Source organism: Hevea brasiliensis, chromosome 2, assembly GCF_030052815.1.
Source record: "Hevea brasiliensis isolate MT/VB/25A 57/8 chromosome 2, ASM3005281v1, whole genome shotgun sequence".
Lineage (NCBI taxonomy): Eukaryota > Viridiplantae > Streptophyta > Magnoliopsida > Malpighiales > Euphorbiaceae > Hevea > Hevea brasiliensis.
The window spans coordinates 13824879-13896967 of record NC_079494.1 but is presented as its reverse complement, the minus strand read 5'-3'; the positions used below and the strand labels follow the sequence as shown (position 1 = coordinate 13896967).

Below are 72089 nucleotides of genomic sequence, written 5' to 3'. Positions count from 1 at the left end.
CCTCAAAACCCTAGGTCTCAAACCCTAACCACACTAATTCATTGCATTTAATCACATTTAAGCATTTCAATCTTACTACCACTTTCATACAAGCTCCCTAACAAATTTAATTCATTCAAAACACATCATTTTCTCATACATCCATGGCTGGCTGAAATTCCCTTTGGTCCTCTGCAAATATTTTCTTTTGATTTTAATTAAATTTCTAGGTTACTCAAACCACAAACATAACCAATAAACTAAAATTTTCAATTTAGATTGCTTACCTCAACTTTGATATCCAATCTTCAATTTTTCTCCTCTTTTCTTCTTTCTTTCTTGTTAAATTTCTTTCTCAAGAGAAGGGAATAAGGTTTTATGGAGTGATTATGGAAGAATTTGGGATTTGGTAAGAGTTTCAAAGCTTGAAGACAAGCTTTAATGGAGGAATTTTCATGGAGAAATAAGGGAGAAAGTGAGGCGGTAATGGGAGAAAGAAAGACAATATTTTTTTTTTGTTTTTCTTTTATTTTCTTTTATTTACTTATGGAAGACCCAAAAAAATCTAATTAATTAAATATCTTAATTATTACTTTTATGGCATCATGCATGATGTCAAGCATGATGTCATCTCCTTACACTTTTTAATTTTCTTTTTTTTTTCTATTAGTTCTTTAATTTAATTCTAGATTCCAAAATTTTCTTTTCTCTGATTTTATTTGACAGTTAGGTCAGGAGTCAGCTCTCAGGATCAATTGACCAAATTGCCCCTCGCTGGTTCATCCCGGTTTGCAAATAATTCAATATTTCTTTTGGCTCCCTGACCTAATTATTTGACTGACTTAACAGTTCTTTTTCGTGATTTTCTCTTTTCCACTGTGTTCATAAGGGTCCTAAGGACTGCAGCGTCACATTTTACAGTTCGAAATTTGAGTTTAAAATGACTTCGCAGTACTTCCCGAGAAGGTCACCCATCGCTGTGACTCTCAGCTCGTTTAACTTCTTATATTCTATTTTTCTTATTTATACTTAACTAATTGGCAATTACTAATTATTTGTATTTATGGCTTCTCTATTTGTCTTAAGTGTGGTTATAATCCCCTTAATTGTCCGGACCGACACCAGTCACCGGAACAGTGAAATATACCAGGCTATACAAATAGGGGTGTTACAATTCTCCCACCCTTAAATAAATTTCGTCTCGAAATTTTACCTGGTCTCAATCTCTGAACAGTTATGGGTGTTGTCTTCTCATGTCCTCCTCTCGTTCCCAAGTAGCCTCCTGGCCCGAATGATAGTTCCACAGCACTTTTACCAATGGTATCTGCTTGTTCCGTAGCTGCTTCACCTCATAAGCCAGAATCTTTATGGGTTCTTCTTCATATGTGAGGTCTGGATTCACTTCAATTTCTTCTAATGGTAGTACATGAGATGGGTCTAATCGATACCTCCTCAACATAGACACATGGAAGACATTATGTATCTTCTCCAACTCTAGAGGTAGTGCCAAACGATATGCCAAAGGACCCACTCTTTCCAGAACCTCATATGGCCCAATAAAATGAGGACTTAGTTTCCCCTTTCTGCCGAATCTCATAATCCTCTTCCAAGGAGAAACCTTGAGGAAAACTTTCTCGCCCACTGCATACTCAATATCCCTTCTTTTCAAATTAATATAGGACTTCTGATGGTCTGATGCAGTTTTAAGTCGATCTCTGATCACCTTGATTTTCTCTTCAGTCTGTTGAACAATTTCGGGTCCAATCATTTTTCTTTCACCCACGTCGTCCCAACACAACGGGGTTCTACATTTTCTGCCATACAAAGCTTCATATGGAGGCATCCCAATGCTTGATTGGTAGCTGTTGTTATAAGCAAACTCAATCAAAGGCAAGTGTGTATCCCAACTACCCTCAAACTCAATCACACAAGCGCGTAGCATGTCCTCCAAGATCTGAATTACCCTCTTAGACTGGCCATCTGTCTGTGGGTGGAATGCAGTACTGAAGTTCAATCTAGTTCCTAGGGCTCTCTGAAGACTACCCCAGAATCTAGAAGTGAACTTAGGATCTCTGTCTGATACAATGGATACTGGCACTCCATGAAGCCTCACAATCTCATCAATGTACAACCTGGCCAATCTATCTAAATTTTAGTCCATTCAGACTGGCAGAAAATGAGCAGACTTAGTCAGTCTGTCGACAATGACCCATACTACATCATGACTCTTCTGTGTCTTTGGAAGTCCCATCACAAAATCCATCGTTATTCTTTCCCATTTCCATTCTGGCACTGGTAGTGGATGTAACAACCCAGTGGGTACTTGATGCTCTGCCTTTACTTGCTGACAAGTTAGGCATTTGGATACAAACTCTGCCACATCTCTTTTCATACCCATCCACCAGTAATGCTCCTTTAGCCCTCTATACATTTTTGTACCACCAGGATGCATGGCAAAAGGAGACTCATGTGCTTCTTTCAAAATGATTTGCCTCAAATCAACATCATTAGGAACACACATTCTGCCCTGGTGTAGCACTAAACCATCATCTCTGATTGAGAATTCTGATTTCTTGCCCTGCCGGACTTCTTCCAACAGCTTCTGATACCTTTCATCATTACGGCGACCATTACGATCGATTAATCAACACTGGCTGTACATGCCATGCAACTACTGTCTGCCCCTCATCATTAATCTCTAAACTGGTATGTAATGATCTCAACTCATATACCAAAGACAAAGGAGTAACCTGTAGACTTGCCATAGTCTTGCGACTTAGGGCGTCAGCTACAACATTAGCTTTCCCTGGCTGATAGTCTATCAGACAATCATAATCTTTTATCAACTCTAACCATCTCCTTTGTCTCAAATTCAACTCTTTCTGGGTGCCCAAATACTTCAAACTCTTATGATCTGTGTAGATGCAGTACTTCTCCCCATACAAATAATGTCTCCAGATCTTAAGAGCAAACACAATAGCTGCAAGCTCCAAATCATGTGTTGGATAATTCCTCTCATGCGGTTTTAGCTGGCGTGATGCATAGGCAATAACATTTCGATCTTGCATCAACACACAACCTAACCCATTATGAGAAGCATCGCTGTAAATTGTATATTCTTTACCCTGTGTAGGTAAAGTCAGGACTGGAGCCTCAGTCAAACATCTTTTCAATTCATCAAAACTTTGCTAGCATTTATCCGTCCACTGAAATTTCACATCCTTTCTAAGTAGCTTGGTCAATGGAGATGCCAACATGGAGAATCCCTTCACAAATCGACGGTAGTATCCAACTAACTCCAGAAAACTGCGAATCTCTGTGACATTTCTGGGTGGCTTCCAATTAAGGACAGCTTCTATCTTGCTAGGATCTACCTTAATACCCTCTGCTGATACTATGTGCCTCAAAAAGGATATCTCCTTCAGCCAAAATTCACATTTCGATAATTTGGCGCATAGCTGTTTCTCCCTCAAAGTCTGCAATACCATCCGCAGATGTCTATCATGCTCTTCTGTATTCCTCGAATAGACCAATATATCATCAATAAATACCACAACAAACTGGTCTAGGTATGGTCTGAAAATAGTGTTCATCAGATCCATAAAAGCAGCCGGAGCATTAGTTAACCCGAATGGCATGACCAAGAACTCATAATGGCCACAGCGAGTTCTGAATACTCTGCTCTTGTACTTTCAGCTGATAATAACCAGATCTCAGATCAATTTTGGAGAACACAGTTGCACCTCTCAACTGATCAAATAAGTCATCAATGCAGGGCAATGGGTATCTGTTCTTTATTGTCACCTTATTCAACTGCCGATAGTCAATGTATAATCGGAGAGTGCCATCCTTCCTCTTTACAAACAATACTGGCGCTCCCCAAGGTGACACACTATGGTGGATAAAGCCCTTATCAAGCAGCTCTTGCAACTATACTTTTAATTCTTTTAGTTCTGCTGGTGCCATTCTGTATGGCGTTATGGAGATTGGGTCCACACCAGGCATAACATCAATTTCAAACTGCACTTCTCTTTCTAGAGGTAATCCTGGCAATTCATCAGGAAACATATCAGGAAAGTCACATACAGTAGGAATGTCCCTCAGTGCTGAACTCTCCACTTGGGTGTCTATCACATGTGCCAAGTAAGCCTTACACCCTTTTCTAATCATTTTTCTAGCCAGTGCAGCTGAAATGATATTTGAAGGCAATAGCTGCCTCTCCCCATGAATTACTACATCAGCATACTGAGGAAGACCAAAAGTGATTATCTTCAGTCTACAATCAATCATGGCGTGATGCCTGGCTAACCAATCCATGCCCAAGATAATGTCATAATCTTTGAAGGGCATTTCAATCAAATCAGATAGAAAAGTATGTCCTTGGATCACCAAAGGACAGTCCCTATATAGCCTATTTACCCTAACCTCCTGACCTAATGGACTAGTTACTAGCACATCATAGTCCATTGGTACACACTGAATAGCAGTAGAACACATCACACTAGCACTAACATACGAATGTGTGGAGCCAGGATCAAATAACACATGTACATCTTGGTCAAGGATGGAAAAATTACTAGCTACAACGTCTGATGTTTCAGCCTCCTCCCTCTGACGCATGGTATACACTCTGACTGGTGCGCCACTGGGTACTGGCTGGTTAACAGTGCTTTGACTTCCAGGAGTGTTACCAGGACCCCTACCTCTGCCTCTACCTCTAGCAATGGTCGTGACCCTCTAGGTACAGAGACTTGGGCCGATCCTTGGATGTAGCAAAGGTCGGACAGTAGCGGACTAGTACAATCCTTAGCGAAATGTCCGCTCCCTCCACAATTAAAACATGCACCGGTGGCCTTGAAACAAACCCCACTGTGAGTTTTACTATAAGTTTCACACTGTCGTACTAATAGAGCTCCTCGGGGTGCCTGCTGGGTCTGCTGACCAGACCGGGGTGGTCTTTGGCCAGAAAATCTGCCTCTGCCAGATCTACGGGAGTTGGATCCCCCAAACTATTTCCTCTTTCCAGAACCACTCTCAGATGCTTGTCCCGTAGTCTTTTCAGTCTTCTCTTTCTCTTGTGTACCCTTCTTCACTGCCCCTTCTGATTCTATCCTTTCCAGTTCCAGGGCCTGTGAGATCAACTCAGTGAAATTCTGATGTCGGAAACCCACAACTTGCATCCTCAGATTCAGCCTTAACCCGGACTCAAACCTCTTACATCTATATCTGGGGGTGGAGACTAAGCTTCCAGCATAGTGGCTTAGCCTTGAGAAGTCTCTCTCATACTCTGCTATGGTTCTGTCCCCTTGTTTCAAACTCAAAAATTCTTATAATTTCATATCTACATATGCATCAGGAACCCATTTCTGCCTGAATTCCCTCAGGAAGTCTGTCCATGTCAGCACAGGTGGCTCTATCAGGCTATGGGGGATGGTCTTCCACCATTCATATGCATCCCCTTGGAGAAGAGATACTGAATACTCAAATTTTAATTCTTCAGTACACTGCAGCTTTCTGAAAACCCGTTCCATTCTTTCCAACCACTGTTCTGCCTCCAGTGGATCCACAGTGCCTTTAAACTCGGTGGCCCCAAATTTCATCAATTTTTCATATTGCCGAGCTGAGGGCTGTGGTTGTGCTACAGGTGCTTGCATTTGAGCTTGGGGTGGCACATTACCCTCCATTAGCTAGAAAAACGCATCCATCTGCTGTACAAACTGAGTAGGGAACTGCGGTGCTGGAGTAGGAGCTGGAGTGGCTGACCCACTCACGTTCTGGAGTGCTGGGACTTCCCCTTGAACCTCAGCCTCAATAGATTATTCTTCGGAATGGTCTCCTCCTTCCATTCTGTTTTCCCAAAATTTCTACTTCCTGAGATCAAACATAAGGAGGTTGACCTCCGTTAGTGCATATTCATGATATAAATACGTCATATGTATCAATTAAAGACACTTGAACAGTTGTACTTATCAATAAAATATTCATACACATAGTCAAAATTTATTGAAAAGCCATGCTCTGATACCACTAAAACATGTCACACCTTACCCCTCTGTAAGGCATAACATGATCCTGTAGAATACTTAATGAACTACCGAACTTCACCCACCGATAACTCAATAAGTACCCTACAAGGGATTTTAAAACAATTTTCTTACATTTTGGAAGTGGTGAGCATTTTGGTAGGAATTAAAAACCATTTATTCAAAGTTTAAATACTAGTAACAATTTTTGTCCATTTTAATTTTGCCGCAAAATTTATAAAAATTTTGACAGAGTTCCGTTTGTATTTGGAGAAAACAGTTCTTCAAATACCTGAAAAAAAAATACTTCCAATAATTTTCTCAACTCCCAACCTTCAATTAATCTCAAATCAACTCAATTCAATTCACTTCAAAATAATTCTACAATCCAAATCAAAATTTATCATCTCAAAATTTTTAATAACTTCATTCATAAGGCATAAAGTATGAAATTCACAAGTACAAATATAAATTTACAGAAGGAAATCCAAAAATAATATTATTACAATTTATTTTACAACTGCTCAACTTTACATTGATACATAAAGCGTTATAATATTTACATCAAAATTAACTACAAGGGTATAAAATAATACCCGTACAAAAGATCAGTGTGGTCCTCAATTCAATAGCAGTTCACTCTGCTGCTTTTTCCTTGCTCTTATCTGCGACAGCAAAATAAGCTATCGCTGAGTATAAAAATACTCAGTGGTGCACAATAAAAATTTAAAATACAATACATAAATCATTCATTGATGAAACACAATTTAAATATTTCTCAATCACATTTCACAAATTATCAAAGCTCATAATAACATAATTTAGTCAAATAATTTCATAAACACAGTGTTGCCAAAATCATACACAACTTAAGCCATGACACAAAATTTCCGATCAATGTCGTGTTGTACACCATGACAAAGCAATCTACAACCCTACTAATCGAAATCAATGAGGGAGGTGGCTAGCTAGCTAATGAGTACTCATCCGATCTCAACCTCAACTGGCAAGCCAGAGAGGGAGGAAAATAAATGATCTCAACCCCATAAATGGAGGAGGAATAATGTGATACTGTCATGTTAAGTGTGAACACAAAATCAATTCAAAATAATTATTTAAATAATTTATGAGAAATCTGATCAATTTCCAAAGTCATATTTGCGATTATAAAATGGCAACACAGTACATAATTAATCACAGAAGTCAAATTTTTGAGAATAAAATATTTAAACAAGAATTATTGTGCACATACCTGACGTGAGTCGCCTCTAGGCCTTGACTCAGTCACTCAGAGCTTCTAAGCCTTTTTCAGCTGAAACACACAGTTTTACAGTGTTTCAGTACCATAACTTAGCACAAATCCAAAAATAAATTTAACTTCACTTTTACCTAGCTTTAATGTGCTAAATTCGACGTTCTCGAAATTTTTGTGTTTTGGGTTACTATTCACTACACTATTCAAGTTAAATTGTTGACTTTTTAAGGCTTAATAGGTATGGGAACTCCAACTTCACCCACATACCACATTTTGGTCATTAAATTTGTTGGTTTTGGTCATTTTCTCAAAGCTTAAGTCCTTTAGGCAAAATTGTCAAATTGTCAGTTTTGGTGTCCCTAGTTGCACTGTTCCATTGGTCATTCTACTATTAGAATTTGGCAAACCTTTCTTCATAGAAAATGTTCCCTATTGTCTTAAGTTTATTCTCCTTTTTGAATCACTCCAATTGGAGTTTTTTAGCTCAAGTTATGGCCATTTGAACCATGGCTGCCGGATTGGACACAACCCAGATTTCTGGGCAATTTTGGTGGTGGCAGTTTTGGGTCACCAACTTGGGGTGGCCAAATGACTTGGTTACTGGCAGAATTTGGGTTTATGTTCTTCATAAAAGTTTTAGGTCTATATCTCATCTAACTACTAGTAAAATTTAAGGTCGTTTCGACCTGCCTAGCTCGAGTTATGAGCAAATGAACAAATACTGTTCATTTGGTCAGTTTGTACAGGGCAACCTGCAATTTTTCAACTTTGGTCAATTTGTTCACTAGGTTTTGGTCACTTTTTGGGCATGCTTCCTAAATGAAAATTGTGTCATTTAGTGTCTATTTTCATCTCCAATTGGTCCCATACCAATTGGACTTATAAAATTTCACTTTTGGTCCCTCAAAGGAAGTTTGGTCATGCTGCCAGCAGCATGACCACACTCTCTCCGAATTTAGCTTTAACTCCAACCATTCCAACACAACTCATTTGGTCACAAATGACCATTTTTCACTTCACAATATGTCAAACATATCATTTACCCATTTGTCCAAATTTTTGCCTCAAAACCCTAGGTCTCAAACCCTAACCACACTAATTCATTACATTTAATCACATTTAAGCATTTCAATCTTACTACCACTTTCATAAAAGCTTACTAACAAATTTAATTCATTCAAAACACATCATTTTCTCATACATCCATGGCTGGCTGAAATTCCCTTTGGTCCTCTACAAATGTTTTCTTTTGATTTTAATTAAATTCCTAGGTTACTCAAACCACAAACATAACCAATAAACTAAAATTTTCAATTTAGATTGCTTACCTCAACTTTGATATCCAATCTTCAATTTTTCTCCTCTTTTCTTCTTTCTTTCTTGTTAAATTTCTTTCTCAAGAGAAGGGAATAAGGTTTTATGGAGTGATTATGGAAGAAGTTGGGATTTGTAAGAGTTTCAAAGCTTGAAGACAAGCTTTAATGGAGGAATTTTCATGGAGAAATAAGGGAGAAAGTGAGGCGGTAATGGGAGAAAGGAAGACAATAATTTTTTTTTTCTTTTATTTTCTTTTATTTACTTATGGAAGACCCAAAAAAATCTAATTAATTAAATATATTAATTATTACTTTTATGGCATCATGCATGATGTCAAGCATGATGTCATCTCCCTACACTTTTTAATTTTCTTTTTTTTTCTATTAGTTCTTTAATTTAATTCTGGATTCTGAAATTTTCTTTTCTCTGATTTTATTTGACAGTTAGGTCAGGAGTCAGCTCTCAGGGTCAATTGACCAAATTGCCCCTCGCTGGTTCATCCCGGTTTGCAAATAATTCAATATTTCTTTTGGCTCTCTGACCTAATTATTTGACTGACTTAACAGTCCTTTTTCGTGATTTTCTCTTTTCCACTGTGTTCATAAGGGTCCTAAGGACCGCAGCGTCACATTTTACAGTTCGAAATTTGAGTTTAAAATGACTTCGCAGTACTTCCCGAGAAGGTCACCCATCGCTGTGACTCTCAGCTCGTTTAACTTCTTATATTCTGTTTTTCTTATTTATACTTAACTAATTGGCAATTACTAATTATTTGTATTTATGGCTTCTCTAGTTGTCTTAAGTGTGGTTATAATCCCCTTAATTGTCCGGACCGACACCGGTCACCGGAACAGTGAAATGTACAAGGCTATACAAATAGGGGTGTTACAAAATAACCTAGATTTGGTTTCAAGCCATGCTAGGGACTTTGCAATCTTATTGTAAACCAAACCTATTTAATTAATCAATTAAACTCTTTAATTAATCAATTAAATCACATTTAACTCGGTGATTATCTTATGTATGTGTGTGACTTACTAGGCTTATCACTAATTGTGTCACACATTTTCCCTCTGTAAGGCATAACATGATCCCGTAGAATACCTAATGAACTACCGTACTTCAACTACCGATAACTCATTAAGTACCCTACAAGAGATTTTAAAACCATTTTCTTACATTTTGGAAGTGGTGAGCATTTTAGTAGGAATTAAAAATATCTAATAGAAGTTTCAAAACTAGTAAAAATTTTTGTCCATTTTTATTTTTTCGTAAATTTTAGAAAAATTTCGGCAGAGTGCCATCTGTATTTTGAGAAAACAGTTCTTCAAAAACCTGTAAAAACACTTCTAATAATTATTTTCACAACTCCCAACCCAAATCAACTCAAGTCACACAATTCAAATTAATTTCACAATGCAACCAAAAATTTGTCATCTCAAAATACTTCACAATTTCATTCACATTGCATAAAGTACTTAGTTTACAAATACATATCTCAATTTACAAAAAGAAAATCCAAAATAACATTATTATAATTTACTGTAGAACTGCTCAACTTTACATTAATACATATGACATTAAACTATTTACATCAAAATAAACTACAAGGGTATAACTAAATACCCGTACAAAAGCCTCCGTGTAGTCTCAAAAATCAGTAGCTCACTCTACTGCTTTTTCCTTGTCTCCATCTACGACAGCAAAGAAAGCTATCGCTGAGTATAAAAATACTCAGTGGTGCACAATAAAATACAAAATGCATAATATAAAACATTTATGAACAATTCATAATTCAAAAATCTCACAATCACATTTCACAATTTTTCAAACCACAATTATGGCAAATCATAATTTTCAAAGCTTAATATAACACAAATTTGATCAAACAATTTAATAATCATAATGTTGCCAATCAATAACACAACTTAGGCCATGACACAAAATTTTCAAACATACCGTGTTATACACCACGACAAGGCAAACTCACCCCACTAATCGAAATCAATGAGGGAGGTGGCTAGCTAGCTAATGAGTACTCATCCAAACTCACCTCCCGACTAGAAAGTCAAAGAGGGAGGAATATAGTCAAACTCACCCCATAAATGGAGGAGGAACATAGTGATATTGCCATACCAATTATAAATAAAAAAACAATTTAAATCAAGTTATTCAAACATTTCATACAATTCACAAATCATATTTCATTCCAAACTTTTCATTTATAAAGTAGACAACACACTATTTTTCAAATAATATTTTCAAAGCCATAATAATCAAAATTATTCACAACATTTATTTCAAGAATTGTCAAGTAGAAACAAAGAATTTTAAGTTTGTTGTGCACAAACCTGATGTGAGTCACCTCTAAGCCTTGACTCAGTTTGCCCTATCCTTTTCCAGGTCTTTTTCAGCTGCAACATGAAATTTATAGTGTTTCAATATCTTGTCTCACAATAAATCTAATAATTAATTCATAAATACTTAATTCTAGCCCAAATATGCTTAAACTAATGTTCTTGAAAATTTTCATTTCGGAGTTACTATTTACGATACTATTCAAGTCAAAATATTGATTTTCTTATGCTTAATAGGTATGGGAAATCCAATTATACCCACATACCATATTTTGGTTACCTAACTTGTTGGTTGTGGTCATTTTCTCAAAACTTAAGTCTTTTAAGCAAACTTTCAAATTTTCAGTTTTGGTAACCTATTTTGCACTGTTCCATTGGTCATGTTGTTGTTAGAATTTGGCTAAATTTTCTTCATAGAAGTTGTTCCTTATTGTCTTAACTTTATTTCCCTTTTTGAATCACTCCATTTGGAGTTTTTTTACCTCAAGTTATAGCCATTTGAACATGGCTGGCCGGATTGGCCTAACACAGATTTTTGGGCACCAAAATTGGTTCTGGCAGTTTTAGGTCACCAATTTTGGGTGGCTAAATAACTTAGTTAAGAACATAATTTGGGTTTGTTTTCTCCATGAAAGTTGTAGGTCTATATCTCAGCTTTCTACTGGTAAAATTTTAGGTCATTTAGACCTGCCTAACCCAAGTTATGGCCAAATGAACAAATATTCATTTGGTCATTTTTGTACAGGGCAAAACACTCAATTCCGAATTTGGTCAATTTGTTTACTATGCTATGGTCACTTTTTGGGCATAATTCCTAGATGAAAAATGTGTCATTTTGTGTCTAGTTTCATCCCCAATTGGCCTCACACCAATTGGGTTGGTAAATTTTCAGTTTTGATCCCTGAAAGGGACCTTGGTCCTGCTGCCTGCAGAATGTCCCTAAGCAATCAGAATTTAAATCTAATTCTAACACTTCTAACATACCACAATTGGTCACATATGACATTTTTCAGCTCAAACAAGGTCAAGCACACCATTTGACCAATTCTCCAATTTTTGTCTTCCAAAGCCCTAGGTTCAAACCCTAATTCACTTGATTTGTTGCATTTAATTGATTTCAAGCATACCAACACCATTTCTCAACTCATTTAAGCTTACATACACTTTTAATTCATTCAAAACACATCAGATTCTCATACATCCATGGCTGGCAGAAATTCATATATAGTCCTCCAAATTTGTTTTCATTTCATTTTAAGTTGAGTTCTAAGTTAATTAGACTAAACATAAACACTAGACTACAAATTCCAAGTTTAGATGACTAACCCCTTTCTTTGGATTTTAAATTTCTCAAATCTTCAATTTCTTCCTTTTCTTTGTCCTCCAATCTTCTTTTCTACTTGAGTTAGCAAGGTTTAATGGAGATTTTGGGGACAAAGTGAGGTTTTGAAAGCTTTGATCAAGCTTCCATGGGAGTTGTTTCAATGGTGAGAATGGGAGAGAGTGGGGCGGCTTGGAGTGAAGAAGAAGATGTAAATTATATTTTTTTTTCTTTTATTTTATTTATTTTTAAAGCTTTTTGTAAGACAAAATTATCCTAAAATTTAAATTTTCAATTATTAGGTTTATTGTATCATGCATTATGTAATAAACCTTTTCACTTTTTCTTTTTTTTCCTTTTTTTTCATTTATTTTTCTTTAGTTCTTTAATTTAATTCTCGATTCCGAAATTTTCTTTTCTCCAATTTTATTTTACAGTCAGGTCAGGAGTCAGCTCTAGGGGTCAATTGACCAAATTGCCCCTCGCCGGTTCGACCCAGTTTGCAAATAATTCAATATTTCTTTCGGATCCTTAACCTAATTATTTGACCGGCTTAACAATTCTTTTTTGTGATTTTCCCTTTTCCACTGTGTTCGCAATAGTCCTAAGGACCGCAGCGTCACATTTTACAGTTCGAAATTTGAGTTTAAATCGACCTCGCAGTCGTTCCCGAGAAGGTCACCCATTGCTGTGACTCTCGGCTCATTTAACTTCTGGTGTTTTGTTTTTCTTATTTATACTTAACTAATTGACAATTATTAATTATTTGTGTTTAGGGCTTATCTAGTTGTCTTAGACATAGTTCTAATCCTCTTAATTATCCAGACCGACACCGATCTCCGGAACAGTGTAATTTACCAGGCTATGCAAATAGGGGTGTTATAAATTGGCAATGAGATATGATATTAACTCTTAATATCATTAGAACTCTTTCTTACCATAAATGATTTCTCTAAATCATTTTAGGCATCTCATAGACCATGGTTGACACCTAGCATAGCATGCCATGGCCACTCAATCAGTAACAAGGAATACCTTTAAATGAACCTATAATCATATGTTACCATGCACTATAATCTCTCTGTTACAAAATCCCAATTCAAACTGGAGTCATGGTTTTTGTCAAACCCCATTTGCTATGAATATTATATTCTCTTTTAATTCTAGTTCTTGATTAATTAGATTTTCTTATTAGAAACTCTTTTCTGACTAAATCTATCTGTCCTGGCCAAGAACTTGAAACATCAAGAACAATTAAATGAATATAGGATTTTATCCCTATTTACTTAGGGTAACAAATTCCATCTTGATCAACACCTATCTCCATATATAACTAGTAGGAGCCAACACATGCCCATATACCCATACACAGTAAAAGTATAAAAGCAGTATCAAACTCAAACCACCTATATATAAGATAACTATGTTATCTCATATCTAAAGATTATATGCACGGATATGATATATGACAATGCATTGACAAGAGTAAACTCCATGTACTTGTCATATGCATCACTGGTTCAGCCTACTTATCATGTATAAGTGCCTATCATATTTGTTATATGGCATGAGATTCACCATTCCATCTTATTTATATCTCATATAAATACCTTGAGAACAAACATGATTACAATCTTTCTGGATAAATCATGTCCTTATTGTGAAGTATCCTCAATTGTGAACCAATTTATGATACTTTGTGCTAGAAATACTGTCCCTCATATTCTTAATAACTTAAGAATAGAATTTCTAACAAAATATCAATGGACATTTTCTATTACACATAAATACATTATGTAAATGCAAAAGTGAAATTGCCTTTTTATTAATAAAATATGTACAAGATACATACTCAATAATATGCTCTAGGGCATACTACTAACATCCTGATCTTGTCCATAAGATCTCCAATCACTACTTTTCTTTTCATTCCTCCTCTCCAAACTCTGTACCATCCTTTAAGGCTATTCTTTTGTCATCCGACCTAATGTATTTATGTGCTCTTTCATCAATTGTTCGTAATCCCACGTGGGGTTTTTTATGAGAGTATCCATGAATTTGATATTTTTGGATCCCTTTTTCATTACCTCTCAAGCAGTCTCATGGTTAAGGTTTTCCATTTGTATGGCCTTTACATTGAACCTAGACACATAATCCCTAAGAGATTCTCCTTCCAACTATTGGATCTTGCCTAGATCGGAAGATAATTTTTTAGTTGGGATGTAGCTAACAAATTTCTGTTTGAATGAACTCGCTAATTGTTTTAAGTTTTCTATTGATCTGACCAATAATCTCTGGTTCCACTTCTGTGCTAGCCCAGTTAGAGTCGTTGGAAAAACCCTGCACAAAATGAAATTATTAACATTTTATAAAAGCATAGTTGTGTGAAAGTTTGCTAGATGTCTTCTGGGATCAGAGGTTCTGTCATATTTGTCCAAAGATGGTATTTTAAGTTTTGGTAGAAAAATTTTTGACAGGATCTCATCACTCAAAGGTGAACCATCACCCATCCCATAATTATCATCCTAAGGATTTCTCTAGAACTTTTTTATTGCCCGAGTAATTTTTTAGATTAATACGCTTTGCTCAAAATCTAAGACCTCATCCTTTAAGTGTTCTCTTTTTGCTTTGCCTTTGCTACTTTCTCATTTTGCTTCTTTAACTAGATCTCCAGACAATATTACTACCATGGGAGGTAGAGGTAGAGGCAGAGGTGGTAGCATTGCCAAGGTGACTGGCGTGCTGCTCTTCGTGTTTTGTTCATATTATTTTTCAATGATTCCAACATGGCCTCCATCTCTTTAATTTTTAAGATCATTGAGTTAGAGTCAGAAACACCTATCGGTTGAATTCCTTGAACCGGAGTGCCTACATGCAAGTCTCCTATACTTGGTAGAGTAGCCGTGTTATCGTCTGAGATGTCTGAAGGTGTTTTTCCAAAATTTGGACCTGTATCGACCATTGGAGGTGATATTAATAAGAACAAAAAATTTCAAAAAAGATCACAGAAATAGGATAAAAAGAAATATTAAAGAAAATAGCCGATGGCATTTTCCACAAATGGCACCAACTGATGTTATTGTCAATCTTCTAGATATTTTGTTTGCTCCTAATGATTGGACCTCAAGTCACCTAAAAATAAGAAAACAAGTGAAGGTCGATGGCCAGCACTCAGCCACTTCGATGCTCAAGTCAGTAAAGAAAGTTGACTAAGAAAATCGGGGAATATAATTAATTTTGCAGAGAATTTGTGGATGTACCTTGTCCTGAGCCTCAAATCTGTTTATATAAAGATTGGACTAATAATTACTTGTAATCTTGGCTAGATCTTGGCCATTTCTTTATTTAGGTTATAATAGAATGTACCTTAATTTTTATGCTTAATCTTAGCCGTGATATGTGGCATGATCTTTGGTTGTTTCAATCTCAAAAGGCGTCAATCTCCTTATTAATAGAGATCTATATGATCTCATAAAATAGATCAATTCCATGACAGATTGTTTGAGAGATCATCCTTGAGCTCGGGTCCGACAAGTGTTCGAACCTGAGCTTGGTTGATATGAACTTATCAGAATCAGTTTTTTGTCTCATCTATATCAATTATATATAATAATAAACTATTTATTAACAGAAATAAATATATAAAAATATCATATATTTTTATTATATAATAATAATAATAATGAGTAGTAAAGGAAAATAATTTTAAAATAATAAATTTTTGCTATAATTTTAAATTTATAATTTACTCAATGGGTTTTCATTTTTTTGGAATCGTTACATGATTGTTTCGCTATCAATGCTATATAATAATAAACTATTTATTAACAGAATCAAATATATAAAAATATCATATATTTTTAATATATAATAATAATAATAATGAGTAGTAAAGGAAAATAATTTTAAAACAATAAATTTTTGCTATAATTTTAAATTTATAATTTACTCAATGGGTTTTCATTTTTTTGGAATCGTTACATGATTGTTTCGCTATCAATGCTATATAATAATAAACTATTTATTAACAGAAACAAATATATAAAAATATCATATATTTTTAATATATAATAATAATAATAATGAGTAGTAAAGGAAAATAATTTTAAAACAATAAATTTTTGCTATAATTTTAAATTTATAATTTACTCAATGGGTTTTCATTTTTTTGGAATCGTTACATGATTGTTTCGCTATCAATGCTATATAATAATAAACTATTTATTAACAGAAACAAATATATAAAAATATCATATATTTTTAATATATAATAATAATAATAATGAGTAGTAAAGGAAAATAATTTTAAAGTAATAAATTTTTGCTATAATTATAAATTTATAATTTACTCTATGGGTTTTCATTTTTTTGAATCGTTACATGATTGTTTCGCTATCAATGCTATCAAAGACTTCTTTCCCAATATATATAATCAAAGAATCATGTCTCCCATTTAATTACACAATTGAGTTCTTATACTATTCATTTATAGAAAATGCACTTAACACTTGCAATTACAACAGGTAATATCAACGCCAATTTTACAAACATATAAACCAGTGGATATATTAAATTTTTCATATATTATATATCAATTCTCAAAACAATAAATATAATAATTATCAATCTACTAAATGTAAAATAAAATATTAAACAGTACAAAAATTAGGTTTTTAATTTTTTTAAATATTAAAATAATAAGTGTTTAAGGTAATGTGCTTAATAAATTTAAATTTATTAAAATAATAATAATTTAAAATTTTAATGAAATAAAAAGAATTATTTTGATGGGTTGATATATATATATATATATTGCGGGACGGTTTTTGAAATATAATTCTTAAAAGTTTTAGACTTTAAATGTAAGAAATATTATCAAAAATAAATTTTAAATTTTATAAATAATTTTTATTGAATAATTGTTTAAATATATATATATATGACTATAATTTTTAAAAAATAATTAAGCATTTTTTAAAAAATATTTGATATTTGAAAATATTAAATAAAAAGTTGATATTTAATATGATAATTTATTTTTTGAATAAAAATAAAAATAAAAATAAAAAATTGGCTATGCCGCCAGACATTTTTTTTAAGCAGTCTTTTAAGTTGCATGGCAAGCTCTTATAAAACTTTTTTTAATGCTCAACTTTAATAAATATACATAGATTTGAAATATAATTCTCAAAATTTTTAGACTTTGAGCATAAGAGATATTTTTAAAATAAATTTTAAAAAATTATAAATAATTTTTATTGAATAATTATTTAAATATATAATATCTGAAATTATAGACTTAAGAATTTTAAAATTTTTAAAAGATATAGTAAAAAGAATTTTAAATAATTTTTTTTATATGAGATACGATTTTAATAATTAAAATTTAAAAATATTTAAATAAAAAGTTGATATATAATATGATAACTTATTTTTCATAAAAAATATAAAAATAAAAATAAAAAAGATTATGACACATGGCATTTTTTGAAGCAGTTTTTTTAAGTTACATGACACTCTTATAAAGCATTTTTAAGGCTAACTTTAATATAGATATATAAATGGTCATTTAAGCCTTTAAGAAATAACTCCACAGTCATTTAAGTCCCATTGAATAAATAAATTTAATTATAAAATTTTAGTAATTAAGTTTATAAATAAATTATGTTAATTTATAGTGTTAATAGATAAAGTAATTTTAAAATATGTATAAATAAATAAAAAATTATTAAAAAAAGTTTTACATATTTAAATTTAAATTTATTTAAAAATGTATAAAAGTTTACTTTAACCAAACACCAAAAAGAATTCAGATTTTCCTTCCTTTTCTCATTAAGCAAACACAATATTTTAACTTCAAAATCTCCTTGAAAATTTTTTAAAATATCATTAAAAATATATGAATTTTATTAAAATTACATATAATATTTTATATGTAAGATAAATAACAAAAGCCATAAAAATGTATTGAAAATTTAAATTATAAATAATAAAGTAAATATATCACATAAAAATAAATCTATATTTAAGTTGATCAATCCAAACTTTATATGAGAGTTGATATTATTAATTTTAAGCATTTGTACACATGTAAATAAAATAATTTTATTTTGAATTGAATACAGGAGAGAAAGAAAAATGAGAGAAAAGATAATAAAAAATTTATATTTTCCCATATAAAGAGTTATATAGCAAAAATAAAATAAAAAATAATTTTAATTTGTAAATAAAAAAGTTTGAATAATTAATTTTAATTGAACTTTTATACTTATTTAATGACAACTAAACAATTTTAGTATTTAAATTTAAATCACAATATATAAATTATACATTATTATAGACCAATAGAAAATTTGAGAAGCCAATTAACAAAAAAAAATAAAAATTTATTACATTTATTTAATATTATTTTATAGATATTTAGAGAAATTAATAAAAATTTTAAGGAATTAATTAATAAATAAAAACTAAACATAAATACATCTATTAATATATTTTTAAAAATGTTTGTTGTTAGCGGGGGAGGGGGTGAGGGTGAAGACCACCCCTAGCCCCTCGCTTTACCCTGTTTGTCACTGTGCAATAAATTAGAGGGCACGCCACCCACTTCTTGAGATAGTAATTTATGCGATAAAAATCAAAGTTAGCCTCTCAATTTTACTATTTTAAAATTAATTAATTCTTCTACCATTCTATATACTATATAAAAGTGGGATAGGAAAACATTGAGAATGCCAACAATACATTTCATTATTTATATTATTTACAATTATATAATTTTTGTTATTTAAATTAATTTTAAAATTAATATAAATTTAAAATTCTTAGCTTATTTGTATTTAATTTTTACTTAATTCAAAATAAAATTTTGATAAAGAAATTCATATTTCCTAAAAAATTGTGTATGGAAATTTTTTTAACGAAAAAATTGATCAATTTTATGAAAAAAAATTAACTAAAAAATGTAAATTCACATTATTTGAAAAAAGAAATCATAAATTTCACTAAGAAATCTCAAATTCACATTTTTTCAAATAATAAGTTTTATGTTTATATATATATATATATATATATATATATATATATATATATATATATATATATATTCAATTTGCATTGAAATTGACAATGTTATATAAAGACTGATTTTAATTAATTATTAAAATTTATTATTTTATTATAATATATAAAATATAAAAATTTAAATTTTAATCTTATAGAATTTTATTATAAAAGGAATTTCATATGTGTCAGAAATTCTATTAGCACTATATAGTTATTTGCAAGTCATGATTATGGTATATTATAATTATGTTTCTTTATTTTTTATAATTCTTTTTATTTGTATTTTTGTAATATAGTAAATAATTTTAAAAGTAAGAATTTTGACAGTTCATAAGATTATTTGGGAGATATGAGAGTGGCATGGTTAACTAAACTATTTAATAAGATTCTAAACTCAAAGAAAATGTTTGATGAATGGAGGATGAGTATTTTAGTACCTATTTTTAAAAATAATGAAGACATACAAAGTTGCTCAAACTATAGGGGAATTAAACTCATGAGCCAAACTATGAAGTTGTGGGAGAGAGTTGTGAAGCATTGACTACATCATGATACTTCTATCTCTATGCCCGATTGTTCAACTATGGAAGCGATCTTTCGCATTAGAAGCTTGATGGAGAAATATAGAGATGTGAAGAAATATTTACACATGGTTTTTATTGATTTGGATAAGACTTATAATAGTGTTCTAAGAGATATCTTATAGAAAGTGTTAGAATAAAAGAGGGTATCTATTAGATACATACAAGTATTGAAAGATATGTATGAAGGAGCAACTACTATTGTACGCACAGTGGGAGGGGACATAAGAGATTTTTCTATCTCAGTTGGATTATACCAAGGATCAGCTATAAGCCCTTACATTTTCACATTAGTTTTAGATAAATTAACGAAATATATACAAGAGAGTATTCCTTGGTGCATGATATTTGCGGATGATATTATTCTGATAGATGAAAAGAGAGAAGAAGTCAATAGAAAGCTAGAGCTTTGGAGAAGTACTCTAGAGTCAAAGGACTTTAAGTTAAGTAGAACGAAGACAGAATATATACATTGCAAGTTCAGTGAAAGCCAAACTGGTGATAGGGAAGGTGTTAGTTTGGATGGAGTGGTACTGTCCCAAAGTAATCACTTTAAATATCTCGGCTCAGTCCTTCAAGTAGATGGGGGATGTGAGGAGGATGTTAGTCATAGGATTAAAGCCAGATAGTTGAAGTGGAGACGTGCCACAAGAGTTTTATGTAATCGCAAGTTTCCCAATAAGTTGAAAGAAAAATTTTACCGTACAGTTATACGACCGGCCATGTTATACGGTAGCGAGTGTTGGACACTGAAAAAGTCGTATGCGTCTAAGATAAGAGTTGCAAAAATTAGAATGTTAAGGTGGATAAGTGGCCATACTAGACTAGATAAAGTCCGTAATGAGAGTATTAAAGAAAAGGTAGGAGTGGTGCCAATTAAGGATAAGTTGGAAAAAGAGAGATTGAGGTGGTTTGATCATGTGAAGTGTAGACATACGGAGGCTCCAGTTAGACAAGTAGAGCACATTAGGTTAGAGGATAGAAAGAAAAAAATGGTAGACATAAATTGACTTGGAGGAGAATAGTACAATATAACCTAGAAGCATTACACATTTCTGAGGATTTAACCCAAAATCATTTAAAGTGGAGAAAGCGAATCCATATAGCCGACTCTAAATTTTTGGGATAAAGGTTTAGTTGAGTTGAGTTGAGTTGTATATATATAAAATACACAAATAGATATTATAGATAAAAATGGGAAGAAAAAAGAATGTTAAGATTGTCAAAAATACCCATAATAATTAATTATAATGACAATAAAAAAAACTAATTTATTTTATTTAAAATTCTTACATTAATTTTGACATATGACTTAATTTCTGTTTCACTTAATATTAATTTATTAATTTTTTATAGTTCTCTATGAACGTAAATTCTATTTTACACAATATTCATATGTATATGAACTAGATTTAGTGAAATAATAATTTAAATCGTTTGAAATTAATTTTATTTATTTAAATTATTATCTCAAATATTTAAGAATTCTATTTTATGTAAAATAGAGTTGATATGGGTATCATATATATATTATTTAGCCGACGCTATAGGCATATCTAGGTGTCGTGAAACTAACATAAAGAATATAGGTGAAATGGTGTATCTCTCTCTCTTTTTCTTTTATGTTGCCGTTAAACTTAACTACTAAGTTAAAGATTCAATATAACAAAGAAGTCGCCCTTTTATGTCGGCTTCACAATCTGAATGTTACAAAGGTGAAGTTAGTGTAGATAATTAAAACTCCATATATGTGAAGTTAGTGTATGCAACATTCTTATATTGAACGTTCCCTGAGAAAATAGGAGATTCATATGTGAGTCAGATTATACTTGCTAAGGGTTATTATTATTATTATTTTATGACTGGAGTACTCTATGTATGGACTATAACATGAATGGAAATAACAGAAGATGTTATTTCTCATCTTCTTGTTTACCAGTGCCTCTGGCATGGTAGGATGAAAGTATATGAAAATTTTTTAATAAGTTAGCTAACAAATTATATGCTAGCCATCGCAGGTGTTGGAAACATTAGATGATTTGAGGAAGAAACCCGATGCACAAGCAGAGGAGATCCTTCAATGAAAAGCTAATTGAGGACAGATGCACATACATCTATTTTTGTTTTGTCCTCCTTATTTCTATATATGCTGCTTCTAACCTGTTTTATCTGGTTGTCTTTTTGTTTATTTGAAATGGAGGCCATTAAGTTTAAATGACCTATGAGTCAATTGTTTGGCAATATCAGGTGCTAAGGGCCACATACCTTTGATGTTTTTGCAGAGACGTAGAAGGGTGGGAAAAAATAATAAAAATGATTTGCCAAGAATCCACTGTTGGTGATGATCCTGAAGCAAGTTAATGGTGCTTTAATCACACCTTGTTTTGGCTATGTTTTTTTTCGTTCTTATTGGTGGCAGCACTTGGTGTAGGGTAATTCTTTGATTGGTTTTGGCTATTCAATTCAAAAAGTTTTGAAGTTGAATTAATTAAATTATTTTTAATAACGGAATCTATATTAATTGAATTATTAAAAAAATAGAATTAACAAGACGAAAATAACATAATTTTGATTTGGTCAGTTTTTTTTATCTTTTTTTTTTTTACTTTTTGGTCAATAAATAAATGGACTTTAATTTATAATAAAAATATATAAAATATAATGAAAATATAATTTAGTTTTTTAAGGTCAATATTGAACTGAATTAAAAATTTTAATTTTTATATTATTTTAAAATTAATGTATGTATTTCTTAATTTTTATAGATTGTTTGTCACGCTATTAAATTAAAAGAAATCCTATGGCAGAAGGCTTTATATATAATAGATTTGGGCTCATTTTATGAAAAATGATGGCTAGAATAATTTCTTATGAGAATATAAATCCCATGCAAGTTGCTTTTGTAGTAGAAAATGTTTTTGTAAGGATTTTATAATTGTAGTGGGCACATTTCAATTAATATTATATCTTTGTTTTCTCATTTATAAGTGATTTTCCCAACTAAATTGAAAATGAAGATTTTATTGAGTTATGTACTAAGGTTATGTTTGACAGAGTATAATGTAATAAATTATGTAATGCAATTAAAATTATAATTTAATGTGATTGTCATTATATTTCTCTGTATGGTTGCAAAATAAAAATTTTAAGTAATATAATGTAATGATAATTTTTATTTTAATATTTAATTTATTTATAATGTTAATAATAAATGGTAAAAGTTACAATAATTGGTAGTCGAATGGTAGTAATGGTTAAGTGGTGGCAATAATAATAGTTAGATGGTTGTGGTGGTGCTAGCAATGTGAGGTAGTGGTGGTGGTAGTGGCCAAGTGGTGATAGAGGTGACAAGAGTTAAAAGGTAATAACGGTAGTCAAGTGATGATGATAGCAATGGTGATAATAGAATAGTGATGGTGATAGTGATGGTGGTAGCAAGGTGGTGATGGTGATGGTAATGGTAGTGGTGTTGGTGGTTATGGTGGTGGTTGTGGTGATAAAGTAGTAGTGGTGGTAGTGGCAGTGGCTGAGTACTGGTAATAGTGATAATATTAACAATAAATAAACAAATCAAAATAAATAATTATGATTATATCAATTTTTATATATAATGATAATTATGTTACTTTAAATATAATTAATTACATTACGTAATTGTCTTTCCATTACATCAAATTTTATTGTGTTATCAAAAAACGTAGTCAAATATGCAATGTATACAATTTTGATTATGTCATACCAAATATGGCCTAAAAACTTTAGGCATTTGCTTAATTGTATTTATTGCTTTATTAAAATATATAAAAAATATAAATAATAGTAGCATATATTAACAAATAAAATGATATATGATTCTATTCATCATTCATAAAATTATATTATTTATTTAATTAATTTGAAGTATTATATTATAAATTAGAGGTCTTTCTTACAAGTAATTCTATTAATAGTATGTAGTATTCTTAACTCTTTAAAATATTTTATAATTTAAATTTTTAAAAAATATAATATATGTAACGCCCTCACATTGGACACTCTTGTACAGTCTACTATTCCGACGCCTGATTTCTGTCCGGACAATCAAGATGTCTGGAGCTATATTTGTGACATTCAGAAAAGTTATAGATAAAAATAAATAACAATTATAAGAAGGAAAAATATAAATAAAAAAAATAAACATAAAAAGTTAAATGAGCCGGGGGTCACAGCGATGAGTGATCGCACCGGGAAGTGACTGCGAGGTCCGTTATAACCCTATTTTCGTACGGGGTATTGTGGCACCGCAGGCCTAAGAAAAATTGCGAAGCTAGGGAAAATGTGAAAATCACGGAAAAGAGCTGATAAGTAGGTCAAATAATTAGGTTAGGGCTCTGGAAGAAATATCAAATTATTTGCAAACCGAGTTAAACCGGCCCAGGACAAATTGGTCAATTCACCCCTAGAGATGACTCTTGACATAATTGTCCAATAAAAATTGAGAAATGAAAATTTCAAAATGTAAATTTAAATTAAAGAAGTATGGAAAAACAAAGGAAGAAGAAAAAGAAAAGAAAAGAAAATTTAAAACAATTTATGATATCACCCTAATGACCTAAGCATGAGATCATAATTATTTTCAATTTAATTAATTATTTAACTAAGTCAAAGTAAGGGATAAATATACATAAAATAGAAAAAAATTAAAATTTCCCATTCTCTACTTCACCTAGCCGAATGGTCTCTCACTCTTCTCTCTCTTTTTATTTGTCCTCCATTAAAGCTCATTTTGAGCTTGATAAAACCCTAAAATTTCCATAAATTCCCCTAAATTTTTTACTTAAATTTCATCCTTGCTACTTGACAAAAAGAATTGAAGGAAGAAAAGTGAAGAAATTGAAAGATATAGTGAGGATCCAAAAGCTCCATTCAAGGTTAGTGGTTTAGCTTTTAATTTTATGTTTAAGTTCATGGTTAGTATAGAAATACATTAGAATTGAAGGAATTGAAACAAAATCATGCACATCCATACCATTAGGAATTTAGGCCACTATTAGCTCAACTAGGGTTTGCATGATTTTGATGCATTAAAAGTGTAATTAAGTTGAATTAAGTGTGTAGAGAATGTTTAGACACTTAAATTGCATAAGTTGAATAAGTTGCAAAATTAGGGTTCTTAACCCTTAGGGTTTTGGGGAGAAAATTTAAGAATTTGATAAATTAATGTACTTTGACCTAAATAAGGTTTAAAATGGTCAATTGGAACCAATTGAAATGTGTTGGAGTGATTAGAATTGCAATGAAATTCTAATTGGTGAGGGGTCATTACTAGACAGCCTGACCTAGATCCCTTTCAAGGACCAAAACTAAAATTCTGCTAACCCAATTGATATGAGGCTAATTGAAAATGAAATTAGACACATAAAGACACAATTTTTATTCAAAGACCATGCCCAGAAAATGACATTTAGGTAGTGAACAATTAGGTCAAATCCGGATATTGTGCACTGCTACTATACAAAAATAACTAAATGAACAGTATTTATTCATTTGGCTATAACTTGGTCTAGGCAGGTCCAAATGACCTTATTTTTGTGGCATTGGAAAGCTATGATATAGCACTACAACTTTCATGAAGAACACCAACCCAAATTCTGCTCATAACCAAGTCATTTTGCCACCCAAAATTGGGTCATCGAAACTGCCAGAACCAATAAAATGCTCAGAAATTCTGGGTTGAACCTATCCTGCCAGCTTTAGTAAAATGCCCATATCTTGGGCTACAAAACTCTAAATGAAGTGATTCAAAAGAGGAATTAAAGATAAGATAATAAGGGACAACTTTGATGAATGACGCTTAGCCAAATTTCTATAGTAACTAGACCAATGGAACAATACAAACAAGTAACCCAAAATTGAAATTTTGATATTTAACCCTAATAGACTTTGAATTGAATTTAGCAATCAATGTCAATAAAAACATGACTCAAAATGTGGTATGTGAGTATAATTAGAATTAATAAACCTATTTAATAGGAAAAAGTCAACATTTTAATTTGAATAGTGTAATAAATAGTGACCCGAAATACAAAATTTAAAGGATATCAATTTAAGCATATTTAAGGCTACAACTAAGTAGGCATGAAATAAATTAATGGATTTATTATGACATATGGTATTGAAATACTGTAAACTGTGTATTTCAGTTGAAAAAGAGACTGAAAATGGATCTTTAAGAAAAAATCAAAACTTAGAGTAAACTAGTCAACAAAGAGGTTTGTGCACAATTAGTGTTTTTGTTGGTTATGTTTCTTCATATGTCTTTTGACTAAATGATTTTATTTCTTATTGTATTATGTTTATCAAATATTGAATTTATCTCAATAATTATTGAAATGTGTTATGATATGAATGAGTTTAGTTTTGGAAAATGAAATTAGTTATGATTTTATTTTGTCATGAATTGAATAAAATTAGCTTTGGAAAAATTTTGATTGAAACATACTTGATGTGGGAAATGGATAAAATTTGTTTTGAATTATGATGAGCATAAAAATTATTGGATATTGAAATTTACATTGAATTGAATTGTGTTGTGATTTATGCTCACAAAAAGGACAAAGAGATTTATGATATTATTTTATATCTCACTATAGATGCTTGACTAGGTTATTAGTCGTCTCCCTCATTTGTTGAGGAGACAATAGAGTTAGCTTTGTTTTGTTTTGAATACCATAGTATGTGCACAGGCTTAGATTCTCCTCTTATTAGAGGTTAGATCTAAGTTTTTCATTGGCCCTTTCGGAAGTTTCATTATTGTGGTGTGTACTGTGCACGATGATTCGACCTCCCCAACCATGGGAGTTAGAATCCCGATTCGACCTCCCCGACCATAGGGAGTTAGAATCGCCCCAAAGATGGCCCTTACGGATTAGTCTTGCATAGTTAGTGAGATAAAGAATGAGTTTTGAATAGTAAGAATTGTGATTTCAAATGGGATTTATGCATAATTGATTTTATTGAAATTAATATTTGTTTCCATAAATTACTGAAATTTTTAAATGTTCAGTTATAATTTGATAAATTGAAATTCTTGAGCAGAGTCATTTTAACAAATGATTTATTTTGTTGGTAACGAATATTTTGATTTTTGAAATTTTGATTGAATTTCAAGATTTTTAAATTATTTGCTAAAATTTTAGACAGGTATTGTATATTATGTTTTAAATTATGGTTGTGCACTACTGAGTTCACCGCTAAGTGATAGCTTTGTATGCTGTCGCAGGTGAAAGTAAAGATACAGCAGCTGAGTGAGATTTCCGGTAGCTGCGTCTTGAAAACTCATTAGGATTAACTTTGGGTATGTTAGAGATATACTCTTGTACATTAGATTTTGATGTAAGCATGTAATTATATGTATGTAAATTATTTGAACAGTTGTACAAGAACTTTTGTAATATTATTTTGGGTATGTAATTAAAATACAAATTATTGTAATATTTCAATTTATTTCTGAGTTTTGTAATCAATGTAAATAATTAAATTTTTGTATTTTGTGAATGATAAATTATTCTTTTTTTAAAATGAGATGCTTCGAATTGCGATTGATTTTGAGTTGAGCTTCTTGTATGAGATTGTGAGATGAAATGGATTTGTATTGTAAATTGTTCTTTTTTTAAAATGAAATGCTTCGAATTGCGATTGATTTTGAGTTGAGCTTCTTGTATAAGATTGTGAGATGAAATGGATTTGTATTGGAGTTATGGTTGAGTAAAAATATTGGAAGTGCATTTCTTTTCAAATTTTGAAGAATTGTTTTCTCAAAATACAGCCGATACTCTGCTAGAATTTTTGTAAAAATTGCGATAGTTTTAAATATCCAAAAATTTGATTTGTAACTTAATGTCAATTAAAAATTTTAATATTTGTAAAAAAAAAAAATTACCCACCAACTTAAAAATGTATAAAAATTATTTTAAAATCTCTTGTAGTATATTTAATGGGTTACCAGTAGGCGAAGTACGGTAATTCGTTAGGTGTACTACGAGTTCATATTATGCCTTACGAAGGAGTAGAGTGTGACATGTTTATTGGTATCAGAGCAATGGTTTTAAAATAAATTTTGAACTTTGAATTTGAAATATTTTATCAGTAAATACAACTGCTCAAATATTTGATACATATAGTACATTTGCATCATAAATATGAATTGACGAAGAGAAATCTCTTTGTGTAGGTTATCCCGAGAAAAGAAGACTTTGTGATTAGAATGGAAGAGGGAGATAAATTAGTAAAACAACCAGTTACAGTAGAGACACAAGGGGGAGCCTCAGCTCCTCAGAGTGTCGAAGGCCCGATTGTACTAGTTCCACTGGTATAAATTACCGCACAAATGGCCCGATTGTATATATTATTTTTTAAAAAGGGACTCAATTATTTAATTTTAAAATTTATAAAATTTATATTTAATTAAATTCAAATATGAGATCTCAATTAATGTTAAAAGTATAATTAGAGGCTAATTTAAGCTTTAAATCTAATTTGTTTATCAATTATGAAGAATCGAATAATGAAATCCTAGCCACATTGTCTTCCTCCTTTTTTCCATTTTTTTTTTCGAGAAAAATTCTTTTGAGGCCATAATTAGCCATTTTCTTCGGTGGGTTTTCAACAAAGTGGAATATTTTCACTCCATTATTTTTTTATTTTTTTGGATTTTTAAAAAATTTTTATTTTAAAATAAGTAGTTAGAGAGACTCGAACTCAGACCTTTTCACTCGCTACACTCAAACTCGTTACTTTCCTACTTATTATACTTAAAAATGAAGAAAAATCAATCAAGCTATTTTGATTGGCCGACTTTTATTTTATTTATATTTAAGATTTTTTTTAGAGTTTTTAATTTTAAAAGATGAATCAATTGTGATATAGTACAACTTCTTAAGGCTAATCTGTGTATCATATGAATTTAAATTTTCAAAATAATATAGCATCGACTGTGGTAAAAAAATCTTCAATTAACAATAATTTCATCAAACAATTTTCATGGTGAAAATATTCTTACTATTTCGTAACTGAGTTAAATAACATTTATTAGTAATATGAGAAAATAATTATATTAAAATAAATTATATTATAAATATTATATGACTATGTAATAATGAAAATTATGTCTTAATTGTTTATAAAAAAAAATTTCAACGTAATTTATATAATATTCCACATTATGTACATCAAAATATAGACAAGAAGCTGTGTATATTGTTACATTATCCTTAATTTTTGGCTTTTTTCTTCCAAATACCGTCTTGGGATTCAAGTGACATTGACTCTTGATTATGGTACAACTTATGTGAATTCACTACAATTAACACGATTATACATACATTAGTTTCATGCTATAACTTTTCCTCTCCGATTTACAGGAGAAAAAGATGTAGAATCAACCAAACAGGAGTTTTGACTTGTACCAACTACCTTACAATCATCAAATAATTTTGATTGCAAGTGTTAGAACTTAGGAGATAATTAACTGGACTAAATTACATTAATCATCTCTCAATGTAGGTAGTTATTTTATTTTAATCACTTAATTTTAATTTATTAAAATAAAATTATTCAATTTTAATTATGTTTCAGAAAAAAAAAACCCCTTAGACTGCAATAAAAAATTTTTAGCTTCATTTTCTTTTTTCTTTTTATTCAACTAACACTAAATTAATATTTAATTAAAATAAATCTATAAATTATTATTTATTATTTTTATAAAAAAAACTAAAATATTGATAAAATATCATACATGGATAAAAGGTGATTACAAATTAAATTTTAATTAATAATAAATAACATATATATATATATAATTAATAATTTTATAAATATATTTAGTTAAAATAAAATAATTTTATTGAGAATAATTATTAATTAATTTAATCATAAAAACAATAAAAAAAAAAAAGATAAAAGAGTAACTTTAATTTTTTTACCTTAAAAACCTATTATTGCAAGTCAAAATGAGTTTTTATAAAATAAAATTAAAATTAAAATATTTTATTTTAAAACATTAAATTACATAAGTGAAATAAAATAACTACTTACAGTTAGGGCAATTCACAGGAGGAAGCATACTATATGGCTTAAGTGCCACATTTATTGCCAATACAAATATTGCTGCTTTTCTGTTCTTTACACGATAAATGAAAGAGAAGTCTATTACTCTGCTTAATATTAGAATTTTTCTTATCTGATAAATTCAAAAATAAAATATTATAATAAAATTTAACTATTAAATATATAAATTTTACATATTTATATATTAAACTTGTAAGAATTTCCCTTTATTATTTATGCCACTACCACCCAGTCCAGCTCTAGCCTCCAGTGTCCACACTATCTCAACTATAAAGCTCGTGCATTGTCACGCAGTCCCCTAATGTTCAAAACGAAGGAATTTTTAGTGTTTGTTCATTTTACACTTGGGAAGTTCGTTGTTTACTTCCCATTTCCCTTTCTTGCTTTCTTGTAAGTTCTCTGTGATGGGACTATATATTAACAACAATTTTTCCAAGAAAGAGCATGCAGGGGGGTTACCGGCAAATTCTCAAAATCTCATTAATAATTGACTAGCCCCTAACTCTCCAACTCTCTCTCTAAGCAAAAAAGCTTCTCATTCTCTCTACACAATTTTCAGCAAGTTTTTTTTTAGAGGGAGGTCTAGCCTTCTATGGCCATCGACCATCCCCTTCCTCATTTTCCTTCAGTAGTGTAGCTTTTTGTTTGTTTTCTTCTACTCTTTTCTTAATCTTTATTATGGGGTTTTCAGTGCCTCTCTTTAGGATGAGGCTTTTGTTGGGTATAAAAGGAGATTCTGCATGTTGAAGCTGGTCTCTTTATGGGTTATTGTGTAGCCCTTCAAAGCAAGTATTGGCTGACAGTTGATTGTTGATACCATTCCCAGTCACTTTTACCAAGATCTTCCCAGTTTTATCCGACATGGCCCTAGTCCTGTTTGCTCTCTAGTTTGCTGCTTTTCCCTAATTTCCCTTGAACTTGCAAGTGTTGAGTAGGATGATTTTACTCCCTTGCACAGTTGAAACTACCATTGCCTTGCCGATCTCCATGAAAGCTGAGGAAAAATTTGCTGGAGAAGATGTTAAGATTGATGGTTAATGAATGTTAGATAATCAAATTTGATCTGTTTAGCTTAGGGTTTTTAGAAATTAAATCTTTTTGTCTTTAAACTTGAATTTAATGCAACAATTCCTTTACATAGGCTTAAACCTTGTGACTCATTTTATTTAATGAAATGAAATATATTTTCTGAAAAAAAATCTCATTAATAATTAATGATAGGTTTGCAGGAGCACGAAAGGGTAGCATGAGGTGATGATGATGTGTGTGTGGGGTTTAGGGTCTCTGGATTTGTTATTTATCCCTTCGAGGTGGGCAGCGTTTCTGGTGCATATATCTTGTAAGATACGAAGCCAGAAGTTTCCTGTACTGACGTACTGGATTCACCCTCACTTCTTTACTCACATTTACGCACTCTCTGTTTGCTCACGTTTACATACTCTCATGTCGTCACTCATCATCCTTGTCACATTCCACAGAAAATCAAAGAAAATAAAGAACAAAAGAAAACCCACTAAATTATATGACCTCTCTTTTCTGATTTGGCTATGGAATTGGACAAATCAAGAAAGCAAAAAAGGTCGTGAATAAAGAACAGTAGAACACTGCAAGGACAGAATTTACATAAGAAAATGGATTTATGAGAAGAAAAAAATTATTACAGGCACAGCAAAAGAAAACAAGACAAGAAAGAGATTTGGAAAAAAGGGGAAACTCTCTGCAAAGCATATCCAAGTTTCAAAAACGTCATTGTTTGACCAGAATGCAAATGTTATTTCCTTTCTATCAAGGATTGAAAATTAGGTCGCCACATTTGCACTTCCAGCTCATAGGCTTGTAATTGGAGACATCATCACCCCTAGAGGACGCAATATTAGAAATCGGGGCAGCAGATAAATGAGTTCTGCTGTGCTCATGGACTTCTGTTGTTACTGGGACTTGAACTGCCTCGCAGTGCCCGCAAGTGCTGCACATTCCCTCGCACCTTGGTGGTGTTGATCCGATTACCTGAGTTCTCATCACCACCACCTTCTCATCGTCCACTTCTCTCTGTTTATATAGTGTGAATTATTTCAAATTCAACCAAATGTACCGTAATTAAGCTGAAAGAGTACAAGAACCAGAAATTATATGATCTCTTACCTGCGCAGCCTCTAATAGCTTGCTAATTGCTCTTCCTGAAACAAAAGAAAGTGGCCATTGTTCAATTCAAGAATGTCTTCTTTAGCTGTCTTCTGTTCTAGTTTATTGAAATTCAAATGGATGAACTTACCGTCAGCTACAAATCTCAGTAGGGTCGAGCTTGAAAGCAAGAGAAACAGCAAGGAAATGATTGATCGTCCATTTCTGTTAGAATAGTGGCAAATTTTAGCACTACCCATTTCCTCCGAGGAAGAGGACGTTGTTTTGAGTGCAGAGCCTTCAGAATTAGGAGATAGAGAGATTAAGATAGAGAAATTAATAGAAAAGGTGGAAATTGAAAGAGTTCTGGCAGTACAGAAATGTAACTGAATCTGAATCCTGAAAAGTGTACCAGAAAGGTTCGGCCCTTGTAATCCACCTCCACAATGCAAAAAGATGACTCTGTTCTCTCCCTCTCTCTCTCTCTCTCTCTCTCTCTGTGTGTGCGCGCGCGTGTCTCTGTGGAAGATTGAACGCGTAAGGCAAAAAGAGTATTGCAGCCAGTCTAGAAGGATAGAAAGGTAGAGGACTTCAACTGGAAAGGAAAGGAAGGACCTCCACCTCATTTCATGAGCCAGCAGAAAACCAAGATCTCCATCTGTGCTAAAAAGCATTACACTAGTACAACTCTTCTAAAGCAGCAGAAGCATAGAACAGAGCAAGAAAAGAGAAACGAAGTGAGAAACAATACAAACAACAAATACCCAAAACCCAAAACAAATACCAAACGATATAGGGGAGCTTTTCTTTCCTCTACCATAAAACTAGACATGCAAGAAAATCACAGGCGGTGATTGCATGGGTTATTTTAGCAATTGTTCGTTTTTCTTTCATTTCATACTTTCATTTTGTCTCCCTTGCGTTTATGTTTATGCGTACTTAGTAGGGTTGGGATTTGAACAGTTCCCATTTCACACGCCAAGTCCCTTTCTCTTGAATATTGGAACGAGCACGAATATGCAGTTCCCAGGGAGGATTCTATTTGAGTATAGCCATGTACAGTGTAGAGTATATTATATAGAATACGGAGTTTGCTGGAGAAACCATGTTTAGGGACTGCAATTTCTGAGAATGGTGGTGGGTGTGGGTTTTATCTTTTACCTGCAACTTCAGGCACACCCTTTGGGGAAGAGAGCCGCAAATCCTTTGATTCGTACTCTGTGCCCTCCACCGCTTTACCTTGTAACTTGCAAGTTTAAAGATGACAAGAAATCAGCGTCACACTGGATGTCGATACACTCTGCTATTAGCCTTGACACTTGTAACTGCTATGCAGACACGTGGGTTCACTACCATTTCCTCCAATTAATTCATAAACATTATAAATTATACCCACTTCTTCTGGCAATTTACACTATGGATCGTGCTTAAGCCAAGGAGTAAATTATGTAGGTTTTTTACTGCATGCCAAGTGTCCCTTCTGGTTCCCATTATCCAAAATGGGACCGTAGTTTGGATTTTATGACAGCGCATCCTGGACCCTGTTTGCAGTGACTAGGAAATGCTACAAACAGGGACCAAACAATAGCGCGAGGATCAGTGCACTGGACGGGGGTCCAACTCGGGCCGGTTCCCACTGAACCCATAATTTAGTCTCATTTGGTTCAAATGATCTATTTTCGAGAAATTTCATTATTTACTTCACTTTTTAAGAAATACCCTTGTAGAAAAGTTATTTACAAGTACGATTTGAATATATTTAATTGATATATTAAATTTTTAGGAAGTCAGAGTATATTATTAGAAAATATCAAGTATAAGTGTGAATGATATAAATATCGTACTTCAGATAAAATTATAATATTTAAGTAAGGTTATAGTAGAAAGTAGTATAATTTATGAAAATGAACTTAAGTTACTTGATTGGGTTAAGGAACTTAAAGTTTCTTAAGTTAGAAGTAAGAAACTTACTCGACATAAAAGAAATGAATTAGTTAGATGATGAGGTAACTAAACAAACTTGATTTTTATATTTCTTAGGAATATAGAGTAGGCAGAGCTTTTCTTAGTATTGCTAACCATACAGTATTTCTCTTGATTTTACTACATGTCAATTGGAGAGATAACTATGCTTTATAATTATATTTTAATTCTCTTTTAAATATTTAATTCTCTTTTTATTTTTCTTTTAAATATAATTATTATTATCATTATTACTTTAATTTTTATAATTAAATAATTAAAAATATTATATATATATATATATTTAATTAATATTTATTTAATTATAAAATCTATACAATCTATATATCTTAAAATTAATAAAATAATCTAATTTTTTACTATAAAAAGTATTATTTATTGTGATAATTATTAATAAATTGATACTAATAATTAATTAATTAATATTTAATTACAATTGTTATCAATCAAAACAATTAAAATTTTAAAATACACATGTAACTCTGAAAATAGCTACCATTAAAAAAATAACTCTTTAAAAAAAAATCTATATATACATATGTATAAAACAAGTAGATTTTCTTTTGTTCTGTCACATAGAATTTTAAATTGATTATAATTATGATAAATGATCAAATTTTAATTGAATTTATTAATAGTAATTATTTCAATATTTCTTAAATGATTACAATTAAAATTGAATTTATTAATGATAATTATTTTAATATTTTCTAAACAATTATAATATATAATTTTCATTTAATTTAATTTTTTAAATACAATCAAAATTTTACTTCTAATTAATTTAATCTCTCAAATTCTGCTAATGCACCATTAAAGTAACTTCGAGGATTTTACTAAATAAACAAAACATTATAAGTAAATTATGGGTTTGCTAGGCCCACTCTTAGCGCAGAGCTATTTTTTACGCAGGGGCGAGACTCGAACCCAAAACCCTCGAAACTATAATGTTTCGTTACTAAAATAATTGTCAAAATTTCAAAGCGTACACTTTTTTTAATCCAAACTTTCTAAATAATAATAATAATAATTATTATTATTATTATTATTATTATTTATGTTAATTATTTAATTAAAATTCAAATATCACTCCTAAATTAATTTTGACTTTTCAACTCCAAATAATAATAAATTATTTATGTATTACCTAAACTATTGCAATCATTTATGTTAATTACCCAATTAAAATTCAAATATTACTCATAAATTAATTTTGACTTTTCAACTCCAAATAATAATAAATTACTTCTATATTTCTTAAATTATTGTAATATATAATTGTTATTTAATTTAATTTTCTAAATACAATTCAAATTTTACTCTTTAATTAATTTCACATTTCAAATTCAAATAATAAAAAAGTATTAATTATGTTAAAAATCAAAATTTTGACAGTTTAAAAGGGTTAATTGTCTTTAATTTAGATAGTTAACTATTTACTAATTTTAATATTAAATTGTGTTAATTAATTTTAAATTTTTTTAAAAAGAAAATAGATAAAAATAAATAATAATTTTTTTTGTATTTAATAAACGGTTGTATTATATAACTTTTTAATTAATTTGACATTTCAAATTCAAATAATCTTACCATTTATTTATAAAAATTAAATGTTTAAATCTTTTTGAGAAATTAATGATTGAATTTTTTTTAAGTTGTGTAATTATTAAAAGTAATGCAATATCAAGGTAATTTTGAGTATTTTACTAAATAAATAAAATATTATAAGTAAAAAGTACTTTCTAAATATAATGTTTTCTTATCAAAATAATTGTCTAAATTTTAAAATGTATAATTTTTTAATCAAACTTTCTTAAAAATAACAATAATTTTATTAATTAAAGGTTAATTATTAAAAAATATATATATTTTGATCAAAATTTGGTCAATTTCTTAAAGAAGTATGTTATAAAAATCTATATTATAATGACTAAAAATTTAAATGTGTCACGACCCAACCTATCCTAAAGAGTAAGCCTAACTGCTCATTAAATTCTAAGGCCCATTTAGGCCCAATTTCAAATGGACTTTCCAACGTCACAAACATAATAAATACTCAATTTGGGAGCTCACCACCCTCCATACTCATATCCTCATAAAATAAATGGGAGCTCCTCATCCAATCCATCAAACATACATATCATTATGTCCAACATGATAATAAATAATCAAATAAATACTTCTAACAAAATTCTAGGAGTAAAATGTTTACATTTATTTTCAATTTTAGTTAATTGATTTGTTAATTTTATTGATTTTATATTAATTTAAAATATTAATAACAATTATAACTAGTCAATTAAAATTATAAATATATAATCATCTTCTTGAACCATATGGCTATAGTAATTGTTGCTAATTGAAAATTGTAACTATTTTTTTTTAATTTGAAATTAATTATTCACCCACTCAAAATATTGAAATCAAAACCTTAACAATTTTAAAAGAGTTAAATTTTCACTAATTTTTAAATAAAAAAAAGAAATATCAAATTTAATTTTTTTTTATTCTGTAAATGATTATAATAAATAATTATTATTTAATTTAATTTTAAAAATATTTTATATATTAAAATTAATATTAAAACAAAAATGAATTAAGCAGCTTCTGTATCCTATTAGGATTAAAGCAATCAAATTTACCTAAAAAATTGTAAATCTCAATTATTTTTATTTTTTCTTAATCTTATAAGTGTCATGATTTGTAAAGTCTTCATTGGTTCTATCATTTTTTTTTTTACAATTTTTTTTTTATCCAATCATCTAAATAAGTTTATATTTCTAGTAATTTAAGATTCATATTAGCCTGATGTTCATCTAAAAACTTATTCAACTACAACTATTAAAGCTGAAACTGCTTTAACATTTTTATAGGTGAAAATTCACTTTATGAGGACATCTTTTACAAATTTTCTAAGACATATTATTTTCTGCAAAAAAAATATCTTTATTGTGGAAACGTATTTTACAAATTTTCTGAGATACTTTATTTTCTATACAAAAATGTTCTTACTCTTTCATTACACTTGAATGTAATTAAAAAAAAATTAAAGTATTTTTTATTAAAATAATATTTAATTTTACCCCCTATACTTAATTATAATCTACAATTTATTTCATTTTTAATTTTTTTTATCCAAATTAATTAAGAAGTTTAAAAGTTAACTCAATTCGGTCCAGATTTCTATTATTGAAACTCATGTGCTAGTTTTTTAATATTTAATTTTTTTTAATATTAAAATATTATTTTTATATTTTAAAATTAATTAAATTGAAATGTAAACAATATTTATTTTTATAATATTATTTATTATTTTCATATAATTAATTAAAAATATAAAATTATAGTTACAATTAATTAAAATAAAAATATAAAAATAATATTTTCATATATTTGATTAAAAATAAAATTATAATTATAATAATTAAAAATATAAAAAACATTATTTACATATTTTCATATAAGTAGATAAAAATAAATATTATAATTTACGAATATAAAAAAAATATAATAGATAAAAATATAAAAAATAATATTTAATTATTTAATATAATTAATTAAAAATAATTATAATAATTAAAAATTTTGAAAAAAAAATATTTAATATTTTCATGTAATTAATAAAATTACAAATTAAAATATAAAATATAAAAATTTATTAATTATGATTAATTAATTAACATAAAAAAATATTTAAAAAATAATTAAGTAAATAATTAAAATTAAAAATCTTATATATATATATATATATATATAAGCTCGCACAAATTGCAGTGTGAGTTTTAAATTCTGAGGTTTGGGCTAAATTGAACGTCCATGATAAGAATTATTCCTTTTTCATTGGATGAAAATATGTGTAAATTTTTATTAATGCATAAATTAAAAACATGGCATGTGTATATTAAACGAATAAAGAGATACAGGGCCGAAAATTATGAGCCTATTTTATTATGTCATCTAGGGACTCAACATGCCATCCCTTAATTTTAGTAGGGCCTATTTTAGAAAAATATCAAGCCATTCAAGGGCCAAACAACATTATTATTATTATAGCCTCTAACATTTAACTCATATTTCTTTTAAAAGGGCAAATTATAATTTAATCTTTAAGATATAATAAAATTTATAATTTCATTTCTATATTTTTAAAATTAAATACTTTAGTTCTTGAGATTTGATAAATCCTACAGTTTAATTTCTATTGTTAGGATTCCGTTAAGTTACTATTAATTTTAGTAAAAATAATCAAAATACCTTTATATTTATTTTTAATATGAAAATAATTTATTCCCTAAAATTTTATTTTTTTAATAATTTAGTCATTGAGATTTTATTTTATTACCAATTTAGTACTTATATTTTTAAAAAGTGAGCCCCATTAAATTAAAAAAATTTAAATTTAAATTATTAAAATGTAAATTAATTAGTTTAAGGTCCTTAAAAATTTTAGTTAATTGCAAAAATTTTTGTTAATTAAGAAATCATCCATATATTTTATAAATTGATCCTAAAATATTACAACTATTTATAAATAAGCCCTCATAATTTTATAAAATTCTATTTATATCTTTATTATTTTAATATATATATATATATATATATATGTGTGTGTGTGTGTCAGTTTATAATATTTTTATATATTATATTATATTATTTTATATAAAAAAGGAAAAAAATATGAATGTGGATGCAAATTGTTATTAAAATAAAACTTCAAGGACTAAATTATTTTCAGATTAAAAATAAAGTTAAAAATATTTTGGTATTTTAGCTAAATTTAATAGGGAATCAACTGTAATTATAACAGTAGGAACTAACTTGTAGATTTATTAAAATATAAGAACTAAATTGCTTGGTTTTAAAATTACAAGGACTAATTTATAAGTTTAACTAAATTTCAGAGACTAAATCGTTAATGAAATAAAATCTAAGGTACCAAATTATTTTTAGATTAAAAATAGAGTTAATGACATTTTGACCATTTTTGCAAAAATTAACGGTAACTTAATTGAAATTCTAACTGCATGAATTAAGTTATAAGTTTTATCAAATCTCAGTAACCAAATTGTTTGGTTTTAAAAATGCAGGAACTAAGTTATAGGTTTTATCAAACTTTAGGAACTAAATTGTAATTTACCATTTATAGAATTTTTTTTTTTTTTTTTTTTGGGGTTGGGGGAGGGATGCTCCTTGAATGGCTCTGCCCTTGATGTTGTATGTAATGTGAAAATACATACCATGCAAAATATATCGACATATTGTTTTTAATTAAGAAATAGAGACAATATTAGATATAGTATTATCAAAACCAACTGAAAATATCTGAAAACAAATGGAATATTCATCTAAAATAATTTTTATAATCCTAGAAATATTATGTTCAGAGTTTCTTTCATTAAAAATATTAAAATATAATAATCATTTTTGAAGAAAAAAATTCATTATCTGCCCAATAACAAGTAAATGCTATGTAAGAATTTCACTTGCTAATGGTCGCTTCAAAGATTGGAGCAAATTGAAACCATATGTTTGAACGTAGTTAACAATTTATCTAATTCATTTTTTCCCTTACAAACGTTGAAATTAGGGATCTTTTTCCTCCAACAGAAAAAAGATAAGTGTTTGACACTTACTACGAGTTTTAACTTTGCCTTCTCATTTTAATATTTGAAGAGCATCGAGGTTGATTGCTTCCATATTGTGATATTTACGTCTTCCTTATCTGTTAGCTAGATGTTTTACGTTATAAATGTCTCCTAAGTATGCCGTATCCACCTTCTGCTTCAAATTCGAAGAGGTGACCACAATAATTGTATTTCACTTTATTATTTTTATTGAAATTTAGTGAAATGACTGGTAAATATGTTTGGTTTATGTGACCAAGTCTATAATGCCTGAAAAAGTTTTAGAAATAAGTAAGTCGTTATTTGATTATTTTAATGTTATTTGATTATTTAAATATATTTTTATATGAGATTATTTTAAAGTCCTACATTTATTTTAATTGATTATTTCTAAAGTTCAATATTATGTTAATATTAAAATGTTATTATAATTTTAGTTAAACTATTTAAAAATAGCATTTTTAAATTTTTGAAGCTATATTGTTAAATTTTGTTTATGCTATGAGTTATTACTGATTTAAAAGGATTAATTTAATTTATAGTGTATTAAATAGAATCTATAAATTACTTTGAATTTATCTTAAGCGGTTGGTGGAGGTATTCAACAACAATGACGACGATGACGACGACAACAGCAACAACAACAACAATAATAATAATAATAATAATAATAATAAATTTGAAAATGCAGATGAATTTGCGTTTTGAAGACGTAAGGTACCCCCTCTTTCCTGTATATCTTTCTCTTGCTTTCTTTCTCCCATTTGTTCAAGCTCCAACCATTGTAACCACCACCTATTGGCATGACCCTCCAACAGATCAGGCGAGCTTCTGTGGCCTCTCTTAGATATCGAACGGCTGTTAATGGCAAGGGAACCACTAGGCATGCAAAGAGAGAGAAAGTATTAAGCCGATACTTTCTCTTATTGATTTCCAGTAATGCAAGCCCCTTCTGGCCATGCCACTACCACCAATCAACCCATTGTCACCCAAGGAGTATTTCTCGACCATCCCTAGCTCCAACCATCCCCTATAGCCACCAAAATCTAGAGAGAGAAAAATGGGTTTTTCAAAGGTTTTGAGGCATTCTCTGGCTAGTTGATGATCGGAATGGATGATCTAGCCTTGTAATCTTCATCTGTAGTGTGAGAGCTTCGATTTGATTTGGCACCAACCATGCCTTGAGTGAAGATTAAACAAAGAAGATGCTCATCGAATGACTTAAAATAAAATCGGCTAATATATGATGATTGGGAAGGAGTTTATTTTGAACCATCTATGGATTTTTCAAGCATCTCAATGGTAGCTTCGGATCGATTATAGCTTACTATCACTCTAGACCTAGTTTTCGACCTAATTAGTGCACCTAATGGACTGACCCAAAGGTGGTCAAGCTTACAGTCGCCTAGCATTTTAAAATGTTTCGGATGCATTCCAGTGTCAAAATCAATATCAGTAAGCCTAAACTCCAACTTAGTGTTTTTATCTATGTGTTAGGCTAGCTAATTTATCATTAAAATATTTTTAGGTTGCTATAAATAATTATAATGAACTATAAGGACTCAAGGACATTGAGACATACCCTAGGAATATTTTTATAATTTGGAGCAATTGATATAATTATTTGGACGATAGAGAAACTAGGGACCTAAGTTAGAAATTGAAGGACTGGACTTAAATTAGGGTTCTTGTAGATTCTAGATGGGCATTGTGATTATTGTTGTATGGTTGAGGCTAATTGTGTTACTTTGTTAAATGAATTTAATTAATAAAAATATGATGTAAAGGACCCACATAAATATTTCTATAATTTTTAGAGCACTGAAAATAATTTAATGAACTATAGTGAAGTTTAGGGACCTGAGATGAAAATGGAGAACTGGACCTAGATTAGATTTTTTGTAAGCCCCAGATGGGCATTGTAATTAACCAATTTTTTATATTGCTTTGCTTTGAAGGAATTTATGTCTATTTACAAAGGAAACTATGTTGAAATTTTGGCAAAACCTAAAACTGTAATTATTGCTTCTTTGTTAATTATTTTATTTTAGTAATTCAATTGATAAACATTAGTGTGTTTGTATAGGTGAACGTAGCTTTCCATCTTCTTTCTTCCAGCCAGATCTTCTACAATTGGATCATTAGTTTCATGAGTTTGATATTGATTATTTTCTAAATTTCAAAATTACTTATATTTCTGGCATGACATATATATATATATATATATATATATATATATATATATATATGTGTGTGTGTGTGTGTGTGTGTGTGTGTGTGTGTGTGTTTATTGAATGGGTAGATGTAGCTCAAGTAAATTTTCCGGGATCCGATCCTTTCTAGTTATGGAAGATGAGGTATGCAACATCCTCACTATAGGCAGTTCCGTACATTCCACTATTCCGGTGACTAAGATATGTTCGGACAGCTAAAATATATGGAACCACACTTAAACTAGAGTGAGGAGTCATAATTAAATTAAATAAAGATCAATTAAGGTTGAAGAAAAATAAAAGAAGTGGAGTACAAATCAGTCAAATGAGCACAAGCCCCGATGATGGGTGACCTCACTGGGAAAGGACAGTGAGTTCAATGTCGGTTAAATGAGCACAAGCCCCGGTTATGGGTGACCTCACTGGGAAATGACAGTGAGTTTAGTGCTACTCTAAATTTATGTAGAATCCTGTAAGACCCTTAATGAAGACTTAATTGATATATTATTATAAATTATAAAAGGTAAAGAAATGAAAAGAAATAAGCACAAAGCTAAGGAGGATAATGACTTATCGAGTATTATGGAAAAGATGGACATAACCCGGTTGTCGACACCATATTTTGGCCGATCCTCAGAATCAATAAATTTCGAAACTGATCCCCAGCACTAAGTCCCCTTTTGCCAACCAATTACATTTCCGATCCCTCCTTGCCGAACAGCCACATTTCTGATCTCTCCTCAAAAGGAATCGAGTCAATACTAAACCCCCCATGACATTTAAAGCCTCGCCGATCTCTCTTGTCAAACAAAATTGAACCAACACTAGATCTTTATGTCACCGGTTTTATCGCCGATCTCTCATTTTAAAAGTTTGGGAATGATAAAAGTTAAGGTTTTAATTCGGTTAGACGATGTTCCCGATCTTAAGTGCTTAAGCCAAATTTTCAATTTTAATCAAGTTCCGTTTAGCGTTGGTTCCCTGCCAATCTCATGCTTATTGTGTTTTCCGACCTCTTACACTTAGATTAATAATCACCTTTAGTTGTTTTAATATGCTCAGACAATCAAAGTGCATAAGTAATTTAGAGATTTTCCGATCACATCCATTCACTGAACAAAAGGGAATTCCATTTCATATTAAAGTTTGTACAAGTCATTCGGCTGGAGGATCACCCCCAGCCTGATTTACATTTTGCTCACTTCCTCTCTCACCCTCAGCCTCCTCCTCGCTGTCCTCACCTTCGTCTTGGGGAGCCAGGTCTACCATCCAAGTGAAGTCCTCCTCGGGATATCGCTTCCTGAGCTCGGCCAAGAGATCCCTGTGGGCATTCACATAAGCGCCGGCCTCTCTTGTCACTATCTCTTCTTCCTTCGCTTTAAGTTCCTCAGTGAGGTGAGCAACTTCATTGGCCCGGAGCTCCTGAACTTCTTCAAGGACACGAGTTCGCTCGGCTAGAACATGAGCTTGCTTGGCCAGCTTATCCTCGTAAAACTTCATCCTCCCTCAATTTCAGATATGTAGTTCTGAGTGGATGAGAGTTGGGATCGGAGGGAAGCCACTTCATGACCCATCTTCTCGACCTCCATACCCAGGCGGTGAGCCTTCTCCCGGACAATGTGCTGGTTCACCAAGCACTCCACGTTCAAGCTCATAGATCGGGTTAGGATGTCATCAAGGTTGTCTGAGGACAGCTTGTCCCGATCCTCCCGAAGGCAGATAGAAGACCCCAGGACCTTAGCCAAACCCGGATTCTCCCGAACAGTCCGGTTCTTCTCCAAGGAATGGATCAGCACTTAGGCACCGCGGGAGAGAGTCCTTGGGGTAGGCTAGGAAGGACACCCTTCCGCACTCGAAGCGACTGGAGGAGGCGGAGGTGGCTCTTCTTGGCGAGGAGGAGACCGGATCACTTCTACCTCGGGGATCGGCTGTCCCGAAAGTTGAGATGAGCCCCCATGAATTTCCCTGGGTTCATGACTGGGAGTCTGGAGCAGCTCGGATCGTTTCATTTCCCGCACTTTCCGGGAGATCTCTCTCTTTCATTTTCGGCTCTCCTTGGAAGCTTCGCCGCTCGCCATACCTGCACAAAGAAGAGGTCAGTGAGATCGCTAAGGTCCGAAGATGTGAGATATAGAAAATACCGATGCCGAGGTCAGAGAGTTGAAGCCCGCGATCTTGGCCGGTGACCAGCTGCATAGTCCAATGGTGCAGCTCAGCCGTCACTGCATCCAAGCAAGAGAACTTCTCTCTGGACGCCTGTTCCTTCAACTCCATCACCATTGCACCCTCTTCCCTATTTAGGGCAATGTGCTTCGTAAGCAAGGGACCCTGATTCAGCCAGCTCCGAGGGAAGCCCTCAAAACCATTCGGAATTTTGCTCCTCAAGATAAAGAAGCGGTTCTTCCAATTCTTCAGGAAGGAAGGCAGTTCGGTAAAAAGCCCACAATGGGGTTTCGCCTGGAAGAACCAATACTCGTCGTCCTTTCGACGAGTTAGCCTGTCTTGATTCAGCCAAATAACACCTTAGTCAGAGGTCGGAGCCCCTTAGCTCGGCATAGGCCTCGGAAGGCTACTAAGATCCGCCACGAGTTCGGGTGAACTTGGGCGATGCACACTTGGTGATATTTTAAAACTTCCTTGAAGAAGTCGTCCAAAGGGAACCGTAGACCGGCTTTTAATTGCTCTTCGTAGACCATGATCATATCGTCCCCCTCAAAGAAGTGATCGGCACGAAGATCGCCGTGACACCTAATCAGTTCGAATGAATCAGGCCGAATGTTATACTCTGCCGAACGATCGCAGACGGTTTCTTGAAGGAACGATGGCAACTCGTCCATGGGAAGATTTTCCCTCCCTGAAGAAGGTACATGCCTTGATGGTGCTACTTGCCCCCGAGCTGAAGCAGAGACCCTAGGAAGTTCAGATTGCACGCTTGGCCCGACCACCTCTACTTCATCAGAAGACCACGAGAACTGAAGAGAAGGAGGGCTCGTCGCTCTCTGACCCTCGGCGCCGCTCATTGTCAAAGGAAATAAAGAATTTAAACTAAAAGGAGGATCAAAACCCTTACCGGAGCTTGATCGATGTCGGAAGAACTTGAGAAAACGAGAGAATTTTAAAGTTGTTCGCGAGAGACTGAAAATGACATAAGGGAGCAACTGGCTAACCCCACCCCTATTTATACTCGTCCGAGCATTTAATGCTCACGATGTTCCAGGTAGTGCATCGGATAGCGGGACTCGCTAGCTGTTCTGACACGTCTCACGAATATTCTGGAGATTCCATAAAGAGATCAGTTAACTATAGAGTGGCAGATTAAGGTGCTTTGAATTACGGATCGAATAAGGTCATTCAAATTAAGAGTCGGATCGGGTAAATACTTCAGAGATCGGAAAATAACCAATGAAATAATAATAAAATGATAATTGACAAAATAAAGTTTTATTCCCAGAAGGTCGAATTACATCATTTGGGCGATCCCTAGAGATCGGATTACATTAAAGGTCTGATTACATCATTTGGGCGATCTCTAGAGATCGGATTACATTAAAGGTCTGATCACATCATAAGGGCGATCTTTAGAGATCGGTGGAATATCCTATCTAAAAGGCCCATGTCAAAGCCTAGTCTCGTGGCTAAGTCAAAAGATGTGTTTGACCAGGAGACCGGCTGGGGGGACTATGACTCTCATGAGAATGAGAGAGGTCGTCATTAAAGTTACCGCTCGAAACCGAGCAGCTGTCGGAACACCCAGTGTGGAGAAGAGCCAGATGAACGCCAAAGGGCAGTCATCGGTGTTGAGGGGAATATTAGCAGTCTTCTCGCCTCGATCCAGATCGGTTAATTAGTCCAGTTCTCTCACTGTCATCAGATAAGGTCATAATGATTCTTCGATCACCGGGATCGTAAATTTTCAGGCAAGGAACAAAGAGGGCAATCGGAAAAAGATCAAAAGTGGCCACCATGGCCGGAATTGTTACCGGGGCAGCTAGAACAGGAAAAATGAGGAGAATAGAGGAGAAAGTCAAATGAGGAAGGGCTTCCGGGTTGAAGGTATATATAGGGAAAATTTAAGCATTTATTGCAAACAGAAAACGAAGCGGAGGCCTCGAGAAGTGAGGGAAATAAATGCTTTGACTGGACCGAACCCGATAAAAGGGAATATCGGAGTGGTAGGGATCGGTAGAAGGGAGGTAGGCATGAAAGGTCGGAAAAGGAGCGTGTTAGAAAGATCGAAAAGGAAAGGAGGTCGGATAGCAAAAAGAATAAGACAAACTTCCGCTAACCGTCGTCATAATCAGAGCCGAGGTAGTTAAAGCGTTACAGACGAGATCCCCACCGCATGCCTCAGAATCGCCCGCATTACTAACAAGTGCCAGGGTATGTCACGACAGTGCTGTACATCTCAATCTCCACCGTTGATCTCATTTGTAAGGATGAGTCCGGAGCCCTTGGATCAAAGAAGAAGACGACAAGACCGGCGCCTTTTATTCCCAAATTTCTGATCGCCGGACAAGAGAATTTGGGACCGTCAGATTAGAAGAAGAAAATGACAAATATTCTGAAGGGGATCTCGGCCGTCCGTTCTGATTCTCTTTAATTCCTGTGCCTCAGATCATGTCCTTTGAAATCCTGACCCTCCATCTCCCTCAAAATAGATCCTGACCCTTCAGGGGAAGCACCCGGTTCCTATAAATACCTGCATGAAAAACTGTTCAAGGGATGAAAAAAAAAAGGGGTGGTGACTATAGCGGAAGACTTCTAAAACTTAATTCAGTTTTTACTCTGCTATTTTTTTTTTTGAAGAAAGACTTTTGAAACCAGTTTTCTGAAGTATTTTCTTGCAAAGGGATTTCTGAATACTGAAACTCTCCATTTTCAGTTCGTTCATTATCCTGTGACATTCTCACTTTCTGTCTTTGTTATTTTCATTTCTACTCCCGTTGTCCAAGCTCAACTTCATACATACTCGGCTATAATTTTGACCAGTTCGCATTTTAGCAAGGTATTCTTCATTTTAAGGCGAACCTTAGCTTTCAGGTTCCTAGCTCGCGGCCTCATTACGTTCTGTGATCCCGTAGTTAGTTCCATAGATCCTGCTCCCTACAGGTGAGTGCTCATACTGTTTTTTTATTAAGTGCTTATTCTTTTTTTACGTATTTCCTTTGTTCTTTATATATATATAATTTTCTCCAAGTTTATACTGCGCTAAAGAACGCGAAGAAGGTCATTCTCGAGTTTACTTCTGTGTTGACCAGTCCATTCTTTTTGTTAATCTTTGTTATTCCTGAACGTAAGTCTTCTAGTCCCGAGTATCATGAAAGTGGTCGAATAAAATGTAGGTAACTGTATCTTAAGGGTCTCTTTAAAATAATGAAAGGTCTGAACAATAAGTCGGGAAAATAGTGAGGCCGAATCATTAGATAGATGCAAAAGACAATTGAGTAAGACGTCACAAGGCAGAGTAAAACCGAACCTTAAGATAGATAAATGGGATAGATCGGGTATCAAAAGGTACTGGTAAGGCGACACGTAGGAAGGTCGAAAAATTCAGTTTGGTATCCCCCGACTAGTCACAAGTTACCAATGAGTTAAAAGAAGCCTTATTCCGAGCTCAGCATCTTTGAACGCCAGAACCCTTAGTTTTAGGATCTCGTGACGGGTAGCTGTAATCAAGTTTCGAGAGATCGGAAAAGTCCTCATCCGATTCCTATTAATAAAAGAGATCGGAGGAGAGTTCTTATCCGATTCTCACTTAGAAATTTTAACAAATATTTAAAAGAGATCGGATGAGAGTTCTTATCCGATTCTCACTTAAAAATTTTAACAAATATTTTAAAAAAAGAGATCGGAGGAGAGTTCTTATCCGATTCTCACTTAAAAACTTTAACAAATATTTAAGAGATCGGAGGAGAGTTCTTATCTGATTCTCAACCTAAAAATTTATATAAATATTTAAAAAGGAGATCGGAGGAGAGTTCTTATCCGATTCTCACTTAAAAACTTTAACAAATATTTAAGAGATCGGAGGAGAGTTCTTATCTGATTCTCAACCTAAAAATTTATATAAATATTTAAAAGAGATTCGGAGGAGAGTTCTTGTCCGATTCTCAACCTAAAAATTTTTAAATATTTAAAGGAGATTGGAGGAGAGTTCTTATCCGATTCCCAAATTAAATTTTAACAAATACGTAAGATGATTCCCCCTGAAGTAAAATTAATACGCAACAGCCACTCACTAAGGTTGTCTCATTTACTTATGTATCTGGGTAATCCGGATTAGTGAAAAATCAAATATTCCTTTTGTCAAAAGGATTAACATTTCCATTCGACCCTCCTAACTATCGATTCTAATTTACAAAGGGCGCGAAGTTAAATCTGCTTACCCTCATTGAGGGACGAGGTGGGGTGCCTAACACCTTCCTTACCCGTTTACGGACCCCGAACCTAGAATCTCTATTTTTGAAGTGGTTTTATTTTAATTTACTTTCACAAATGGTTTTCTTTAATTTCCCTCAAAATTAAAGTGGCGACTCCTCACTTTTCCCACTTCGGTGAGTGTTCGTCCAGGCGATCGCAAAACCCCTTGCGACAGCTTGGCGACTTCGCTGGGGACCTTTGAACTTAACCCCGGTCTAGAGGTCCAAAAGTAGATTTAATTTTGCAATCAAATTCTATACGTTAATTATTGTTATTCTTGATAACCATTTTGCTTGTCTTGCTTGTTTTATTCCCTACAGCGCTCTTCATTTAAAAGAAAAAAAAAAGGAAAAATAAAAATCCCCCTGAGTTGGGAAGAGGTAAAGGTGTCCCTTCACACACTGAACACTTACACGATGTCCTCACACACTTCAGCCCTATAGCCGGGCTTTCTTACCCTTTTAGGAAAGTAGGAGGGAGTCATGTAGCGGTACCCGTGGGTTTTACCCCGTTAGTATCCGTGAAGGCTTCTGCTCAAATTGAAACTCGTTCTATTCACCGTGATACCCGTGGAATTTTCCCGACAGTATCGTGGGGGATAGAATGGGGCTCTACTGTTTACAGTAGGGGCAATTTGGGAACCTGTGGCTTTTAGAAAATTAGACCTTGAGCTAAACTATCACGATAGCTGGAAGCCATAGCAAGCTACCTTGTAAGATAGAACTGTCCGATTAGGTAGCACCCAGCCGGTATTAGGACTTTCCTTTACTTTAAGACAAAAGGGGCATACTTACTCTTATCCTATTCTGTTTATTTTATTCTTATTTTTAAAGGTAATCTTGAATCATACTGTTAAGAAAACCTACACATTTTCCTACTTTGATAAATGTGCAGGTGTCACTCTGTCAATAGTATAATTCAAGATTACCTGAATTTATCCTGCTAATAAGTTTTTCCCACAGGCATCACCAAAATAAGGTCGGTAAAAGGATAAGCATCATTTTTAACATGGCATCCTCGAGTCAGTCGGCAGAAGAAGTTCTTAAATCAGAACAAAATGCTAAACCATGGCCCGAATCGTCTCATAGCTCAGTGCCCCCACAAAGGGATACTAGCTCATTACCCCCATTGGACCTGAGCAAGATTGAAATCAGGATGAACAGTCTCGAGGGTCTGGCCAATGATTGGAAGTCATTTCCTGATCAGGTCAAAGCACAATTTGAGAAGAAATATGGGAGGATTGCAACCTTGATGCGAGTTAAAGTTCAAGTCCCGGCACTAAAGGCCATGTTGTCAGTTTGGAACCCTAAGTTTGGAGTGTTCTCTTTCAACGACATCGATACTGCTCCCACTATGGAAGAATATCAAGCATTGCTAGAAATCCCTTATGCGGCGCAGAATCGGATTTACCTACACCTCGAACATAGGCAGACCTGAAAACGGCTTGCACATGTGCTGGGGATCCCACCAGAGGAAGCAAAGGCGAGAGAAACCGTCAAAGGAAACACGCATGGATGGTATTGGACTTACCTCAAGAAAGGGTTGGATCAATGCATCCAAGATCAACAGTGGGATCAAGCTTCATTGATGCTCGCTCTAGCAATTTACGGCTTGATCTTGTTCCCTGGACCTTCCGGAATCATAACCTGCGGTGTTGTGGAAATGTTCTGGGCAGTAGAGAAATAGAAAGTCAATCCGGTACCTGCAATACTTGCCGAGACTTTCTTAACCCTCACTTACTGCAGACAGCAAGGCAAGGGGTCCATTAAGTGTTGTTCTCAGTTGTTGCACCTCTGGATCATTAGTCATATGTGTCCTGTGGAGACGAAGGGATTAACTTGGTACCTTGACCAGCCTCTCATCGAGAAAATGACCCGATTGGTAATCCGCCCGAAGGATGAGCGACAGTGGCAAGAACGGATTTTGAGCTTCAATAGCCATGACTACTGCTGGAGGAAGTTGTGGACGTCAGGTCAATCCATTTTAGTCGGCACGGGAGATAATCAATCGGTATCCCTAATCGGAGTGACTGGATACACAAGTTACGCTCCGGCATTAGTAATGAGATAGTTTGGCTCGACACAATTCAAAATCAACATTGAAGAATACCACCAAGGTCATTTCTACCATGAGCTTAAGGAAGAGGAGGGGTTGAAAATAGCTCGCAAATCTTGGGAAAACATCACTCTGATGGAGAGGTCGCCTAAAGGCCCGAGTGCCACGGGCGATTATCTTAAATGGAGGGCTGACAGGGACCAAGAACACTTAATCAGACCAAGACAAAGAACCCTCGCCAAACATCCTATCGTAAGAAGCTAATAATCATTTGGTGACTCACTACAGTAAGGCAACACCAAAACTCAGAATCGCAAGAACAAATAAAGCAGTTAGAGGACCAACAGCAGAACCTTAAAAGAAAAGTGAGAAGACTCAGGGAAGAGGCAAGAACTGAAAAGATGGGGTTCGAAGAGTAAGAAACGCGGTGGGAAAAGGAAAAAAGCTCTCTTCAAGCTCTGGTAAAAGAAGTAGAAGTGCAGAATAGTAAGCTTCATGAAAAAATGAAATACCAAGAGATACTCGTAGAAGAGTATAAACAAGAGAACAAAAAGAAGAAGCTCGAATTGAAGGAACAGGCATTACTCATCAACGACATTCTGAAAGAATGTGCTAAGGAAAGGAAGGAGAAAGAAAGACAAGCTGGTCTCTATCAAGAGCTGAAAGAGAATGTCGACCAGCTGGAGAGAACGATAGCACAGGGAAAACAAGAACTCCTTCCTGAATTCGAGTATGCTCTGAAAGCATTCGACCCTGCCAAACAAGAAGAAAGGTTATACGAGTATCTCAGAAAATGTCATCTCATTATAAAGAGCCTCCCTGAGCCTAGGCCGATGTAAATGTTATGGAAAGTCAATCACTATGTTATGGAAAGTCAATCATTATATTATTTTTCTGTATATTTTGTATTCTGTATTCCTATTTAGGATTTCTTATTTAGGATTTCTTCCTAATTAGTAGAACACAATTATAGGAATCAATTGTATATATATACCCATGTACAGATTAATTGAAATCAATAAGAATCATCTCTTTCTACATGGTATCAGAGCAGGTCATCAATCTAGGGTGACTATTTGTTCTCACTACCCAGCTCAGGAGAGACCTTGGTCGCCGACTGGCCGTTTCAACCCCGATCAACATTGCGGGCATCATCTCAACCCCCTTATTCCACCACCGTGTGCTGTTGCCTGATCCAGTATAACCATTAAAGGACTTCTGAGGTTTGGCTCTCAGATCCTATTTCGGTATTTGCTTGATTTGTGATTTTGGGTTATTTTGCTGCTATAAGCACTTTGGATTAGCGTTTCGGTTAGTTTTCTTTGTCTCAACAAATGGCAGACAATAAGAATATTATTTCTAATGTGATTCCGGTGATGACTAAGATCACGGAACACAAACTTAATAGTTCGAATTACCTGGAGTGGAGTAAGACTGTTAGGGTCTATTTGCGTAGCATTGATAAGGATGATCACCTTACTAAAGATCCACCCACTGATGATACACGACAAACTTGGCTAAGGGAGGATGCTCGATTATTTTTGCAGCTTCGGAACTCGATTCATAGTGAGGTAATTAGTTTAATTAATCACTGTGAATTTGTTAAGGACTTGATGGATTACTTAGATTTTCTGTATTCTGGTAAAGGGAATATCTCCCGTATTTATGATGTTTGTAAGGCATTCTACCGTGCTGAGAAAGAGGATAAGTCTCTCACGGCTTATTTTATGGATTTTAAACGGGTATATGAGGAACTTAATGTATTGTTGCCTTTTAGTCCTGATGTGAAAGTTCAGCAGGCCTAACGAGAGCAACCGGTCATTATGAGTTTTCTTGTGCCTTCCTTCGAGTATGAGATCGCTAAATCTCGATTCTCTCGATCGAGATTTCCTCTTTGCATGAAACTTTCACACGGGTCCTTCAGACAGAGTACTCAATCTTCACAACCTGTAAGTAGTGCTCTTATTAGCCGTAATCCAAATGGACAAATGTGGTAATAGAAGAGGAAGTAGAGGAGGAATTACAGCAAATGTATAATCAGAGTAATGGAGAGGCTAGTTCTAATCAAGACTCAAGAGGAGTCATTTGTTATTATTGCCATGAGCTTGGCCATACAAAATATAATTGTCCTCAACTTCAGAGAAAAATCAGCGATCACAGATGGCAAATATGGCAGCAGAGAATTCTACAGTATCTTCCTCTGAGAAAACTATTTTAGTATCTGCAGAGGATTTTACACAATTTTCCCAAAGATCGCATCTCTAAAGCCTACCGTTCCTCTCACATCGCGATCACGAGTCGTAAATCCACTACATGCCTAGAGTCTTCTTCATCCAAATGGGTTATAGTTTCTCGTGCGATGCATCACATGACAGTAATTCTAGTCTTCTATCCGCTTTCACCTAATCTCACTTCCTCTCTTACTTTACTTTGATGGTTCTACTTCTTGTGTCATGGGTTCTGGAACTGCGAACCCGACTTCGTCAATTTCTTTGTCTTTTGTTTTGTGTCTACCAAAATTCTCTTTTAATCTACTTTCTGTTAGTAAACTTACTCGTACCTTAAATTGTTCTGTTTCCTTTTTTCCTGACCAGTGTTTGTTTCAGGATCTTACGACGAAGCAGATTATTGGTAGAGGATGCGAGTCAGGTGGTCTCTACATTCTGGAAAATCATGTACCGCGGTCGCTTGTTTGCTCCAGTACCTTAACACCTCTTGAAGCTCATTGTAGATTGGGTCATCCTTCTTTGTCTACCATGAAGAAGCTGTGTCCTCAATTTCAATCTTTATCAGTACTAGAATGTGAGTCGTGTCAGTTTGCAAAACATCATCGTTTGCCTTCTGTGTCTAGAGTCAATAAACGGGCTTCATCTCCTTTTGAGGTAGTTCATTCTGATGTTTGGGGTCCTTGTTCTGTTACATCTAAAACTGAATTTCGTTATTTTGTTACTTTTGTTGATGATTACTCTTGTGTTACCTGGTTATATTTAATGAAAAATCGTTCTGAGTTGTTTTCTATCTTTTGTGCCTTTTGTAATGAAATCAAAACTCAATTTAATATTTCTGTGCGCATATTAAGAAGTGACAATGCCAAAGAATACTTTTCAAAGACAATTTCAGCCTTATATGACACAAAATGGCATTCTTCATCAGTCTTCCTGTGTGGATACCCCATCCCAAAATGGCGTGGCCGAAAGAAAAAATCGTCATCTTCTTGAGGTAACTCGTGCTCTTCTTTTTCAGATGAAAGTACCTAAACACTTTTGGGCGGATGCAGTTTCCACGGCATGTTTTTTTATCAATCGTATGCCGTCTTCTGTCCTTAATGGGGATATTCCTTATACTACTTTGTTTCCTACAAAATCTTTGTTCCCTATTGAACCCCGTATTTTTTGTTGTACCTGTTTTGTGCGTGATGTTCGTCCACAGGTTACTAAATTGGATCCAAAATCTCTTAAATATGTCTTCCTTAGGTACTCCCGGCTCCAAAAAGGGTACCGTTGTTTCTCTCCTACTCTTAATCGTTATCTTGTTTCTGCAGATGTCACATTTTTTGAGTCCACTCCATTTTTTCCTCCATCATCTGTGTATGAGAGTCAGGGAGAGGAGGATGATCTCTTAATATATACTGTCCAACCAATGTCTAGTACTCTCCCACAGCCTGTTCCTTCTGTCTCTAGACCTACTCGACCTCCCGCTGTTCATGTTTATTCCAGGAGATTGGAGATTCCTGACTCAGATCCTCCACCAGCTACTTCGTTGGGAGATCCTGTACCTCATACTGATCATGATTCTGATCTAGACTTACCCATTGCTCTTCGTAAAGGTAAACGTTCGTGTACTTACCCTATCTCTTCTTTTGTTTCTTATAATCAATTGTCTTCTTGTTCTCGGTGTTTTGTTACTTCTTTAGACTCTGTTACTATCCCTAATACTGTTAATGAGGCACTGTCTCATCCTGGCTGGTGTGATGCTATGAAAGAGGAAATAGAGGCTTTAGATGCTAATGGTACATGGGAACTATTGTCTTTACCCACTGGTAAGAAAGCTATTGGTTGTAAATGGGTATATCTGATGAGTAAATCTGATGGTTACGTGGCTAGGTTAAAAGCACGCCTTGTAGCAAAAGGATATGCTCGGACATATGGGGTTGATTACTCTGATACTTTTTCTCCTGTAGCTAAACTTACTTCTATTCGCTTGTTTATCTCTTTAGCAGCTACATATGATTGGCCCCTGCATCAATTGGATATCAAGAATGCTTTCCTTCATGGTGATCTTTAGGAGGAGGTGTATATGGAGCAACCACCTGGGTTTGTTGCTCAGGGGGAGTTGGGTAAAGTTTGTAGGCTTCGAAAGTCTCTTTATGGCTTGAAACAAAGTCCTAGGGCATGGTTTGGGAGATTCAGTGAAGCGACAGAATTTGGTATGCAAAGAGTAAGTGTGATCACTCAATATTTTATAGGCAATCTGAGGTCGGTCTAATTCTCTTGGTAGTCTATGTGGATGACATTGTCATCACCGGGAGTGACTCTGCAGTATTTCATCTCTTAAAACCTTCCTCCAAACTCGTTTCACCAAAGACTTGGGATTGTTAAAGTATTTCTTGGGTATCGGGTTATGAGAAGTAAGAAGGGTATTTTCTTGTCTCAAAGAAAATATGTCCTCGATCTATTGACAGAGACAGGAAAATTAGGTGCTAAGCCTTGTAGCGCACCAATGACTCCAACTTTACAACTGTTAGCAGGGGATAGTGAGTTGTTTGAAGATCCAGAGAGATACAGGAGATTAGTAGGAAAATTGAACTACCTTACAGTCACTCGTCCTGACATTGCTTATGCCGTTAGTGTGGTAAGTCAGTTTATGTCTTCCCCAACTATTGCTCATTGGGAAGCCTTAGAACAAATCTTGTGTTATCTGAAGGGCGCTCCAGGAAGAGGTTTGCTATATGGTAATCATGGGCATTTGAATGTTGAATGTTTTTCAGATGCCGACTGGGCTGGATCTAAGGTTGACAGGAGGTCAACTACTGGATATTGCGTTTTTATTGGAGGAAATTTGGTGTCTTGGAGAAGCAAGAAGCAGAGTGTAGTTTCTCGATTTAGTGCTGAATCCGAATACAGAGCCATGGCACAATCAGTATGTGAGGTAATGTGGATACTTCAATTACTAGATGAGACAGGTTTTAAGACCTCCCTGCCTGTGAAATTGTGGTGTGATAATCAAGCTGCTCTTCATATTGCTTCTAATCCGGTGTTTCATGAGCGAACCAAACATATTGAGATTGATTGTCACTTTATTCGTGAAAAGATTCAACAACAGATCATCTCAACAGGACACATCAAAACTAGAGAGCAGTTAGGAGATATTTTTACAAAAGCTCTGAATGGAGCTAGGATTGACTACATTTGTAACAAGTTGGGCATGATTAACATCTATGCTCCAACTTGAGGGGGAGTGTTATGGAAAGTCAATCACTATGTTATGGAAAGTCAATCACTATATTATTTTTCTGTATATTTTGTATTCTGTATTCCTATTTAGGATTTCTTTTTTAGGATTTCTTCCTAATTAGTAGAACACAATTATAGGAATCAATTGTATATATATACCCATGTACAGATTAATTGAAATCAATAAGAATCATCTCTTTCTACAGTAAAGAATGCTGTGTATAAATATTCAGTTAATGGAAAACTTTTGGGCCATTGTTTAGCAAAATTGTGAATGAATAGTATAACTCCCGTAGGAACCCCCTCGCTAGGGTTATGCGAAAAATTAGATATGCCATATGAACAGGTATCATAAACGTGCATTCAATCCAGTCATTCACAGTTAGACTATCGAATGATGCCATGATAAAATTGATGCAACCATCCTTCTGCAGATTTCATTTTGGCTCCCAAATGCCACTGTATCCTTTGTCCAAACCAGGACCTTTAGTTTTTTACGAAATTCAAAATTCACTAAAAGGTTTTATTTACTCCCTACAGAAAATCAACATTGCTTCAAACAAAGTAAGTCTGACCAAGCACACGGTTCAACCCAAGCGAGTGTACTTAACAAGATCCCGAACAAAGAGGATAATGGAAGATCAGGAACAAGTACAGAACTTACAAGGGCAAGTATCCGAGCTGAAAGACCAGGTCTCAGAACTCATGAGGCTAATGAGGGAGATGTCCCAAAATAAATCAGCTTCAGAACCTAACCTACCACTACCTCCCCCACCACCTACAACAAATGATCCGCATCAAGCTTTAACTTCTTTCACCTTTCAGTCACCTATCCCGGATTCGACAATTACTGTCAATCCGGCTACTATAAATAATGACCCACCTTTCTCCCATTACCCGACTATCTCAAATGCCGACCCATACCCTTCAATACTGATCCCTCCGGTTCACTCCACCCCTCATTTCCCAGCTGGGGGAGTATCTTTTGCAGTAGGAGGAGAAAATAAGACCAGGGAAAATGAAAAACTGTCTGCTCTAGAGGAAAGACTGAGAGCAATAGAGGGGCTGAACATGTATGGTTCAGTCGATGTGGCGTCACTTAGATTGGTGCCAGATGTAGTGGTGCCACCCAAATTCAAAGTCCTGGATTTTGACAAATATACTGGGAACTCAGATCCCCGCATTCATCTGGCAACCTACATTGCCAAAATGTATATCTTGACGGAAGATGACAGACTTCTCGTCCACCTCTTTCACGAGAGCCTCTCCGGAGCAGCCCTGAGATGGTGCATTCAGTTGGATAGAAGCAAACTGCGCTCCTGGAAGGATTTAGCGGACGCATTCTTGAAGCAGTACAAATTTAACTGTGATGTGGCCCCCACAAGGAGGGACCTTCAAAACCTGGTGCAAAGAGACAGGGAAAGCTTCAAGGAATATGCCCAAAGATGGAGGGAGAAGGCTGCAGAAGTATATCCTCCAGTGACCGACAATGAACTATGTTCCCTGTTCATCGAAACATTTAAGGCTCCCTACTTTAATTTGATGATTGGAAACACTTCCAACAGCTTCTCTGACATCATCCAAGCCGGTGAGAGGATAGAAGCTAATTTAAGGATGGGACGGCTGCAGGAGTTGACTGAGAATCCTGTGAAGAAAACTGCCAGTTTTGGCAAAAAGGAGGGTGATGTGCATTCCGTCACCCGGCAAAATAACTACTCCCCACTTCCTCAAAATAACTACCGGCCATATCCTCCCCCTCATGGCCAAACAGTTGCAAACATTCCACCTCCTTTCCCAAATTATCCACACCCAAGCCCACAATACCCACCACCTACAAATTACCAGCCTAGACCTCCTCCTCCACCTACCCCACCTAGACCACCCCCAAATAACCCCAGACCACTAAGAAATCCTGATCCACCCCTTCCCCTCCCACTCAGTGAAATATACCGATACCTCCTCGGTATAAACCAGATAGTACCGGTTCCCCTAGACCCAATTCAGCCACCATACCCCAGGTGGTATGATGCCACTGCCCGTTGTGAATATCATGGAGGGCCACAAGGGCATTCAACTGACAACTGCGGGGCACTCAGAGGGAGAGTGCACGCTTTAATCCAGAATGGGTGGTTGAAGATTGAGGGAAATGGTTCCCTCCCCAATGTTACCTCAAACCCGTTGCCCAATCATAATGCGAGCAATGGAGTAAATATGATAGGATCGGATGAAGAGAGGTTGGCACCAGAGGTAGATGAGCTAATTCCTCACTTTGAGGAAATTTTTGCCATGGCAATGAGGGAAGGTTACCTTTGCCTTCAGGTAACAGGATCAGAAAAGGGTACAGGATGTCCTTACCATGGAGGGGCAGCTGATCATGAGCTGCGGGATTGTGAAGAGTTTAAGCAAGAGGTTCAGAACTTATTATCCCTCAAAGTTCTGAGATGCCAGAAAAGGTCAAAGATGGAAGGGGGAGTGAACACAGCTAGATTCAGCCAAAATGCTTCTACCTCTAAACCCAAGATCACTTTCTCACCCCCAGTAGCCTCACCGCCAGTGACGATTATCCGAACCCCGCCTCAGCTCCCTGTCACAAATACTCATGCTGTCCCTTGGAACTACAATTTCCAAGCTTTCACCCAAGGAGCGTCAAGCAGTACATCGGCTCCTAATCTTGCCTCACCCTCAGCACCTCCAAAACCGTGCTTTACTCCTCATGAGCATTTTAAGATGACTTATGCCGGACCTACCAGCTGTACTACTCCCCAAACCAATCCTCAGCCCGTTATCGCCACAAAACCCTCCCCATCTGAGCAAGAAGTCGAGTTTATAACTCGAAGTGGGAGATGTTACAGGAACGAAGAGAAAGAAAAGAAGAAGGGGAAAGTAAAAATGGGAGAATTACAGAAGAACACAGAAGAGGAGATTGAGAAAACGGGAGAAGTAGAGCTCGCCGGGCCTAAAGAAGAGGAGGAGCTGTTGCTCCAAATAATGAAGCAGAGTGACTATGATGTGGTGGAGCAGTTAAGAAAGACACCCGCCAGAATTTCACTGTTATCGCTGATTTTGAGCTCTGAGGTGCACCGTTAAGCCTTGCAGAAAATCCTGGATCAGGCCTTTGTAAACCCCGACATCACACCGGGGCAGTTCGAGAAGATAGTGGGACAAATCCAGGCATCCAGTTTTGTTACCTTTTCTGAAGAAGAGATAGATCCTGCAGGCTTGGCACACACTAAAGCCCTCCATGTGACAGTGAAATGCAAAGGTTGTATAGTGGCCAAGGTCCTTATTGATAATGGATCAACACTCAACGTACTGCCTAGTGCTACCTTGGCTAGACTGCCAGTTGACCAATCAAATATACGTCAGAGTGCTATGGTGGTAAGAGCCTTTGATGGTACAAGAAGAGAGGTGTTGGGAGACATCGACTTGCCACTCCAAATTGGCGCATGCACCTTCAACGTCACATTCCAAGTGATGAACATTGAACCGGCCTACACTATGTTGCTGGGGAGGCCGTGGATCCATTCAGCAAATGCCGTTCCTTCAACTTTGCATCAGAAGTTAAAGTACATCATGGACGGCAAAATCATCACGGTGAGAGGGGAAGAAGCCATATTGGTCACTAAGCCACAATCACTTCCTTATGTGGAAGCTGCTGAAGAGTCGTTGGAAAGCTCTTTCCAGGCCCTCGAATTACAAGAAACCAGAATTGAAGGGGCAATGGCTATGGTAGCCAAGATAATGTCAAGGAATGGATATGAAGAAGGCAAAGGCCTAGGCGCCACATTACAAGGAATTGTTGAACCTATACCGGCTATCCAGAAGGTGGGCCGTTGCGGTTTGGGATATGAGGAAGATGCCCTCATGAATGGACGATTCTGGATGAGGAATAGACTTCGGGATTAGAGATTTGACCAGAAAATCAGGAAAATGAAACTAGTCCCAAGGATCACAGAGGTCTTTACTAAACCGGTCATCGAAAATCCGGCAGAGGTTGAAGAATCACTCGATGAACCATCCATTGATGTCATCCACTTGGATTCCTTGTACGAGGCTCCGGTCTCGCCAATAGCTGAGGGGCAAGAGTTGGACAACTGGACGGCAGAGGACATCCATGTACTTAATTTCGAGTAAAGTACCTTTGGTTATCTACACTTGATCATTTTGTCCATGGTGGCAAGTGTAACATTGTAAATGGACCCTTTTCTTATGTCATAAATCTTAATGAATTAATAGCGCATTTATTTCCAATTCTCTTTCCACTTGAATTCCATCCTTATAATATATTCTATTTTCGTTCATTCAGGACCATTCATCAATTAACACCTAATAATTCAATAGACTCAGAAATTCCTCTGGTTAATTTTGAAATCCCCATAACTGCCATTACTTCAAGTGATTCTGAGGTGGAGCTCACCGAAGAAAGGGATGAAAGGGATGAACCTTCCCTAGTGCCTTGTGGAGACGAAACGCGCACCATAAACTTAGGCACGGAAGAAGTGAAAATGGAACTTAAGGTTGTAGATAGTGAAGAATTGGGAGATATGATCAGTTTGCTCAAAGAATTCCTAGACGTGTTTTCCTGGAGCTATGACGACATGATTGGTTTGGACCCCCAGATAGTGACACACAAAATTCCTCTAATTCCGGGGACAATCCCGGTAAAGCAGAAGCTAAGAAGAATGAACCCTGACACACTGCTCAAAGTTAGGGATGAGGTCAAGAAACAGTATGATGCTGGGTTCCTGGAAGTAGTTAAATATCCCCAATGGATAGCTAACGTTGTCTCGGTAATGAAGAAGGACGGGAGAGTTAGGGTGTGCATTGACTATAGGGATCTTAATAAGGCGAGCTTAAAAGATGATTTCCCTCTCCCTCACATTGATGTGTTAGTAGACAATGTTGCGGGATTGGGCAGGTGTTCATGTATAGATGGGGCATCAGGGTATAATCAAATCCCAATGGATGAGGGAGACAAGGAGAAAACTGCTTTTATCACTCAATGGGGGGTATTTTGCTATCGGGTCATGCCTTTCGGGTTAAAGAATGCTAGAGCCACCTACCAACGCGCCATGGTCACATTATTCCACTATATGATGCATAAAGAAGTGGAGGTCTACATGGATGATATGATCATCAAATCCCGGGGAGAGGAGAGCCATGTGCAGGTGATGAGGAAAGTATTCAAGAGACTCAGGAAATATCAGCTGAAGCTGAACCCTGCCAAATGTATATTCGGAGCTAGATCTGGGAAATTGTTGGGATTCATAGTGAGCGAGAAGGGAATAGAAGTTGATCTGGACAAAGTCCGAGCCAGTCAAGAGATGCCATCCCCTAAAACAGAAAGAGAGGTACGCAGTTTCTTGGGGAAATTGAACTACATATCAAGGTTTATTTCCAATCTCACCGCTAAGGCTGAGCCTATTTTTAGACTACTCCGAAAGAACAACACCACTCAATGGGATTCAGTTTGTCAAGAGGCTTTCGAGAAAATCAAGCATTACCTGTCAAACCCGCCAGTATTGGTTCCACCAGTGGCTGGAAGGCCTCTGATTCTGTATATGGCAGTCCAACAAAGCTCAATGGGATGTGTTTTGGGGCAACATGATGATACCGGCCGGAAGGAAAGAGCGATTTATTACCTGAGCAAAAAGTTCAATGATTGTGAGTCAAGGTATTCTTTCCTAGAGAAAACTTGCTGCGCACTAGCCTGGATAGTGAATCGCCTCAAGCACTACATGTTGAATCACAAGACATGGCTCATTTCCAGAATGGATCCTATCAAGTATGTATTCGAAAGCCCATTCGTGCCGAGAAGGATAGCCAAGTGGCAGGTCATACTATCCCAATATGACATTGTCTATATGACCCGGAAAGCGGTGAAAGGTAGCGTGATCATTGATCTCTTAGCAGAAAACCCCATCCAGGATTATGAAGCTCTGGATTTTGAGTTCCCTGATGAGCATATTAATGAAGTAGACTGCGGAGAAGAAGAGCCAGCTGATATTTGGGAAATGTATTTCGACGGAGCTGTCAATTTGTCCGGTAATGGAATCGGAGCTGTATTGATATCTCCCAATGGGAGACACTTTCCGATAGCTATCAAGTTGAGATTTGACTGCACCAACAACGTCACAGAATATGAAGCTTGTGTAATTGGTCTACAAGCTGCTATCGAAATAAAAATCAGAAAGTTGGAGGTGTATGGAGACTCAGCTCTGATCATTTATCAAGTCAAGGGAGAATGGCAAACTAAGGATCCAAAGCTAATCCCATATCAGAAGTACTTACTGGAGCTGATTAAGAAATTCGAAGAAATCTCTTTCACTTACCTTAGTCGAGACAAAAATTAATTTGTAGATGCCTTAGCCACCCTGGCTGTTATGGCTCAAATAGAAGAAGGGCAAGCGACTCAGGTGTTAAAGATTAAAGCAAGAAGTGAGCAGGCTTACTACTTCATGATCGAAGAAGAACCTAATGGTAAACCTTGGTACCATGACATCTTGCTCTACATCAGAACCAGAGAATTCCCTCCAGGGACGAGCAAAAATGAAAAGAGGATGATTCGGAGATTAGCATTAGGATACTTCCCCAGTGGAGAAACCTTATACAAAAGAAGCTCTAACGGCGAATTGTTGAGATGTGTGGATGCAAAAGAGGCAAAGAGAATCCTTTTCGAGACTCATGAGGGAAACTGTGCAACCAATGCCAATGGACACATGATGGCTAAGCAAATCATGAGACGAGGATATTTTTGGACTACCATGGAAAAGGATTGCGTCGAGTATTTCCGAAAGTGCCATAAATGTAAAATATACGCGGATCCGATAAATGTTCCGCCTCACCAATTGTTCAACCTCGTTTCACCATGGCCTTTCGCAATGTGGGGCATCGATGTGATTGGTCCCATCAACCCAGAGGCATCCAATGGGCATAGATTTATCCTGGTGGCTATTGATTATTTCTCTAAATGGGTCGAAGCGACATCATATGCTCACATTACATAGAACACATTTCTCAAATTCCTCAGAAATAATATTATCTGCCGGCACGGCCTCCCCAATGAAATCGTCACTGACAACGCCAAGAACTTGAATGGTCCAAAGATCCAGAAGTTATGTGATCAATACAAAATTCGACACCTCAATTCCTCACCATACCGTCCCCAGATGAATGGAGCAGTGGAAGCCGCAAACAAAAATCTCAAGAGAATAATCCGGAAAATGACAGTCACGTATAAGGATTGGCATGATATGCTTCCCTACGCTCTTCATGCATACCGGACTTCAGTAAGGACATCAACTGGGGCAACTCCATACTCACTGGTTTACGGGATGGAAGCGGTATTACCTATTGAGGTAGAGATTCCTTCTCTAAGAATTCTAAAAGAATCGGGGATTGATGAGTCGGAATGGATCCAGTCAAGGTTGGACCAATTAAATTTGCTAGATGAGAAGAGGCTAGCAGCAGCATGTCATGGGCAGTTGTACCAGAGAAGAATGGCCAGGGCATTTGACAAAAGTGTTCGCCCTCACGAATTTCAACTCGGGGACCTAGTTCTGAAGAAAGTTCTCCCGAATCAAAATGATCCCCGGGGTAAATGGTCACCAACCTACGAGGGACCCTATGTGGTTAAAAAGGCATTTTCTAGTGGGGCCCTGATCTTGACCCACATGGACGGCGAAGAATTTCCAAGACCTGTGAATACTGACGCCGTCAAGAGATACTATGCCTAAAAAAAAAAAAAAGGGTAGGGGTGAAAACCCGAAAGGGCGCTCCTAGCAAAATGTGTGAAAGAAGGTGAAAACCATCGAAGGGCGCTTTATGTAAAATGAGTGAAGGATGAAAACCCGAAAAGGCGTCCTGAAAGAGCAAGCCTAAAAAAAAAAAAAAAAAATCTAGGGGTGAAAACCCGAAAAGGGCATCCCAAGAACCAAAAGAGGAGAAATAAGGAGCGGGGCATGAAACTGAGAGGGGAAATAAACCGTCATGGCACGAGGCTTCAGAGTACTTGAAATAATGGCAGTTAAGGGACTTCAAAGCTAACTACAAGAAATATGTGAGATCTATCCTTGTCCCCTTTTCCCTTAAAATTGTATCTTTGTTTCTTAAAACCTTAATGAAGTCATCCTTGCTCTCCAATCTAACTTCTTCCCGCTTCAATTCGTCTTTTTGCATTATCTTTATACTCACACTATTTTTTTTGCGCTATTAATCATTTAAAATTTTGCCATAAGATTAGGATTTGAAAATTGATAACCTCACGTACTTTACTATGAGATTTGCAGGAAATTGCCAAAAAAAAAAAAACTAAAGGCGAAAACCTGGAAGGGCGCTTCTAGTCAAATGGACGAAAGGAAAGTGAAAACCAGCAAGGGCGCTTCTAGTCAAATGGACGAAAGGAAAGTGAAAACCCGCAAGGGCTCTTTTCGCAAAATAAGAAGAAAGTCAAGGGACATCCGAAGAAATGAGGTCGTAAGATAAGTCTTGTAACTCGTCCTCCATTAATCATCGGCTTTCGGGATCCTGTTAAATACACTTCATCGGGGAAGAACTTCTTGTGTCAGGATTAGGCTTGCTTTGTAAGTGCATTTAAATTTCCTGTTATCAACCTCTGGTTCCTTGATCTAAGTTGATTTTAATTTTCAGCATTTTTAATTTCCTATTAATCAACCTTTGGTTCCTTGATCTAAGTTGATTTTAAATTTCCTGCCTTTAAATTTCCTGTTATCAACCTCTGGTTCCTTGATCTAAGTTGATTTTAATTTTCAGCATTTTAAATTTCCTGTTATCAACCTCTGGTTCCTTGATCTAAGTTGATTTTAATTTTCAGCATTTTAAATTTCCTGTTATCAACCTCTGGTTCCTTGATCTAAGTTGATTTTAATTTTCAGCATTTAAATTTCCTGTTGTCAACCTCTGGTTCCTTGATCTAAGTTGATTTTAATTTCCTGCATTTAAATTTCCTGTTATCAACCTCTGGTTCCTTGATCCAAGTTGATTTTAATTTTCTAGCATTTTAACTTCCGTTACTAGTCCCTAGATCACTAACTTAAGTAGGTTTTAGCTTCCTAACCTTGAACACCAAATCGCCCAAAATATGGGTCTAAATCTTTACATAATCGCTACACAAAAATTTTTCCAGTAGGAATTATGTAAAGAGGGGCAGTTGTCGACACCATATATTGGCCGATCCCCAGAATCAATAAATTTCGAAACTGATCCCCAGCACTAAGTCCCCTTTTGCCAGCCAATTACATTTTCGATCCCTCCTTGCCGAACAGCCACATTTCCGATCTCTCCTCAAAAGGAATCGAGTCAATACTAAACCCCCCATGACATTTAAAGCCTCGCCGATCTCTCTTGTCAAACAAAATTGAACCAACACTAGATCTTTATGTCACCGGTCTTATCGCCGATCTCTCATTTTAAAAGTTTGGGAATGATAAAAGTTAAGGTTTCAATTCGGTTAGACGATGTTCCCGATCTTAAGTGCTTAAGCCAAATTTTCAATTTTAATCAAGTTCTGTTTAGTCTTGGTTCCCTACCAATCTCATGCTTATTGTGTTTTCCGACCTCTTATACTTAGATTAATAATCACCTTTAGTTGTTTTAATATGCTCAGACAATCAAAGTGCATAAGTAATTTAGAGATTTTCCGATCACATCCATTCACTGAACAAAAGGGAATTCCATTTCATATTAAAGTATGTACAAGTCATTCGGCTGGAGGAACACCCCCAGCCTGATTTACATTTTGCTCACTTCCTCTCTCACCCTCAGCCTCCTCCTCGCTGTCCTCACCTTCGTCTTGGGGAGCCAGGTCTACCATCCAAGTGAAGTCCTCCTCGGGATATCGCTTCCTGAGCTCGGCCAAGAGATCCCTGTGGGTATTCACATAAGCGCCGGCCTCTCTTGTCACTATCTCTTTTTCCTTCGCTTTAAGTTCCTCAGTGAGGTGAGCAACTTCATCAGGCCGGAGCGCCTGAACTTCTTCAAGGACACGAGTTCGCTCGGCCAGAATATGAGCTTGCTCGGCCAGCTTATCCTCATAAAACTTCATCCTCCCCTCAATTTCAGATATGTAGTTCTGAGCGGATGAGAGTTGGGATCGGAGGGAAGCCACTTCATGACCCATCTTCTTGACCTCCATACCCAGGCAGTGAGCCTTCTCCCGGACAATGTGCTGGTTCACCAAGCACTCCACGTTTAAGCTCATAGATCGGGTCAGGATGTCATCAAGGTTGTCTGAGGACAGCCTGTCCCGATCCTCCCGAAGGCAGATAGAAGCCCCCAGGACCTTAGCCAAACCCAGATTCTCCCAGACAGTCCGGTTCTTCTCCAAGGAATGGATCAGCACTTGGGCACCGCGGGAGAGAGTCCTTGGGGTAGGCTGGGAAGGACCCCTTTTCGCACTCGAAGCGACTGGAGGAGGCGGAGGTGGCTCTTCTTGGCGAGGAGGAGACCGGATCACTTCTACCTCGGGGATCGGCTGTCCCGAAAGTTGAGATGAGCCCCCATGAATTTCCCCGGGATCATGACTGGGAGTCTGGAGCAGCTCGGACTGTTTCATTTCCCGCACTTTCCAGGAGATCTCTCTCTTTCGTTTCCGGCTCTCCTTGGAAGCTTCGCCGCTCGCCATACTTGCACAAAGAAGAGGTCAGTGAGATCGCTAAGGTCCAAAGATGTGAGATATAGAAAATACCGATGCCGAGGTCTGAGAGCTGAAGCCCGCGATCTTGGCCGGTGACCAGCTGCATAGTCCAATGGTGCAGCTCAGCCGTCACTGCATCCAAGCAAGAGAACTTCTCTCTGGACGCCTGTTCCTTCAACTCCATCACCATTGCACCCTCATCCCTATTTAGGGTAATGTGCTTCGTAAGCAAGGGACCCTGATGCAGCCAGCTCCGAGGGAAGCCCTCAAAACCATTCGGAATTTTGCTCCTCAAGATAAAGAAGCGGTTCTTCCAATTCTTCAGGGAGGAAGGCAGGTCGGTAAAAAGCCCACAATGGGGTTTCGCTTGGAAGAACCAATACTCGTCGTCCTTTCAGCGAGTTAGCCTGTGCAGTTCAGCGAACACCTTAGCTGTAGGTCGGAGCCCCTTAGCTCGGCATAGGCCTCAGAAGGCTACTAAGATCCGCCACGAGTTCGAGTGAACTTGGGCGATGCACACTTGGTGATATTTTAAAACTTCCTTGAAGAAGTTATCCAAAGGGAACTGTAGACCGTCTTTTAATTGCTCTTCGTAGACCATGATCATATCATCCCCCTCAAAGAAGTGATCGGCACGAAGATCGCCGTGACACCTAATCAGTTCAAATGAATCGGGCCGAATGTTATACTCCTAGCTGAACGACTGCAGATCGGTTTCTTGAAGGACCGATGGCAACTCGTCCATGGGAAGATTTTCCCTCCCTGAAGAAGGTACATGCCTTGATGGTGCTACTTGCCCTCGAGCTAAAGCTGAGACCCTAGGAAGTTCAGATCGCACGCTTGGCCCGACCACCTCTACTTCATCAGAAGACCACGAGAACTGAAGAGAAGGAGGGCTCTTCGCTCTCTGACCCTCGGCGCCGCTCATTTTCAAAGGAAATAAAGAATTTAAACTAAAAGGAGGATCAAAACCCTTACCGGAGCTTGATCGGTGTCGGAAGAACTTGAGAAAACGAGAGAATTTTGAAGTTGTTCGCGAGAGACTGAAAATGACATAAGGAAGCAACTGGCTAACCCCACCCCTATTTATACTCGTCCGAGCATTTAATGCTCACGATGTTCCAGGTAGTGCATCGGATAGTGGGACTCGCCAGCTGTTCTGACACGTCTCACGAATATTCCGGAGATTCCATAAAGAGATCGATTAACTATAGAGCGGCAGATTAAGGTGTTTTGAATTACGGATCGGATAAGGTCATTCAAATTAAGAGTCGTATTGGGTAAATACTTCAGAGATCGGAAAATAACCAATGAAATAATAATAAAATGATAATTGACAAAATAAAGTTTTATTCCCAGAAGGTCTGATTACATCATTTGGGCTATCTCTAGAGATCGGATTACATTAAAGGTCTGATCACATCATAAGGGCGATCTTTAGAGATCGTTGGAATATCCTAGCTAAAAGGCCCATGTCAAAGCCTAGTCTCGTGGCTGAGTCAAAAGATGTGTTTGACCAGGAGACCGGCTGGGGGGACTATGACTATCATGAGAATGAGAGAGGTCGTCATCAAAGTTATCGCTCGAAACCGAGCCGCTGTCGGAACACCCAGTGTGGAGAAGAGCCAGATGAATGCCAAAGGGCAGTCACCGGTGTTGAGGGGAATATTAGCAGTCTTCTCGCCCGAAATCGGTTCGCCGATTATACCGGTCGAACGACTCAAGATCGACACGATCGAGGTCCTCGATCCAGATCGGTTAATTAGTCCAGTTCTTTCACTGTCATCAGATAAGGTCATCATGATTCTTCGATCACCGGGATCATAAATTTTCAGGCAAGGAACAAAGAGGGCAACCGGAAAAAGATCAAAAGTGGCCACCATGGCCGGAATTGTTGCCGGGGCAGCTAGAACAGGAAAAATGAGGAGAATAGAGGAGAAAGTCAAATGAGGAAGGGCTTCCCGGTTGAAGGTATATATAGGGAAAATTTAAGCATTTATTGCCAACAGAAAACGAAGCGGACGCCTCGAGAAGTGAGGGAAATAAATGCTTTGATTGGACCGAACCCGATAAAAGGGAAGACCAGAGTGGTAGGGATCGGTAGAAGGGAGGTAGGCATGAAAGGTCGGAAAAGGAGCGTGTTAGGAAGATCGAAAAGGAAAGGAGGTCGGATAGCAAAAAGAATAAGAAAAACTTTCGCTAACCATCGTCATAATCAGAGCCGAGGTAGTTAAAGTGTTGCAGACGAGATCCCCACCGCACGCCTCAGAATCGCCCACATTACTGACAAGTGCCAGGGTATGTCACGACAGTGCTGTACATCTCAATCTCCACCGTTGATCTCATTTGTAAGGACGAGTCCGGAGCCCTTGGATCAAAGAAGAAGACGACAAGACCGGCGCCTTTTATTCCCAGCCCTCGGTTCACCCCGGACAAGAGAATTTGGGACCGTCAGATTAGAAGAAGAAAATGACAAATATTCTGAAGGGGATCTCGGCCGTCCGTTCTGATTCTCTTTAATTCCTGTGCCTCAGATCATGTCCTTTGAAATCCTGACCCTCCATCTCCCTCAAAATAGATCCTGACCCTTCAGGGGAAGCACCTGGTTCCTATAAATACCCGCATGAAAAACTGTTCAAGGGACGAAAAATAAAGGGGTGGAGACTATAGCGGAAGAACTCTGAAACTTAATTCAGTTTGTTACTTTGCTATTTTTTTTTTGAAGAAAGACTTTTGAAACCAGTTTTCTGAAGTATTTTCTTGCAAAGGGATTTCTGAATACTGAAACTCTCCATTTTCAGTTTGTTCATTATCCTGTGACATTCTCACTTTCTGTCTTTGTTATTTTCATTTCTACTCCCATTGTCCAAGCTCAAGTTCATACATACTCGGCTATAATTTTGATCAGTTCGCATTTTAGCAAGGTATTCTTCATTTTAAGGTGAACCTTAGCTTTCATGTTCCCAGCCCGCGGCCTCATTACGTTCTGTGATCCCGTAGTTAGTTCCATAGATCCTACTCCCTACAGGTGAGTGCTCATACTGTTTTTTTTATTAAGTGCTTATTCTTCTTTTACGTATTTCCTTTGTTCTTTATATATATATAATTTTCTCCAAGTTTATACTGCGCTAAAGAACGCGAAGAAGGTCATTCTCGAGTTTACTTCTGTGTTGACCAGTCCATTCTTTTTGTTAATATTTGTTATTCCTGAACGTAAGTCTTCTAGTCCCGAGTAGCATGAAAGTGGTCGGATAAAATGTAGGTAACTATATCTTAAGGGTCTCTTTAAAATAATGAAAGGTCTGAACAATAAGTCGGGAAAATAGTGAGGCCGAATCATTAGAATGATGCAAAAGACAATTGAGTAAGACATCACAAGGTAGAGTAAAACCGAACCTTAAGATAGATAAATGGGATAGATCGGGTATCAAAAGGTACTGGTAAGGCGACACGTAGGAAGGTCGGAAAATTCAGTTTGGTATCCCCCGACTAGTCACAAGTTGCCAATGAGTTAAAAGAAGCCTTATTCCGAGCCCCAGCATCTTTGAACGCCAGAACCCTTAGTTCTAGGATCTCGTAACGGGTAGCTGTAATCAAGTTTCAAGAGATCGGAAAAGTCCTCATCTGATTCCTATTAATAAAAAAGATCGGAGGAGAGTTCTTATACGATTCTCACTTAGAAATTTTAACAAATATTTAAAAGAGATCGGAGGAGAGTTCTTATCCGATTCTCACTTAAAAATTTTAACAAATATTTTAAAAAAAGAGATCGGAGGAGAGTTCTTATCCGATTCTCACTTAAAAACTTTAACAAATATTTAAGAGATCGGAGGAGAGTTCTTATCTGATTCTCAACCTAAAAATTTATATAAATATTTAAAAAGGAGATCGGAGGAGAGTTCTTATCTGATTCTCAACCTAAAAATTTATATAAATATTTAAAAGAGATTCGGAGGAGAGTTCTTATCCGATTCTCAACCTAAAAATTTTTAAATATTTAAAGGAGATCGGAGGAGAGTTCTTATCCGATTCCCAAATTAAATTTTAACAAATACGTAAGATGATTCCCCCTGAAGTAAAATTAATACGCAACAGCCACTTACTAAGGTTGTCTCATTTACTTATGTATCTGGGTAATCCGGATTAGTGAAAAATCAAATATTCCTTTTGTCAAAAGGATTAACATTTCCATTCAACCCTCCTAACTATCGATTCTAATTTACAAAGGGCGCGAAGTTAAATCTGCTTACCCTCATTGAGGGACGAGGTGGGGTGCCTAACACCTTCCCCACCCGTTTACGGACCCCGAACCTAGAATCTCTGTTTTTGAAGTGGTTTTATTTTAATTTACTTTCACAAATGGTTTTCTTTAATTTCCCTCAAAATTAAATGGCGACTCCTCACTTTTTCCACTTCGGTGAGTGTTCGTCCAGGCGACCGCAAAACCCCTTGCGACACCGGTAAAAGTAAAATTTCATCAATTAAATTTAAACGTCCAATATTGACAAAAAATTAGAGTTATTAAATTAATGAAGTAAGATTAATTTAATTAATTAAGATTATGAAAATTAAACATAATTATTGAAAAAGTCAAAACCTAATGATTTGGAATTTCAAGTTAATTACAAAATTGCCATTCCTCATATTTACAAAATTGCCATTATGTGTTTAATTAATATAAATATCAATAATTGAGCTAAAAATTCAGCATCTTCTTCTTTTCATTCCCGTCACTCTTGCTCTCTCTCTCTTCTCTCTTAAAATCTTCCATTAAAGCAAGACACCAAAGCTTGAAACCTTGAATTTCTTCTATGATTTCTTTAGGAAATCAATAGAAACTACTAAATTGAGCCTTGAAAAGAAGGAAGTACTCAAGAAACCAAGAGAATTTAGAAGTTTAGAAGAAGAGGAATTCGGCCAAGGGGGTTCAACAAAGGGAGTGAAGACTTTGAGTGAATTGAAGCTTGATTGAAGTTAAAGAGAGCTTGAAGAACAAGGTTAAAGCTATGGAACCTTTTAATTTGGAGTTTTTAGCAAATTGGTTAGGGTTTGGGCACAATTAAGGTTTTCTTGTTTATGTTCTATTTAAAATAATTGAGTATATAATATGACATTTGGATGTGTAAATTGTTGGAATATGTTAAAGAGATGCCAAATTAGTTGATGGAAAGTAGTGTTGAGTATTGAGGTAGATTCTGGACAGTTTGAGTCCAATGTGCTCATTTGACTATAAGTTGAGCTATATAAATCCAATTGCTGTGAAACTTAAACAAAATTAAATCTAAGACACATAACTACAACTTTTGTGTTTTGGCCTAGGCCAAAATCCTAGGGCAAATGGGTCGAATTGCTAAGACAAGTGCCAAACACTGAAATTGGAATTCCCTGCGATTCTAGCAAAATACCCTGTGACCGCTGTGTAGCAATCAGGGCATAACTTTCATTGTATAAATCCAAATGAGATGATTCAAAATGATCTGGAAACCTAAGACATAGGTTACAACTTTGTTTTAGAGACCTTGCCTAAATTCTAGGTGTAAGACACTTGAATATTGAGTGAA

The 72089-nt window shown here is 35.2% G+C and overlaps 1 protein-coding gene across 6 annotated transcripts; it reads right to left on the bottom strand.

The window, feature by feature from the left end:
- Positions 1 to 31623: 31623 nt before the first annotated feature.
- LOC110635361 (EPIDERMAL PATTERNING FACTOR-like protein 2) lies at positions 31624 to 33447 on the bottom strand. Of its 6 annotated transcripts, none has more exons than XM_058134468.1 (6): positions 33066 to 33443; positions 32748 to 32818; positions 32539 to 32645; positions 32278 to 32424; positions 32148 to 32182; positions 31624 to 32054 (listed from the first exon to the last, which is right to left on the bottom strand). In XM_058134468.1, exons 2-6 carry the CDS (start codon positions 32798 to 32800, stop codon positions 31791 to 31793), a joined length of 606 nt encoding a protein of 201 aa, XP_057990451.1. In that variant the 5' UTR covers positions 32801 to 32818; positions 33066 to 33443; the 3' UTR covers positions 31624 to 31790. The 6 variants fall into 6 exon arrangements, with proteins under 6 accessions (XP_057990451.1, XP_057990445.1, XP_057990438.1 ...); XM_058134462.1 differs by having other exon boundaries at positions 33288 to 33443; XM_058134455.1 differs by having other exon boundaries at positions 32539 to 32818; positions 33066 to 33447.
- Between the last annotated feature and the right edge of the window lie 38642 nt (positions 33448 to 72089).

What these genes read in the sequence shown, in the direction of transcription:
- LOC110635361 (XM_058134455.1), bottom strand. Translation starts at nt 32,800, where the DNA reads ATGCTTTTTAGCACAGATGGAGATCTTGGTTTTCTGCTGGCTCATGAA. An exon ending in ACTGAGATTTGTAGCTGACG is followed by an intron (nt 32,183 to 32,277) that starts GTAAGTTCATCC and finishes CTTTTGTTTCAG; the next exon opens with GAAGAGCAATTAGCAAGCTA. An exon ending in AGCTATTAGAGGCTGCGCAG is followed by an intron (nt 32,055 to 32,147) that starts GTAAGAGATCAT and finishes CTATATAAACAG; the next exon opens with AGAGAAGTGGACGATGAGAA.